At 32.1% G+C, this 72,089-nt stretch overlaps 2 protein-coding genes, 2 long non-coding RNA genes and 2 pseudogenes across 6 annotated transcripts; 2 read left to right on the top strand and 4 right to left on the bottom strand.

Moving 5' to 3' along the window:
• Window positions 1-2,316: 2,316 nt before the first annotated feature.
• On the top strand, window positions 2,317-3,449 carry LOC146949933 (uncharacterized). The gene is made up of 4 exons (XR_015025454.1): window positions 2,317-2,537; window positions 2,766-2,861; window positions 2,950-3,064; window positions 3,224-3,449. It is a non-coding gene; the product is annotated as an uncharacterized LOC146949933 (long non-coding RNA).
• An 8,581-nt stretch (window positions 3,450-12,030) lies between these two features.
• Window positions 12,031-15,468, bottom strand: LOC146949932 (NAD(P)H dehydrogenase (quinone) FQR1). The gene is made up of 4 exons (XM_085745928.1): window positions 15,381-15,468; window positions 13,937-14,030; window positions 12,955-13,217; window positions 12,031-12,596 (listed from the first exon to the last, which is right to left on the bottom strand). Exons 1-4 carry the CDS (start codon window positions 15,401-15,403, stop codon window positions 12,365-12,367), a joined length of 612 nt encoding a protein of 203 aa, XP_085602054.1. The 5' UTR covers window positions 15,404-15,468; the 3' UTR covers window positions 12,031-12,364.
• Window positions 15,469-28,649: 13,181 nt separating this feature from the next.
• Window positions 28,650-59,574, bottom strand: LOC146949928 (uncharacterized; annotated as a pseudogene).
• On the bottom strand, window positions 33,983-37,977 carry LOC146949931 (uncharacterized). Its single transcript, XM_085747695.1, has 7 exons — window positions 37,400-37,977; window positions 36,859-36,951; window positions 36,652-36,771; window positions 35,764-35,953; window positions 35,498-35,625; window positions 34,496-35,308; window positions 33,983-34,408 (listed from the first exon to the last, which is right to left on the bottom strand). Exons 1-7 carry the CDS (start codon window positions 37,559-37,561, stop codon window positions 33,983-33,985), a joined length of 1,932 nt encoding a protein of 643 aa, XP_085603821.1. The 5' UTR covers window positions 37,562-37,977.
• Window positions 48,288-52,886, top strand: LOC146949930 (uncharacterized). 2 transcript variants are annotated; one of them, XR_015027403.1, is made up of 8 exons: window positions 48,288-48,606; window positions 48,839-48,881; window positions 49,461-49,553; window positions 49,641-49,735; window positions 50,421-50,449; window positions 50,562-50,623; window positions 52,308-52,362; window positions 52,533-52,886. It is a non-coding gene; the product is annotated as an uncharacterized LOC146949930 (long non-coding RNA). The 2 variants fall into 2 exon arrangements; XR_015027404.1 differs by lacking the exons at window positions 48,288-48,606; window positions 48,839-48,881 and having other exon boundaries at window positions 48,947-49,553.
• On the bottom strand, window positions 54,588-55,778 carry LOC146949929 (uncharacterized; annotated as a pseudogene). Its single transcript, XR_015027402.1, has 2 exons — window positions 55,555-55,778; window positions 54,588-55,345 (listed from the first exon to the last, which is right to left on the bottom strand). The product of XR_015027402.1 is annotated as an uncharacterized LOC146949929 (transcript).
• Window positions 59,575-72,089: the final 12,515 nt, after the last annotated feature.

The following is a 72,089-nucleotide window of genomic DNA, read 5'->3' as shown; positions in this document are numbered from 1 at the left end:
ATCTTTAGCTAATAGCATAAAATTAAGAAAATTCGTTTCATTTTTTATAATATGGTTTTCTGTTATCATGACTGCTAATCAAGAAATGTCATTGATACCAAAATATATATGGATAAAAAAATATAATCATCAAATTATGTATATGTCATCAATTGCCTGAAAGATTCTATAAATTATTCTCTATCCCTTTTTTCGATTCTTTATGCTGTAGCCACCCAATTATTTTCTAGATACACATTAATGTTTGCTTGCCTTTCACTTATAGTTTGAATAATTTTGAGCATTTTCATATGCATACAACACTAAGTTTATTTTTCTTTTTTTTCTTTTTGTAAAGGATAACACTAACTTATTATCTTGGTTTTAATTAAATTGTAGTTAATAGATTATGATATCATAAAAATGACCAAAAATTATGAATAAATGTCACTGCAATAGTTTTTTTATTTATTTTTAAAACCAAATACCCTCCGCACGCGCAACTTCGGAGACTAATCTTTCAAGCCTTGTGACACCCAAATTATGGACAACAAACTCTTCTAAGAGTTTTAACGCTGTTGCATACCTAATGGTATTCAAACCCAAGACTTTGGTTAAACTAAAAGACCGATGTCATCTCATCTAAAAGCTTTTGGGTCCCTGCAATAGTATTGTGACCGTGGTATCATTGTGGATGGCAATTTATTATTTATAGTCATGGTTTTAAATTGCAAGTCTACAACTAGCCTAAATATAAAGAATTTGCATGTCATCACAACGACAATTCCGGCTGAATCGGCCATATCGTCCAACAATGTAAAGCTTCATGGTTGTTGGGTATAACTCATATATACACAGAAGAGGGGCAAGCGGCGGAGAAGGAGCTAAGCTAGCGGAGCTTGAAATAAAAAGAACTATAATTGCTCTAAAGTTGCTGAGGGACATTACATATTACTAGTTATAACACTGTTAACCCTAATTTATCATATAAATAAACGAAACTATAGCTGCTCTATAGTCATAGAGGTAGGCCCCATTGGCTGAACCGAGTGAACAAATTTTTTCATTATCTTTCGATTTTTTGTTTTCTCTTATACTTCTATACCGATTGTTGTTCTAGCAATGGTGTAACCATATCTATATATTTAGCTGCTCTATAGTTCGCAAGTACAACTTAAAACCATGTTTGTAACTTGGTTAGAAAAAAACCATGTATATACACTACTACAAAATTGGGAAAATATAGCGCCTCATAAATAGCGCTTTTAACACTAAAGCGCTATAAATTAAAACACGGAGGTCTTAGCTAGCGCTTTTTTGAAAAAGCGCTATCTATCATTTTAAGTATATATAGCGCTTTGTATTGAAAGCGTCAGTATAGGCTAAATAAAAATAATAGTTATTTAAATAAAAAACATGATTAATCGTATATGGCACTTTTTATGAAAAGCGCTATATATAAATCAACCTTAAATAGCGCTTATAGGTTAAAAAAAGCGCTATTGTATGTTTGAGAAAGATAGCGCTTATAGGTTAAAAAACGTCATTTTATTAACTGATTTAATGTACATTAACTAACAGGTCCCCTGTTCGATCCCCTGCATAGCATATTTCAAATATTTTTTGAATTTTTATGAAAAATGGATTGCAGTAACAAAGCACACCTTTTTTTTAAAAAAAAAAAATTGGTACAAACCTTTTTTAATTCTTTCATCATATATATAACAAACCTTTGTTATGTATATTATATATAACAAACTAAATCTAAACTTTTAACAAAAAACAAATCTAAACTTTTTCCCAAAAAACAAATCAAATGTCCTGGTCCCACTAAATCCTACTTTTCCATAAATCCTACTTTGCACGTTGCGTTTTTTGTTTTTTTATTTATATTTGAAAAAAAAAACGCTTTATACACTAACAACAAAGCGTAACTTCTTTTTGTTATATACTCAAAAGTAACAAAGAATCCCAATTTTAATGGAAATCCCTATTTTAATGCATCCTAAAGATAAAATAAAAACTATAACATAATTTTCATGAAGTTTGCGTTTTTTCTTTTTTTATTTATATTTGAAAAAAAAATGCTTTTTTTTGTTACACAAAAAAAAAAAACGCTTTATACACTAACAACAAAGCGTAACTTCTTTTTGTTATATACTCAAAAGTAACAAAGAATCCCAATTTTAATGGAAATCCCTATTTTAATGCATCCTAAAGATAAAATAAAAACTATAACATAATTTTCATTAAACGTATTTTTTAAAGCAATTAATAACATAACCCAAAACTACTTTACTCAAAATTTTCATTAGATCGTGTGCAGAAAATTCAGTCCAGAACCACCACCTCTATTGATTCATTCATCACCAACCACCTATATCTATCAATTCATTCATCACCATCACTCGCTTCCTTCGATCTATTCCAAAACCATAACCGTCTCTTTCGATTCATTCCAGAACAACCACCTCTATCTCACTCTTAATTGCGGTGCATCATATCGTCGCTGCCGTCGACCGGTTACAGCTTTTTCAATACTCAATTCTTCATCTCAGGTACCATCTTCATTCTTTCCTTACCTCAATTTAACTCAAATATTCTTTAATTTTTTTCATATTTTCATCTGGATATTTTAGGTTTTCAAGGTTCAAACTAAATTTAAGACTTCACTGTTAGTGATTAGGATGAATTTGACAATCGAAAATTCAAAATTTTTGTTAACTTATACATGGCATACCAAATAAACTAACTTATACAATTACTTATTATTTTATTTTTTGTAGTGTCCTTGCCAAGAAAATGGTATAGATTGCGGGTACTTTGTGATGAGGTTTATGAAAGATATTCTCATTTCAAAACTAAATGAGATTCCAAAGTTGGTATGTTTTTTTATATTAAAGTATAATATCTATGTATAATTAAGTTTATTAAGTAACATGGTTATTTTTAATGTTATAATATATACAGTACATTGATGGTTTCAAGTGTGTGACATACTCAAAAGATAAACTAATAGAAATCTAAGAAGAATGGTGTCGGTTCATGATCAGCCTAAAAGTTATATGATTTTTTTTATAATAAGGTGAGTTTAATGTTTCTAAATATATTTGCTAGAAGTGGTACGTAGTTGTTTTAATTTATAATCTTACTTTAATTTCTACTCATGATCAATAGTACTTTGAATTTATCTCTAATATAATATAGCGTTATTGCTTAATGGCGTTTTCTGGTATATATTCAGGTGGAGGAGAGTGAACGAAATTTGGAAATGAATGATGATTTGCGTGCTTGTTTTTGGATAAAAATGTTGAGAAGACCAAGAAGATAGATGAAGACTGCATGATACCATAGAAGATATTGATCTTTATGTCAACTAATTAGTTGTAACTCTTAGAGATATTCATGTTACCATATTAGAGGCTATACATTTCTGACTTTTATGCTATATATACATACATTTTTTATGATATGGTTATGTTTTATTCGATAAATAATAGTCTCAATTATAATGTGCCTAAATTATATACATTTCCCTTTAAATTTCAGACTTTATATATATATATATATATATTACTTTAAATTAATAAAAAAAAATGCTATCTGGAAAGGAATTTTTTTTGACAAAAATAAAATAAAATAAATGCTTTTCCTAGCGCTTTTTTTCCTTTATAAAGCGTTATCTAAACCTATTGTTACATAGCGCTTTTAAAACAAAAACGCTGTTTTTAAACTTGTCTTAGATGACGTTTATTTTTGAAAGCGCTATCTAAGGATAACCTTTGCTAGCACTTTTTGACATAAAGCGCTATATAAACCCTGTTATAGCTAGCGCTTTATACAGAAAAAAAAAGTGCTATATTACCTTTACCAGCGCCATTTACAATAGCGCTTCAAAAGCGCTACCTAAAGCCAAAAAAAAACGCTATATAAGCCCATTTTTGTAGTAGTGATAACTCGATTGTCACTAATCAGTAATCAAACTATAGGCCAAGACTATATATGATTTTGAGTTTTTTACATGAAGATTCCATTCAAAGTATTTCTGAGTGTCATGTGTAATGTCAGGCTTCTTGATCATCAAGTTTGACAAGAACCTTTGTCATTGGAATCAAGAAAATTTGAACTGCTGAAATTCATGAGCGTGGCTAACTTTAGCAGGTAGCAGTTCATAAAAGAGAACAGGTTACAGGAATGCACTTTTTGTCATGAAATGATGGAGCAAGATTCTGCAAAGCCAGAAGTAGAAACTCAGTGACACAAACTAATGAGAAGAAAATGGGACTAAAGTGGAAAATTTACGAAAAAAGAACTCTGTGAATCACATGACACTGGATTTCTTTCACAACAAAGAATGGAAACCATTGTGTATCAGAAGATTTCTTTCAATGACTACCTATTTTTGTTGCATGGACTGTCCTATCAGCTGCTGCTACTACTTTATATAATTCAATCAAACATAACAAATTTATTTTATTTTGTACAACAAAATGAAAAGATAAATTAAAGTTCAAAATCATAGCATAAAGATGATCTAGCATAAACTACCCAATAGAACTAACGAAAAAGGTATAATAACTTAACAATAGGTTTTATATAGAAAGGAGAAAACTTAAGTGATGTTTTTTTTTTTAGTCTCGATTCAACCGTGACTAAATAATTTTAGAAATCTTTCTCATATATTTCCATTTGCAATTTTGACCAAACTTCCGGTGAAATTGTGGCTAAATCCTGGAAATCTTCCTCAAGTATTTTGGTTAGCAATTTTGGATATGGAAAACTTTATGTAGTACAAATATTTTGTGGAGGTGAAGTCAAACAAGAAATGAGGTAAAATTGTTTTTTTTTTTTTTATTCATAGCGGTGATGACATAAGTGTAGGTGTAAATAGTAAATTTTCTAACTTTCTAACACCAAATCTCCAGGTCTGATAATATCTTGTCATTTCTTCCCTTTCGAATAACCCAAATGACGTATGAAAATCATGGAAATTATACCCCATACCCCAACAATTATACCCCTAACCCTGCAAATCATTGAAAGTTCCAATTTTACCCTTTTCAAAATCACCTTCACTCAACTTTTCCAGACTCAATCCAAACCCAGTTTGCATTCAAACAATAACAAACGTCTACCTTTACTCAAAATTACATAACAAGAATTCTTTTTGCATAATTCTTTTTCAAGAACTGTCTTTCTCAACTTCTTGTTATCTTAAGAAATAGGGAATTCTTCCTTAACTCTTGTTTTAATTTTATTTTTTTATTACAATCAATTGATTTTGCCGACAAGAAAAATTAGGGGATAACTATCAATTGATTTTGTCGATAAGAAAAACTAGGGGATAACAATCAACAAGATTGGAAATTCTTGAATTAGGGGAATTCTTGTTGGTGCAAAGTTCCAATCTCCTAATTTTACTCTTATTTTTTTAACGATAAAGTTTTTGTTGTTGTTTCATCTTAAGAAAATTATGATTTTGTCGCCATCAATCTCTCGATAATTGATAAAAATAAAAAAACCGAGTTAGTTGCCAATTTTTTGAAAACTTTATTCAAGCATAATGGTGCATTGGTGTGTGAGTAAATTCTGGAAATTTTGAGGGGATGAGTGGGTGAGAGTTTAGAAAAGGGTAAAATTGGCATTTTTGATGATTTGTAGGGGTAGAGGTAAAATTGTTGGGGTATGGGGTAAAATGTTCGAAAATCATACATGATTTTATTTAAATAAAAATATGGGAATTTCTTTTTCCATTCCATGGTCTTCTGACGTGCTTTGTTTGTTTTCTCAAAATACCATTTGATCATTTTTAGGATTATATAATCTAAAAACTTGTTTTGCACATATTGTCAATCAAAATCTCGGTGACATATATCATTTAAGATGACATAATTGAAAATAACAAAATAAAATAAATGTAAAGAGACAAAATATAAATTCTTAATAATTTAACAAATTTTATTAATTGATTAATACTTTTAAAGTACATTTACATCAAACTTATTTCTAATACTAATAACAATGTTAAGAAAAATTGACAACCCTAATCCTACATCTCTTGGCGCCAAGGATTCTTTGTTCCATATTAATTGCATGCACAATTCACAACAATTGATTCATATTCAAAACTCCCTTCATTACTAACATTAAAAACACATATATTGGAGGAATGTGAATGATTCAGCTTCAAAACGTCTCTATTAGAGGAATGCAAACAATCATATACATTGGTGTCCCAATTTTCAATTCAATGAATGGCCGTTGCAAAAGTTCAAGGGTTGTCAACATGCTATAACTTCTAGCCTTCTAAAATGAACGTTAGGGCCATTTTATTTTGGTTCATGAAATCCAAAATAATGAAAAGTCATTCATAACATTATTTGAACATTAAAATGATTATGTTATCCAAATAAATTCTATTGATTAGATTGGAAACTCTAAAAATAAACGTTTTAATTTTTCCAATAAAACCTTTCCTCATCTTATCTTATATATATGCATGATTGCCCAGCTCTACTACCATGATCATTTATGCTTTTCTGCTTTGTTAAGGTGATGTGATTCTCCTTTTACTTTCCTTTCCTTTATTTTGTGTTTGGATTTACATTTTTGGTCCATAAATTGGATGATATGTTTTCTCAAAAAGAAGTTCATATATGCCACAAATATAGCATAGAAAGTTATATATAAAAAACACGTTATTTTTTTAGTCTAATGCAATTTTATTTTCAGATTTTATCCATAATAATAGAGAGAGGTGTGATTGCTAATGGTGTCAATTTTTTTTTATGTGAGTGAGGTTTCTCTTGCTATGTCTAATGAATTTTTAAGATGTACTTTTATATCTATTAGTTTATTTTAATAGTTTTCTTCCTTTTCAAAACTATTTGTTGATGGCCTTTTTGATAGTTGAATCAAAGCTTTTTTCCCTCATGATTTATTATTGTAAATCCTTTTAAAAATAGTTGATTTTTTTTGGAAGTGTGATATATTTTTTAAATTAGTTTGCTCATGGTCTTTACATGAAAGTTGTTCTCTCAAATTTAGTTTTGTATTTAGTTTCCTTTGAAATACTTTTATACATTGATTTGGATATTTGGTCATCTCACATTTTCATAGAACGTATTTTAGTTTGGTTTGTTATCTAGGACCCTTTATTACTACATAATGTCTATATATGATTAAATAAACATGGTAACATAAACATCAATTGGAAAAAAAAATAGACAAAAAAAAATGAATTAAGCAAAGTGACAAAAAGGTGAATCAAACAGTTGGCTAAAATAATTTTGACCAAAAAAGTCAATAAAATTTCATAAATGGAGGCCTTAAAATAAGCTAATTTAACTCCATAAGGATTATCTTTTTAATAAATTAGGATATCTTAAATAAAAAATAGGAACGTAAAAATTAGTAGTTAGGTCACATTGCTTAATTTAGAAAAACATGGTTAAATATGAAAAAGACAAAACCACCAAAAATTTATCATATCTTAACTCGAACTTATTGCATCCTTTCTTATGAGTAACATTAACATCAAACATAAATGACTCTAACTCTAACAGAAAAGAATATGAGCTTCCAAGATAAAAAAAAACCAAACAACATATTATTACACCACTATGATACAATAAAAAAAATTTCTTATATGATTGCATTATTAAGATAAACTATGATATATATCTTTCAACTTATTAAATATTATAGGATCCACCGAAAACTATATTATTTGTATTTAAAATATTTACACAAATCTACGATATAAATCAATATAAATTCTCATATGTTTTAAAAAGTACTTCTATTTTAGTATAAATTAGTATTAAAATAATCATATCACTACATTAAAAAAATTATAAAACAATAAAATAATTGTGATTATACTTATCATAATTTTTATTTTTTCATATGCAAGTTATAATCCAACCCGTTGGCCAGAGAGTTCCTGATGCTCCTTCATCCCTTGCTGTTGCGGGTTCATGGCACACCAAAATAACATCCAAGCTATGCTTTCATATCAAATGTTGATAGGTGGTTCTCCAAAGTCTGAAACTTTTTTATTCATGGTTTCTACTTTTTTTTTTTATTATTGCGGTGATCCAAATAATGATCTGATTTTTTAATGATCTTATTGGGTCTTTTCAAGAGATATTCATAAGTTATATTTCGTTTTTATTCATTAAATGAGATGCTTTTGAAATATACTGATTTCTTTGCTTCTACTCCTTTTTTTGTTGATTGGATGATATCAGAGTTGGAATTGATCACTAACTTCATGATTAATATAGTAGAGGTGACGAACTAACTTTAAAAAATATTACTAACGTACTATGTGATTTTTTATATTGAAGGGGATTCTAACTAAACATTTTGGTTTTTTTTTTACATTTTAATTAACTTTGAAGAGTCTATTGCAAGTAGAAATCAACATCTAAATATTCTCAATGATATTAGTGGAATAATAAAGCCTTCAAAGTATCAATACATTTACTGTTCCATTCATTGATTTCTCTATGTATCTTTGGAACAAATATAACTTATTTCAATTTTCTTTTTTTCTCCTTCAGAATAACGTTGCTTTTGGGACCTCCGAGTTCTGGAAAAATGACACTTCTATTGGCTTTGGCCGGGAAACTTGATCAGAAATTGGAGGTTAGAACATTGATAAGAAGATAAACCCACCTCTTATCTATATTTTCTATTTTATCAAAATCATGGCACTTAATTGGTATACATGGTTGGATTGTTCGCCTTTCAACTGACTTCAAATGAACCTGTTGAGTTGGAGCATTAAAAACTGCAGTTATTCATATTTAGTTGGTGCGATCCACTATCCCAATTGGTGGAACAATCAATGCATACATTCTATTGTGCTGTGCTTTTGCAATTCACTGATATATTGGTTATCCTAATCACTTAATTTCTTGCATTATTAATCAAAAATAAGAGGGTGAAACACAGTTGCTCATGTCATAATAAGCTCGGGCTGTGTTTTTGATCATTGTTGATCAGAAATGGAATCTACTAAAGGCACAAAACCAACGGTATATAATTTTGATTCATAATTTTAAATAACATGAAGGTAGCATAGTGATTTTCGTTGCTATAAAAGTGACAAATTATGTCGCAGTCTTTGATCAATGTTCTTTAATGTAGTTGACACTCCATCAACGCATAGAGAAAATAGAACTTTGCCATCGGATAAAGCAGGCCTCAAACCGATTGCTCCTGGAAAATACAATCTAAGGCATGTGGGAAATGAAGGTAGTATACAAAGAGGTGGAGATTGCATTGATAACACAACCAATGTCGTATACAAGGAGGTGGAGATTGCATTGATAACTCCACCAACCTTGAACCGTCATTTTAAATTTTTTGGATTTGTCATGATGTACTGTATTTTGATTTCTTACTATATGATGCTGGGCTTGGGACTATACTTTTTAAATTAAAGGCTATAAATACCCGTGCGTTAGCACGGGTAGGAGAACTAGTTAATATAATGTTTATTACAATAAATTATTAAACACCTAATGCTAAACATGTGGTGCAAGATGATGGAGGGGAAAGGATGGCAAGGTAAGGTATGTTTCCTCTCTCATCCTAAGAACAGAGACGAGGGGTAAAACTAAATCTGACAGGAGAATGAGACTCTAATGAGCAACTTTACAGAAGGTACAAATTTATAAAGTAGGACATTGCCCTTTGACCGTTCTTACTATCCCTAGATAAAAATAAAAATAAATCTTTATAAGAAAGGTTAACGGTGGAACATTGACATCATAAACGATAAGGAGATGATGTGAGATGGAATAAGAATTTGTGAAGGATGAGTGAGTATTTATAGGATAGATTTGTGAAGAATGAGTGCACATCAATGCATGTAAACAGCGTGGTTAGGTCTTGCTGACCAACCTAAAAAACGTGCTTCATTAGTCCGTTTTTATGACCAAGCCACCGTCCACACTCCGAACTGGTTCAGATTTAATAATCCGAACAAATCCCATAATTGTTGGATTATATAATTTGAATTGACACAAAACTGTTTTAAAACTCATACATTGTAGGGTGAGGGACATTTTGGATTTTATAATCTGAACCTGTCAAGTACATGGTTTTTTTTGTGGTCCATATTGCACCGACAATTTTTTTGGTCCACGAAGCACAAAAACTTGTATAAATTAGTGTGTTTGGTTCATTTGTTGTAAAACACAGCAAAGAACTATGAACATTTATTTGGTGGATTTGAACACTAAGGTTGTTTTAAACTTGATCATCCTGCCATGCCAAAAGAAATATGTCAGTTGAAAAGGCAACATGATCAAGTTAAAAACAACCTCTTGGAACACATTCTCTTTCATCATCAGTCATCTTATAATTTCAACAGTGGTATGCGTTTTGAACCATGTCAAACCCTCCAAAACATATAGTTTTAACATAGTCTGAGATGGTTCAGATTATATAATCCTAAATACATTGGGAATGTATTCATATTATATAATCTGAACCATCCCAAAATGTGGATTATGACGCTACATCCAAGTTTTGACAGTTTATGGTGTGTTAATTGAGTTTTAAAGGTTAAACATGTTTTCTTTGAACACAATTACAATCTAGGAATGTTTTATGATTATAAATAGTTCTGGAATCTTCAACATTCATTCATTCTTCATTTTTTATTACTGCTAAAGTTTTTTTTTCTTTAATTTAGTTTTGGGTGTGGACTATGATACCACGAACCATTCATACTGTCACAAAAATTGCTTTGCAGTTTATATGGAGACAGTAAGGTGGTCAACATAAACCTTTGTATCAATTACAATATCATATCTAGGTTTCATTCTATAATCCTAACATCCTTATATAGGAGTTCATATTATATAATCCAAGAAAAAGTGTTTTGAAAAAAGAAAATAGGACACACGAGAAATAGATCGGGTGAAAAAAGTAATAGTATAAAAATATTAGTATGTGAAAATCCATCCCACATGTCTCGCAACGTGCATAAAATCAATTCGAGTAACCCACTCTTCCTACTGCAACTACATCACGACTACTTCAACCAAATTTGACAACTTTTTCACAATGCGACCCCAACACAACCCCAACTAAAGCTCAGAGAATAAAACTCTTATAGAGATACATTTGTTCGTGGTAATCTAACAAATTCCCCTTGTATAAAATCATGTCTTTATTTTAGAGAAGTTCAAGTTTTATGTATGCAACAATCAAATCAAATCATATCACGTAGATATTCATAAAAATATTTTAGGAAGAATAATGTTAGCAACACTCTCTTTTGAACATATTTTCTAATACTCACTTTTTTATTGGTTTAAATCATTGTGGATTTACACTTTGAAAATTGAACTCCCACAAAGTGTTGGGACGTACATTGATTCCATCCAATAAAACGAGTGAATGCTTGAAAGAATGTTGAAAAGTTAGTGTTCTTAGTATTCCTCATTTTAGGAATCAATGTTTAAAAATAACATTATGGCATAGTTTGATTGAACACATTTATAAAAGTTTTACATATAAATTAATCTCTCTCTAATATATATAATGAATGATTTGAAGGTTGATTTGTTTAGTGTTTAGTAACAGTCATAGTGAACAATTGTCCTTTTCAAAAATATAAAATAATTACTGTTTGTCCCTAGTGATCAAGTGAACACATTTACTTTCGGCATTATTTCAATAATATATGATTGACCACAATAAGACTGATAAAGATTTAGACAAAATTTAGGTATAGAGTATTATTTTAAATTTAAATAAAAAACTCCAGACTACCTTTTATAATTGATGGAAAACAAAAACAATACATATATGATGATCTCATCTCCTAATTTTTATCTTAAAGGTTTAAATCACCTGCACCTTTCATTTTCAATTTTATCCATTTGGACCCCTCTAATTATTTTAGTGCCTCAGCATATGTTTATAAAAATTGAAGCATTTGTTGAATATACAGGCAAACTAATTTTTCTTCAACCATGCAATCTTTATTGTACATTAGGGAATAATAAAGACAATGCTCTACCAAACTTGGTTGATACAATGCAGTACATAAATGTTTGCTTATTAGAATTAAAAGTTCATTATAGATGTAATACAAAATATAGGAATAAAGTATTTTCCCAGCCTAACAAGAACAAACAATACAAGCAAACTTTCATCATTCAACAAATTTGCAACAACCACTGCATCCTATATAACACACATACAAAGCATTTTCTTTTTGTAAATTGGAAGGAATTTTTTTGCAGAAACAGGAAAATATGACATATATGCGAAGTCTAAAAAATGGTAAATGGTAAGGGTTTTAAAGCAATATTTCGGTGTAGTTTAATATATAGTATATGTATATATGAAATCAACATTATGCAGCTTCCTTGAGCTTCTTTGTGATGGTGGCAAGATATTTCCCTTGATGGAATGCTTGCTGCAATTCAAGCTCACTTGGCTGTCTTGAACCATCGCCGGCGTATGTTCCTGCACCATATGGACTTCCACCTTTCACTTGCTCCATCTCAAACATGCCGGCTCCGAATGTATAACCGATTGGAACAAATATCATTCCATGATGAACCAGCTGAGTAATAGCAGTAAGCCTGTAATGGATTCCAAATGTTTTAAAATATTAATATTTGTTATCTTGGTAATGGAGTAAGAAACAAGGACCAGTTTGAATCGACTTATTTGAGCTTATTTTTAGACACAGCATTTGTGTGACTGTTTGGAAAAGCTTATGACATGTCTATAAACTATTTTCAGCTTATTTTCTTAAGCTCTCCAAGAATACTTATGAAAATAGTTTACACCTTATACGAACATAATTTGACTTTATTTTATCTTTTGTTATAAAAACAACTTATACATAAGCACATATATGATAAGTACTTATACTATAAGTGTTTACTTAAGCTGTTTATCCAAATAAGACCAGAATAATGAGACAGATGTGCTTACGCTGTAGTCTCTTGTCCGCCGCCTTGAGAACCGGTGCTGTAGAAGATTCCGGCAGGCTTGCCTGCAAGTGATTGTGCTTTCCACAAACCACCAGTAGCATCTAGAAAAGCTTTGAATTGAGCAGCCATCATTCCAAATCTTGTTGGGAAGCCAAAGACAAAACCATCACCCTCAGAGAGTTCATTTGGTGTGATGAGTGGTACATCACTCTTGGGTGGTGCACTCATTTTACCAAGCACCTCCTCTTGCAGTGTCTCAGGTACCTGCTCGCAGGTTAAGTACAGTTAGCAAGTAAGAACTGATTTTTAAATTATGAAAATGTTCATAACCTTCACTTACAAAATCAAATAAGTCGGCATTCTTTTTCAAATTTAGCAAGACTATTATGGTTTTTTAGAGAGTATACTAGAAATAAAAACACAAGAACTATTCAGAGATCAAAGGCAAGAGATCATCCTTCATTTCGCAATTATATAGAACTATCTTAAAGCTAAAAACTAAAAGGATATGGGGCCTGTTTGGATTGGTTGAGTCGAGTTTATCTACAGCATAAGTACTTGTGAAATTGTTTGGTAGAGCTTATAGAAACTACTAACACACTCATAAGCTCTTCATAATAGTTTTTCGGAAACAACTTATATGAAAACAGTCTGACTTTATTTTATCTTTAGTTATAGAAAAAGTTACATAAGCACTTATACGATAAGCGTTTATGCTATAAGAACTTAATAGAGTTGTTTATCCAAACAGGGTCATGGTAACAACAAAGGAACTTAGCCAACAAAACATTTAACCAACCATGTAACAGTTGAATGGCATAATAGTGTAATTAGCGTTACACAAGGAATTCTTTACTTTCCTAACACATTTATGTGATCTATAGATGAATCAGCCTTAGCTCATGAACTGATATTGCTCGACTATATGACGTCATGCTATGGAATGCAGAAGGAAATGTAAATTTGGTAATACAAATACTTACCTGCCATAGTTTGGCCTCAACGCCTTCCACAGAAGCAGCACCCTTCTTTATTTCTTCTGCTAGTTTCTCCACATGTCCATACATGGAGTAGTACCTGTGAAAACAACATAAAATAACATTTTTAATTAAAACTTGCAGGAGTATGTTCATGAGTTCACTTTAGTTAGGAAATTAAAGATGAATTGAGCGAAATTGTTATGCAACTATTAAAATGCGATCAGAACCAGCAGAGAAATGACTATGAACTTCATTCAACTTTAAAACCATAATAATGTGTAATGCAATATTGATAACCTAGTATTACTCACTAACTAGTAAAAATTTCCACACTTCTTTTGAGAAACGATAAGTTTACTTGAAACTTAAGGTCCAGGGTTCGATCCCTGATCGGTCAACTGCTTAAATGGATCTCAGTTACGCCGTGCACGAAGGATAGCTTTGGTTTACGAAAAAATATACAGTTGAAACTTGAAAGCAATGGAATTAGTTTATTAACAAACCAAATAGAAGGATTTCATAGTTTCCTTTTCTACTACCTCTCCCTCGAGTTCTTTCTAAATTGAATAACAACTTACCTAGTTGACAACAAACATATTTGACAGTTAAAAATTTTGGGCATTGCAAAAGAAACGATGATTTATCATTGAAACAAGTTAATCTATTAAACCTTTTATGAACCAAGCAATCGGGACGAGGGCATTACATTAACATCGGTGCCCCAACTCATTGCTATTCTTCATCGAGTGTACAACGAAAACTATAGCAACCAATATTCACACTTTCTTGATGATTTAGTGTAAAATTGCGAATCATCAATACTTTAACAATTAAAAATCAGCACATTCCCAAATATGTGATCTTTGTGAGAAATCTAAATGTAAACACAGTAAGTACACAAAGAGTCCTTAAATGGCATAATTTCAATTGACTTATTTTTCTCACCAATATTAATCCAAATCAAATATAAAAATCAAATAAAGGGAAACAAATTTGGAAGTGTGTTTTTTGTGGCAGAGGATGGTTCCAATTAGAACCAAACAAAATGCAAAACAAGCCAAACACACCAAAAGGGATTCTATGCCATCACTCATCAACAATTCAGAACCATTCTTGAAAAAAAAGAAACATTTTCTACCAAAAGATCAAAGAAAACCAATACTCTTCCTATAGAAAAAAAAAATCACAGTCTAAAACAACAATACATTAGACCAAAGGAAAAATCCAAAAAGGTTTGAGATTTAATAACCCATTTGAGAATTAAACAAAACCCAGTAAACAAAATCTAATCTTGATCAGCATGAATAAAATTCCACAGTACAAAAAAAGAAAAAAAAACAGCAATAACAACAGGAACAACACAAATTAGAGATTAACAAAGATAAACAAAGTTTAAAAATTAAATAAATAATTAATATGAGTAAAAAGAGAGTTTAAAGAAACATACACGATGTAAAGTTTGACAGCCATTGATGAAGTCTTCAAAGGTCTTTCTCTCTCTTTGTGATTCGATTATTTGAAGGAAAGTTTATGATAGAAAAATGGTGAGGGATAATGCTATATATATACGTGTTTATGATTATGGTATTGGTGTGTAAATTTGACATTGGGTTGATTAGCTTAGCTTGCATAATACTCCCTCCGTTCCTCGATAGATAACTTTGTTGACTCCGACACACATACCAATGGATATGTTTTATCTTTGATATCTTTGATTTTCTACTAAAAAAAATTATGATAATTAAATATTTTAAGAATATTCATCGAGACGAATCCAACAACATCTTACATGATATTATTTATCTTTGTAAATTACTCCCTCCGTTTCAAAATACATGTCCAATTTTTGCAATGTGCGCTATTCACTTGACTTACTTTGACCATACTTTTTTACTAATGTATAAATACAAATATTAGCATATAAGATGTTGTTTGATTTGTCTCCACAAATATTTTCAAAATATTAAATTTTTATAATTTTTTTACTTTAGATAATTAAAGATATTAACGGTCAAAATTGTGCATTGACATATGTGAAGTTGTTGACTTGGACATGTATTTTGAAACGGAGGGAGTAGTAGAAAAATATGGTCAAAGTATGTCAAGTCAATAATGTATATTGTCAACTAGGTCATCTATTGAGGGACGGAGGGAGCAATGATTCTTAATTAGTGCTTAATTACTTTTTCTGAATTTAATTATATTGTTATGTTTGATCAATGAATATTAAAATATTAATTGTCGGTCCTATACGACAGAACAATTCAGGACAAATTTTTATGGTTTTGAATAATTTTCCGTCTAATTTTTATGGACAAAAAACTATTTGTGCATTTTAGATAACTTGTATTGAGACAAAAAATTTGTTTTGTGGTTTAGGCAGGGAGAAAAATATTCTATTTTCGCCGTGTCCTTTGCCTCCAATTTAATTTTACAAATCAAACACTATATAACCGATATGTCCTAGAGACAATGCATAATACACGTTATTTATCTATTTTTCTCAAGTTTCTCTAACATTTAACATTATTTTTTGTGTATCTTGAGTGAAACGACGGACAGCACTTGGATGACATAATGTCACCGTGACATTAAATCTGGGCCACACAACACACATTGTCATTTGCATCTGGGTCACACAACACATCCATAAATACATTTGTGTGACCCAGATTTAATGTCACGGTGACATTATGTCATCCAAGTATTTTCCGTGAAACGACACCGTAGCAAAGAACATGATTAATGATGATAGGATGGTGTCACGCTCTTCATCATCAATCATCACGGTCTTCATGTGCCAATGAGACTACAAGAAAGCAGTCAAATTTTGCGGAACTTTTATTACATCATCGTTTGTCATTAATTAAATATTAAATATATCCTAAGCTCAAGGCTTTTGATTTTGTAGGTCATAGGTTAACATGAAGATTGTTAATTTTCCTTTCTGAAAAACTATCATATTTTTCTACTAATATACAAAGACAAATTATAGCATATAAGATGTTGAATTTGTCTCGATTATTATTGTTAAAATATCAAATTTTCATAATTTTTTCTAATAGTTTATTAAAGATATTTAAGATCAAGATTGTGCTTTGTCATGCGTGACAAAGTCAACTGTATCACATAATATGAAACAGAGGAAGTATTAAACTTTCCCTAAAAATTATTAAACTACGAGAAATGTTAACGAGTGCCCATACGACAGTCTTTAAGAACCATAAATGGTAAGTTTTTATAAAAATACGTGTATTCAATGTTTGAAAATTGAATATTTGATTTTTTTTAAAGAATAATTGTTTTTTTTTTACCAAAGCAAAGTTAACTATTATCATTAATCAACCAATGTTCAATACAAGAAGAATAAAAAATACGATGACTAGCCCAAGAACAGACCGCCCTAACTAAAAGTATGAGCAACCATGTTCGCATGTCTCCTAACAAACTTCACCTTGAAATTGGAATGTAAAGATAACTGACAAATAATACTAGAAACAATAGCATAGAATTCCGAATCACCATGGTCCGGAGACGATAGAGCTTGCACTAGAGTAGTTGAGTCGGACTTGAAAACAACTCAGTCCCATCTGTTCACATCAGCAGAGTGAATGACATCGAGTAAAGCTATTGTCTCCCCTCCAAAACTGTCATATTTGCCCGTTGTCATTTCGTTTGAGCCCAAATAAATTGCCCACGAGAGTCTCTAACACAACACGCAAAAGATGTAAGACGATTATGGTCATGGAACACGGCATCCACATTGCACTTCAACCACGTCTCGCTCGGTTTCTCCTAAACTAAGTTGTTACCTTGCACTCTATTCTACCCGTGTTGCTAAACCGATGGTGAGGGCTGTTTATGAACCTCTTGTCATTGTTGTCATGCATCTAGTGTTGTCCTTCCAATGCTTTTTGAAGTATGATGAACGTCATTCCAAATGATATCATTACGTGCAGCCCAAATTTGTCAAAGAAGTAAAGCCACCCGACCAATAATGTCTCGACTTTCTAAACAACATATATCAAAAACAAAATCTGTCAAACTACTCTCACTTTCAACACGCGTTTGCAGCACAGTCGAAATATTTGATTTTTTTTTTGAAACAATTGTTTATTTTTGAATCCTTAAAAAATGTCACATGCACACTCCTTAGTGTTGTCTGTGTAAAGAAAAGCTAGTTTGTCAAAAAAAAAAAAATTAAAGAATGAATGAACGAACCATTAGTATTAAAGCTAGGTGAGACCTAGGCTGCCTTTGAAAATTGGAGGGCAATTTACCCAAACCAATAAAAAACAGCCATGTGTACTCCATTAGAAAAATAACATTTATTACTTTATTTTGCAATTTTAGCATGTATTTTATTATTTGCATATTCACCCCATTTTAAATTAATGACATTTCACAATTTAAACCATCAAATTAATTAGATTTTCCCTTCATCCCTTCAATCTAATCACTCTCCAAACATTTTTTTTTCTTTCTTTCCAAATCTGGGTTCATCCTTCATCATTCAACCATTATTCATGGTTTTGCAAAAATCATTAAAAATAAAAAACACCACAATGAGAATCACAATGAGAATCGAACCAGGAATAACTTAATATAACTTAATTAACCACTTCATCAATGCGCCATTTATGCACTAAATTGAAATGAAACATATATGTTATTCGTCAGATATTTTTTTTTTTGTTCTATCTTATAATCCAAGCTTTAGTAAAAATAATAATTAATTTATATGTGTATATATAAATATTTATAAAATAAAACAATATGGATTCATATTCATTTAATTTTTTTTATAACTTTAATATTATTCTTTTATATAAATTCATACTATTTAGAGTTCCCTCAAAAAAAAAAAACTATTTAGAGTAAATTACACTCCCCTCCCATCAAAGAGCTTGAATTACACTCCCCTCCCCTCTTATGTTGAAATATACACTTCCCTCCCCTCTTATTCAAAACATATTAGAAAACATATTAGAAAATATACAGGTTCATTTTAAATAGATTAACATATTTAATTATTAAGGGAGGAGGTTGTAATTCAAGCATCTTATAGGGGAGGGGAGTATAAATTTTACTTTTCAAGAGAGGGGAGTGTATATTTTAACATAAGAGGGGAGGGGAGTGTAATTCAAGCATCTTTGAGGGGAGGGAAGTGTAATTTACTCTACTATTTATCTAGATTCGATGAACTACAGCAATGTTTCATTTGTGATCAATCAAATTGTGATTTATTTTAGGTCCGACATTTCTTTTGGATCAGATGAACTATTTAAAGGTATTAAATAAAAATTATCAAGATAAATGTAATGTTTCTATTAAGTATTTTTGTCTTTTATATGTAAAAAATCTGTTAAATATTTGAACTACGCTCGATGAGGATTTTATTTGCTTATATATGCCGATGTAAATTGTTATGTATTCATATTAGAAAGTTAATATGACAAAATTTTGAAAACTAATAACTATTTTTAAAATATCAATGTTAATGTAGTGTTTTCATTAAATATTTTTTTATTTTATTTGCAAAACATTGTTAAATAATTGCACTACACTCGTCGCGAAAATTAAGTGCTTACATTGCGGAATCAAATTTTTATGTATCAATATGAGAAAGTCAATGCGATAAAAATTTCAAAATTCATGATTATTTTTTCGTTGAGATACAGGCGTATTTAAAAAACAAACAAACTTGAATTCAACGAAATCATATCTTCTACCAAGACATTAACTGGGGAAGCGGTAGCCTTTCTGAAGGAAGTTATTCAGGAGTAGATGAAACTTTTTTTAATTCTGCAACAAGTAGCAAAAAATTCATTAATAGTGTCATGTCTTTATTATTTTCACCAGCGGAAAGACAAGCACTATCGGGTTCGTCTTTCCGCTCTTTTCTATTGCACCAACGTTTGAAATTTTGAACAGTTTTTTTTATGAATTTTTTATTTTGATTAAAAATATAAATACAAATGTTTCTGCTGTTAACTTTTATCGTTAACGCAATAGAAAGAGCAGAATGACGAACCCGTCTTTCTGCTGTTTTTATTGCGCTAACACGTGTAAATTATGAAGAGTATTTTATATGAAATTTTGATTTTAATTAAAATTATAAGTACAAATATTTGTTACTTTCAAATTTTAACAAACCGACAAAAATCATGTTTATATTTTTCAATGACAACAATAATTTTACAAATATAATATAAACCCTTGTATTTTTAATACAACAAACAATATAACATTAATATAAGAAAATTTGTTTAAGAAATTCATCCCAAAATCTCTATTCCCTTCATATATAATATAGACAATGCTGTTACCTCTTGTAGTGGGATATTTCTTATGTTTTCACGTGCTGCTCTTTTCTACTTTGTTTTCCCTTTTAGCTAGGTTTTTAGGTTCTCTTTATTATTTCTATTATTTCACCCCACCACTCTTCACAATTCATTCTCTTCTCCTCCACTTATTTTATTACTTCTATTTTCTCACCTCTCACTTTTAATATCTATTTAATCATCATTTTCCCATCATTCTATTTCTCATTAAATCATGATAACTAGCGAAAAGGCGAGCACTCACGTGCCCGTCTTTCCACTCTTTCTATTGCGCTAACGTTTAAAAATTATGTGCGGTGTATTTTTTTTTATGAAATTTTGATTTTGATTAAAAGGATAAATATAAATGATTGACACTGTAATCTAAATTCTTATATTTTTAATGACACCAACAACAATCATTGTAATAGAAAAAGTTGTTTAAGTGTATAATTGGGATAATGAAAAAATCAGTCCAAAATCTTACATTTTCTTTATATATAGTATAGAAGATATAAATATACTCGATCTAGTTTGTAAAGGATAAAAGAAAAAAATTTGACATATACTCCTTCCGTTCCTTTTTAAGTGTCTTTTTAGGGTGAATTTTTCGTTCCTATTTAATTGTCTCTTTGATATTTTAAGAGTACGATTTGTCAATTATACCCTTTGTCAATTACTTTTATCTTTTTCAATAAAACTAATTAATGCTATCTATTTGAAAAACTAAGTTTGTTTTTTTTAAACAAATTTTATTTCTTGTTATCTTCAAATTTAAACAAAATTTTGTTACAAACAATGATTCCAAGAAAAGTTAAAATTCTATAAATAGAATGAGTATCAATTGTTAAAAATTTCAAGTGCAAAGTAAAAGAACAAATTTGAGAGAAGAAAAATAAAAGACTCCATGAATGTTCAAAAGAAAGAAAATTGACAATTGTTTGTTATGAAAGAGAGAGATTGCGCAAAAGAAATAGGAATTTGTTGGAGAAAAAAATAATAACTGACAATTGTTTGTTACGAGAGAAAGATAACATATTAAATTTATTGGAAAGATAAAGTATGTGTAAAAAAATAAGAATTTATTGGTGGATTAAATGAGGGTGTAGAATAGGAAGAATATATTGCAAAAATACACATCGCTATTTTAGTGTTAATTTTCTAAAAAAACACTTAAAAAGAAACGGAGGGAGTACTCATATCATGTTAGTTAAACTTTTTTTAAAATTTTTTTTGACAAAAAACTTTTTTAAAATTTTGAATTCACTCCTACCCATTATCTTTTTTAAAGGATAAATAATAAGGAAAAAAAATTGATATATCATGGGAAATAAATATTGAGTTTGTTACACTTTTTTAATATTTAAATTAACTCTTATATATTTGTATTGAAAGTTGAAAGTAATTTGGGAAGGAGAAAAGACTAACCCAAAATGAGCTATTTTCTTTATATATAGTATAGAATATATAGTATAGATATAAATATAAATATTTTAAGTTTAAATATGTAAACAAAAATATTAAGAGACTAAGTATCTATACTTCTATTCTATACTATATATAAAGAAAATAGTATCTTTTGACTCTTTTGAGCTGACTTTTTCTCCTTCCAAAATTAGTCTCAACTTTCAATACAAATAACACATATAACAAATAAATAAGAGTAAATTCAATATTAAAACAAAATGTAACAAATTGTATATGTTCAACTTTTTTCCTTATCGTTTAAAAAAGATAATGAATGAGAGTAAATTCAAATATTAAAAAAAGTGTAACAAACACATTATTTATTTTTTTGGTTACCACATAAAATATATCATGCAACAAACACAATATGCCCAATTTTTTCTTTTATCCTTAAAAAAAGTGCAACAAACTAGATCAAATATATGTCACTATAAATATAATCAATAATAAAAGAGTTTTTTTTTTTAAGAAGCTAAATTATATCCCACCTAAATTGACATCAAGGAGAATCGAACCTGAAACCTTAAGGAATAATAAAAGGAAAATTATCATCAATACACTGAGATAAAATATTTTCAAAGGAGCAATTATAATGTAAAACAATGACTCTTATGATACGTGTGTCCTCTTAACATATGTGAGATAAAATATTTATTCATGAATCATTGATTATTGGTATCTTTTTAACAAGTCTTGGATCATTAATTATGGAATCAAGTTGCCAAAACAAATATTTGTTTCTCTTTTCACCGATTCACGTTCTCTCGATCACTATAATCATAAAATCTATAAAAAAAATTGGAATTATTATGGAATCATTCATATTTGTTTTATTTAGTTTATTTCACAAAATATATATATATATATATATATATATATATATATATATATATATATATATATATAAAATCTCTTGTCCATACTATTTGGGTCATTTAGATTTGTCCATTTTTTCTGGTCTAAATAGTATGAAACAGAAAATAGTCTCTTTTGGTTCCTTTGAGCTGGTTTTTTCTCCTTCCAAAATTACCTTCAACTTTCAATGACCCAAAAAGAATGGAAAAATGGGCTCGGTTGTGCCCATCTTCCAGTTAGTCAAAATAATAAAGATATGAAACTATTAATCAATTTTTTGCTACTTGTTGTAGAAGTAAAAAGAGTTTCATCTGCTCATGAATAACTTCCTTCAGAAGGGCTCCCGCTTCCCCAACGAATGTCTTGGTAGAAGATATGATTTCATTGAATTCAAGTTTATTTGTTTTTAAATTCGCCTGTATCTCAACGATAAAATAATCTTGAGTTTTGAAATTTTTATCACATTGCATTTCTCATATTATAAAAATTTGCTTCCGCAATATAAACATATAAATTTCACGACGAGTATAGTGCAATTATTTAACAATGTTTTGCAAATAAAATAAAAAAATATTTAATAAAAACACCACATTACCGTTGATATTTTACAAATATTTATTGGTTTTTAAACTTTTGTCATATTAACTTTCTCATATGAATACATAAAAATTTACATCGGCAGATATAAGCAAATGAAATCCTCAGTGAACGCAGTGCAAATATTTAACAGATTTTTTACATATAAAAGGAAAAATATATATAACAAAAACATTACATTTATATTGACAATTTTCGTTTAATACATTTAAATAGTTCATATTTTTTGGTTACACCTTTAAATAGTTCATCTGATCCAAAAAAAAAAAAAATGTCGGACCTAGCATAAATCACAATTTGGTTGATCACAAATGAAACATTGTTGTAGTTCATCGAATCTAGATGAACAATATGAATTTAAATAAAAGAATAATATTAAAAATCAAATGAATATGAATTCATGTTGTTTTATTTTAGAAATATTTACTATTTCATATATATATATATATATATATATATATATATACACATTTTTTTTTTGAGGAAATTTCATATATACACATATAAATTGATTTTTATTTACTAAAGCATGAATTATAAGACATTACAAAAAAAGAGTATATTGCTCACGAATAACATAAATTTTGCATTCCAATTTATTTCATAAATGATCTATTGGAGAGATGGTTAAGTTATATGATTTGTGAGTGTGTGTGTTCCAATGTTCGATTCTTGGAGTGTAAATTTTTTATTTTTAATGAATTTTTTGAAAGCCCTTCTTAATTGGAATCAATGCATGTCGTTAATGACACTGGTTGAAGGATGAACTCAGATTTGAAAGAAGAAAAAAAAAAGGTTTGGAAAAGTGATTGGGGATTGAGGGAAAGTCTAACTAATTTGATGGTTTAAATTGTAAAATGTCATTAATTTAAAATGGGGTGAATATGCAAATAATAAAATACATGCTTAAATTGTAAAATAAAATAATAAATGTTATTTTTCTAATGGAGTACACATGGCTGTTTTCTATTGGTTTGGGTAAATTGCCCACCAATTTTCAAAGGCAATTTAGAAAAAACCTTAAAGCTAATGATAGGATTTTTAAAAATTGTATTTGAATTAGGAAAACCAATGAGTGATGCAGGGCAATAAGGGTGTTTGTTGGTGAGATCGGAGCCGTTGATTTGTTTGTTAGTGGGTCTAGTGCAAGGCATGATCATGTGGTAAGTGTTATGACTTATGATTAGGGTCCACAAGATATGAGTTTGTTACAAAAATGATGGAAATTAGAAGTGTTGAAGAATTACAGCAATTGCTGAATAAGGTTTGATCATTTGATGTCATTTGACTTTTCTATGATTTGTTTGGCATCGACGAAAGGAATTAATTAGATGACGTATCCCACGGTGCATGCTGACCAAAATCATGTCCTACCTATTCTATGGTAATCACATAACATTCCAGATGTGCCATTCAAAAAAAACAAATACTTAAGACTATTTTCCATATAAATTTATTAAGACAATAATACTGATTAAGCTAGGGTATTGGATCATTGGTTGGTCCATTGTCCGCTATTAGTATAAATGTTGGACTTGGTCTCTACTAATAACATAAAAACATTTAAAGACATATTGATAAAATAAAATTCTACACATATTTAAATAGGTTATTGGTTTGATTGGATTTGCAAGAATCAATAAGGTGACGTTTGTGGTGTTCGAATTGAGCTCGTGAAGGTTTTGTTACACACTATTTATGGGTTTAAAACACACAAAACATATTTTTGTTGGATCATGAAGGGGTTTAAAAAATCATCACATTGGGTGTTACCGTTGAACTAGTAAGTTAGACGTTTGTGGTGTTAGAATTGAGTTCGTGAAGGTTTTGTTACACAATATTTATGGTGTACAACCCAGGAAACATATTTGTGCTAGGTCATGAAGGGGTCCGGAAAATCATCACATTGGTCATTGGACGTTGTCGTTGAACCAGTAAAGTGACATTGTGGTGTTCAAATACTTAAAACTCCTAAATCATTTTTTGTTGGGTCATGTAGGAGTTTGGAGAATCATCACATTGGACGTTGACGTTGAATAATCATAGTTAAACACCACACTTTGATCCAAAGTCTATTTATGGACTTAAAACTCATAAATCATTTTTTGTTGGGTCATGTAGGAGTTTGGAGAATCATCACATTGGACATTGACGTTGAACAATCATAGTTAAACACCACACTTTGATCCAAAATCTTAAGACATTGAATTTATGAGTCAAGTCACTTATAAAGTGTTTAACATAATTTTCTATCCAATATATGATATTTTAGTCACACATGGTATACCAAACATTTTTTTTTGTGATGTAATTAGTAATTTTAGAAGTTAAGATCCTCTCCACTTTTCCTATGTACTCTATATATGAATAGAACATTATGCTAATTAAAAGTGGTAAAACCAACCAATTGTCCAAAGAGTGTAAAAGGTATCTTGTCAAAATCTACCATTTGGTCATTTCTCAAAAAAAAAAACTACCATTTGGTCTTTCACTTGTTGTCTACGATTTTGACCCAGTTTGGGTGTTTCCCAAAATGGCTTGTTTGTCTATCAATTGATTTGTTATCTTTGCTCCAACTTTAATTTTGGATGTCCTCTATAGTGTAGTCCTCTCTGACCTATGTCATATTTAAATTATTATTATTGATGTTCTTGTGTCAATGTCATGGCCAATGTCCATGTCTATTTTAATGTTTTACGGTGTATTGTCTAGTGACAAAGGATGATTAAATTTTAGACAAGATTTTGATTTTCTATCTAATTAATTACTGGGCAGACAGTGCACAGCGTGCAACACTGCTCAGATCCAAATTCTGAGCACATGCATAAGTTTCTTCTAAAATGCAAGGACAAAGTCGGTGCCTTATTATATGGATGGTCAAAATCATGAAATATGAATATATGGCACTTTATAACTACCTGAGTTGGGAGCTTGGTCTCCAAAATTGGTCCAACACCAATCATGTTACCCAGTTAAATCTCCCTGAACTCGCCTAATAACATGACTCATTTGTTTTACATTAATATTAATATATGAACCTAAAATATGTACTTTAACCTCTGTATAACACTATAATATATGATGAGCCTATGCTTTTTCATATTTTATGGACCTGGTCGCATCTTCCAAGTGTTTTGCAAGTAAAAAAAAATGATAGTCCTTTTTCCTTTCCCTTAGATAATCAGAAACCGACCATGAGGACATTATTATTTGGATTATTATTATGGTGTTGTTCTTGCTTCATGATTCCTAAGAAGAGTGGCTAGGGAAAAAGGTTACAAGCCATATGTACAAAGATGAAAATTGGCGTTTGCTTCACGGATTTAATGTCTTCACCAATTATGTTCAAACATCAAAGACATTTTGTTGCTTCCTTACAAAGGTTGTAATCAAATTGCAATTACTTGTCTCTTGTATGTCTTCTTTTACTTGTCTAAAATTGAAATATAACATTCCCAACTTATTATTATTATTATTATTATTATTATTATTATTATTATTATTTATTTATTTATTTTTTTATCATAATCACTTAACTGATATTTTTTTCGCGAAGCTAATAAATCGGTAATTTATTTTTATTTTTTAAAATATTGTTTACATACTATTAGTTTTGGATAAAACCTGTGTCCTCATGAGCTTAGCTCAGTAGGTAGGGACAATGCGTAATATATGCAAGGTCCGAGGTTTAAATTCCGGCCACAAAAAAAAAGTTTCGGATAAAACCTTTAATTATCCTTTTGATTTTGTTACATTCGTCATATTGTATAATGCTCCCTTCGTCCCATAATAACTGAGCCATTTGCAAAAAAAAAAAAGTGTCCCAAAATAACAGAGCCATTTCACTTTTCAATACAATATTAATTACTTTTTCCCTTTATAAGTCTAATTAATACTACTTTCATCATTCTCAATTCAATATATTTCACTTTACATTTATAATAGTGGAGAATGCACCAATACATAACAAGTGCACTTAAAACTATTTTTTTCTCTCCTTCATTTATTCATTTTTCTTAATACATGTGAAATGAACTTTTGGCTTAGTTAATCCGGGACGGAGGGAGTAGGAGTTTTGTTTCTTTTCTAGAGACTTCTAGTAATTATATGTTATTTGCTTATCTCTTTCTTTGCTTTGGTTTTGTTTGGGGGCTTAGTTCTCTTTTATACATAAAAAAAATCTATATATTTTACTCATACAAAATTAACAATTACTTGTTTTTTGGTACAAGAGAATGTTAGTTTTAAAGAGATATAACATAACGTATTTTTTTGTACATTTTTTTTTCTTTTCTCACATGTTATACATTTTTTTTTCTTTTCTCACATGTTATTTTGTGATTGGAAAAAAGGGAAAATGACAAAATAACTAAATAATATAAGATGAATATTTGTAAAAAAGAAAATGAAGAATTACCATTTCATGTGTCTTCTTCAACTTGTCATACCCCCATTTTATTACTAGGTTTCTATTGTTAGAATATTATTAATTTAATGTCATGTACAAGGAGTTCCTTTTTGTTCCTTCAAAAAAAAAAAGGAGTTCCTTTTTGTTTGAGTGATATACAGTTCAACAAGAAAGATAAGCAAATTATAATAATGTATGAAACCACTAGTGAAATTAAGATTATTGGTTGCGAAGCTCATTAACGACTTGAATTAAATCACTTGATTTTAAGTGTCCTCTTTTATCTACACATATTTTCTTCCATCGTTTGTAAAAAAAAAAAAAAAATAAAGCTCATAGCTTGTGGCTTAATGCATGTAAATGTGTTTAATTTATACTTTCTGGAAGTAATTAGGTGTGAATAAATTACCAAAGACTTTGGTGACATAATGAGTTGAATGAACCCCTAAATAATTGATATCACATAATTCTACGATAAGGATAGAGTTCTAGTGGGGACTTTGTAGTCCTTCAAACGAAGTGTGGTCCAAAACAATATGTCCAATTTCTCTTTCCTTATATGCTCTTGCCGGCTAACTTGATTTATTCTATGATGATTTTGGTCAATTTTAGGCTAATATTTTAAAGTGTGGACATGGACCATGGCGTTTTATTTTGGATTTCAACTAACAAGAAATTCAAAACGATTAACTGTAAAGTGCAGCATGACGGTTGAATGCTGACTAGTGTTCACCTTTGAAATTAAATTTTCATATATAATGAAAGTTTGTGTTTGATTTCAAACAAGGCGCAAAAAAAGTCCACACGGACTGATGTCAACATGATGACCAGATCGACTCAAACTAAACCAACGGGGAGCCTATTTGGCATAAGATGGTTTTTCTCCTCTCGATCGAATTATTTTTATACGCATGGCACAGATCAAACATCTAACAACTTGTTTAGAGTGTCAAGTCTTTTCCCACACAGATCGACCACATTTTGGTATTAAAGGCGGCTGTTTTAGATCATTGGTTTGAAGTTTAGACGGAAGGGTTGAGTAGGACCAATAAAAAATACTACATTGTCAATCTTCTGGATTTTGTTGAACACACAATAGACTAACATGAACGCAATGTAATATTTGTTATATAAAACAATAGTCTCCTATGCTTTTATTAATAAATTTTATTGGTCTTCCTTCCTTCCAATGTTTCCAAGCTCGAAATAAAGAAAAAAATAGTGGTTTGTCCGAATTTAGCTATGCTATAGCGCTGATATAGCTACTATTAAGCAATACTTTGTACGAAGTTGCGTATTGTGGAACAAATTAACAACAGCGATTGGTTTAAACTCCGCTACACTATAGCTAGCGCCACAATCTATCAACACTGAGAAATACCACAAACAAAATTATCACACCATTCAATATCGCAACACGAAACAAAATGGTACAAAAACAAAAGATAAAAATCAAAGCATGCCCCGGACACACACTAGAGCTCACTAGTTAGAAATAGTACAGCAACAAAAATCCAATGGAAGAAATAATACAGATTACAAATATCATACTTAGGCCACATAAAATATACATGATCAAAACCCTGTCACTTCTGCCGTGTCTGATTATCTTGTATTCCAATCGAGGTGTGTTATTTAGACACATAAAAGTCGGACACTGTATTTGATACTGTAAAAAACACAACTTAGATGTGTGTGGGGTCTAAACTGAAGTCAGAAAAGAAAATATAAAAATCGGAAACAGTATATACATATGGTGTTGATGTCGGATTTTGTGTTCAAGAAACATTTCCTATATAAAAAATACTATCCTCATGCTATGAATTTACATATATCTATCACCAGAAAACCCAATATGATTAGATTGATCAAAATCAGTTGAACTTTAATGTTAATAGACTAACGCTATATCAAAAAGGAAGTATGTTTCTAGCAACAAGAGAATGAACATAACCTAAGTGATCGATGCAGGGTTGCCTCATCAGAAGCTCAGTGTTCCTTTGTACATTCTGATCTCTCTCAGCACCACCACCAGCCCCGAGAACGAAAGCTTTCCCAGCCAGAACCTAAGGAGGCCACACGAAGCTGAAGCCTGAAGGCACGCGGGAGATGGAGACCGTAAGGCACAAGGGTTGTCTCCTATGTTTTTATCAATCAATTTTATTGGTCTTCCTTCTTTCCATAATTTTCAAGCCTGAAAAAAAAATTTGAATTTCTTGTAATACAAGAAACAGATTTTATGATACATGTGAATTAGCACAAAATAATAATAATAATCATATACCTATGAGATTATGGGTTTGGTTTTGACTATAGTATCCTATGCTTCTCTTCCCTGATATAATCTCCATCAACAAAACACCTAAGCTAAAGACATCGGATTTTACTGAAAATAAACTATCGGTAGCATATTCCGGTGCCATGTAACCACTGCACACACATCACATTTTAAAATGAAACCCTATTGCCTTAATAAGGAGAACATGTGTACTATGAATTCAACTAGATTGTAAAAGAAACTTGTTTACTTACTATGTCCCAACTATTCTCCTTGTGTTTCCTTTGTTTTGATCTCCTTCGAAAATTCTAGCCATGCCGAAATCCGAAATTTTAGGATTTAAATCTCGGTGAATAATCCTTTGTCTGGAATCCTGATGAAGATACACAAGTCCCCTAGCAATTCCACATATAATGTCGAAACGCTTTGACCAATCTAGTAATTCATTTTTCAAGTTATCTGCCTCAAAAAGAAAACATCTTTGATTATATATGCTGTAAAAATAAAAATAAAAAGTTAGTATGAAAAACTGTTAAGAGATGCTTAAATCATTTTTAACTACACTTAACAATCTAATTAGACTTATTGGATCCATACCAAAAATAAAGGAGTCCAAGCTACTATTAAGCATGTATTCATAAACAACCAAGAAGCTTTACAAGGTTTTGGTGTTGAAGTTTCGCAATCAATTCTACTTCGTTTTTAAATTCATTCAATCCTTACCCTGAGCTTGTTGAAAGCCATTTCACAGCAATTTCCACTACATTTTCTAGAATTCCCTGAAATTCCAAATTTTTAATTGATGTTCATATATTCTATTTATTCTCCTCACTTCTTAATGTCTTAATAATCTATATGCAATTTACCTTGTATACAGGTCCAAAACCACCTTCTCCAATTTTCTTAATGATAGTGTGGTTGTTAGTTGCTTTCGCTATTGTTGACAAGTTAAAAACTGGTAGATATCCGTCGTCCACTTGCATCCCACTGTTTTGATGATCTTCTTTGACACTGAAATCTGACTTATCTGACAGTAAAGTAAATGGTTTTAGATTTGTAATAAGCAATGCAGCGACACTTTTTGATTGAAGGTAACTGCGATGTCGGACATGGACATATGTGATTACATTTAATTAATTAATTTTCTCAAATTATTGTCAATACTGTGTCCGGTGTCAGTGTCGGTGCTTCATAGTATATATATTTCTGAAACAATTTCTTTTAAATTTTGAAGGACTTAAACTTCATATTTTCATTAAGTGAAAAACTCCCTCCTCAAAGAAATTGAACCACATTGTCACATATATAGTAGTCAAACAATAGCATACATGTAATGTGATTAATTCTATGAACATTAACACAAATATTTAGACTTTCTATTTTACTTTTGAGAAGGGAAACTACACCTTTTATATTGGTTTGTGATTTCTGTCTATGACACCAAGCAAGTATAAGTATACCGGAAACCACTGCCGTGGCAAGAGAAACTGTTACTCCAACAAAGACTACTTTCTTTTTGTGGCCCTCATTGGCATTTTCTAAGTGCATTTCACCAAACAGAAAACCATAGTTAGATCAAAATCTCATATAGGGGACACAAATATTCAAAGATTAATATAACATATCATAAGCTAAGCTCACACCTAATTCTGAGGCATCCATTCTAACATATAAGTCTTGCCCTCCAGCTGCAAACTGTCTAATATCAATTATCCAAACACTTCACTCTACATTCCTCCGAACCAATTGTTTCATCCAGCCAACTATCTGTGGTTTCAGGCCCTTTCATACCACTCAATTTCACAAATCCATCCTTGCTTTTTTCCTCGCAACGCAATGCCTTATTTCGAACGCATCCATTAGACCAATCCATGGAATACCACGCTTGAGGTGACTTAGGTTTAAAACCTTTCATACATTGACACACAGGTGAATCTGAAATAACACAACTTGAATATGCTCCACAAAGTGCATAACTGTCACATAAATCAAGCAGTGGTGTGTTTTGGGGATGGTTGTGACAATAACAGAAGTCAAGGTGCACTTTCACTCCTGAACATTTCTAATGGAGAAGAAAGAAGAAACAGTTGGATAAGAAATACTTCTAATGATGATTTTTTAATGACAATATTTTTTCGGTTTTTAATTAGGTTCTGCCTAGTGAAGGAAATCTTATTCGAGAGGTGTGTCAGAAACTAAATATTGGTACCTCTATCAGTCGGAATTAAACTTTAGATCGCTATGTTGCGATAGTCTAGCCCATTCCATTCGAAAAATAAATTCCATCTGGTGACTCTGAAGAACTCGAATGGTTGTCTTGGGAGAAATTTTAGATTGATAAAAGTCAAGGTGGTTTGGGCCTTGGAGCTTAGGCACTTTTATGCATTCAACTTAGCCTTGCTAGTAAAACAAAGTGGAAAATTTTGACTCAACCTGATGGCACGGTATTGTGTATTCTCAAAGCCAAATGTTTATCAAGATCGGACTTTATGGAAGCCAACATAGGCCACTGTCCGAGTTTTTCATGGCGTAGTATTTGTATGGCTAGAACTGTTTTGGTTAAGGGTTACAGATGGGAAATATGTCATGGTCGAGCGATTAATCTATGGCACCAGCCTTGGCTTAAAGATAGTACATCCATGTCCCATTCGAGTGCGGTTCCTGCTGCTGCTTTAACACGCACAGTGACGCGTTAGATTCAACATGTTAGAAGATGAACACTTAGTTCATTCAATCGGATAATTCTCTCTAGAGTATTCAGTTCTGATTTTTCATTTCTGAATTATTAAATTATTACATTACAATAGGAGATATTCTTTAATAGGTAGCTAGATACTTGACCAACTCTAACAAGACTCAACTAACTCTAACAACCTATAACTAACAGGGTACATTATAAGCAATGATTGGCCCACGCCATAGGGTTAATATTTCAGTTGAAGTATTCTTATTGAGACAGAAATCACAGCTTTGATTAATCCTCCAGCAAATTTGGAGGACCAATAGCAATGAAGAATTCTCAGTTAAAAGGGAATATTGGATTCTTATTAGACGAGTTTCCAGTGAAGGTTAGGAAAACTCAGCATTCATTTCTTCGATATTGAGCATGGCAGATTTGTTCAAGCAAAGACTGTGTTCTTCGACATTGCCACTCGTTGAATGAATCCAATAACTTCCAAAACAAGTCTTCTTATTTTCATGTATAGTTTAAATTTAAATGTACATTTGACATTAATTTCAACGTGAAAATTGATTCCTTATATCCGCGCAACTGTGTCCATGATGGACTGCTGCTTACTAGTATGTACTCATTGAACATTATGGTTACATTACATGGATAGGAGAGGAACCATCACAGAAGCAGCTGTGACTTGCAATATCATATCTAAGAATATTCCTTGATCTCTAATTGTAAGAGTTGAATAGGGAGCTTATACAAAAATATACATCAATACATTGGAATCTAAGTTTTAATATGGCATAAAAGAACACTTTGATTTGTTGATATTTATTGCAGCCTTGTAACACTAGAGTAAACATTTAACAAAGTGCCACCAAAATCTATTAATTCTGTAATAGCTGTCACTTTACATGGCCAAAACTACCCTAAAATGTGTATGAGAAACTTACATAGGAAGAGAACAAATTTGCTAAACCAGAAAGAAATATATGAACCAACTCACTTAAGAGCTTACGAGACGGGAGCAATTCAGACGAACCTGACCTTGATTTCCAGTCAAAACATCAAGGTTAGACAATTCCATCCGAAAGGTCGATCCGTCATCTGAAGCATAAGCAGCAACCAGTCTGGCAGTCTTCTCTTGAGCCATCAGCTGTTGATCAGCAAACAATAACCCTCTTCCTCTCAACAAACTCTGATAGTAGTGAGTGTCAAATGATGCTCCAGATGGAACTGCAGATGACAATGCTTGCATCATCCCTTTGTTACTAGAGTGATGAACATTCATTGGCTTTGAACTAACTAACTGTAAGATTTGCTGAAGCAGAACTAACTGACTGATTATGTAGCCAAATGACTGTAAGATTGTTTGGTACTACAACCTCTGCACTGCAATTTCTGAAATGGATCTCCCCATCCGTGGCTCCATTGCCAATGCATCCTACAACTCGTCCCTTGGGAGTTTCCGATCCCCAAGGGACGGGTAGATTAATGTTCCTCTACAGAGATTATTAGATCTTCTAGGACAGTTCATCCTCTTTTCATTCCAATCAAAGCAACATCTCACTTCAGTTAGCTCATTTCTTTTGTTACAGATTAATTCTGTCTTACCGAGGTTATGTTTTTTCAATGCCTCCTTGAAGCGTTTGATTTTGATCTCTGCTCCACTTGGCAAGATGCGCTCCTTGACTAGAGCCTCTTGAACAGGGCATAGATTATGAAAGTATAGAGCTGTCTGCAAATACTTTCGAGGACTGAAACCTCTATAAGCCCCGTGTTTCCTCCATTCATGTGCCCACAGCTCATGATATCTTCCGGTAAGAGAAGGCCATTTATCTTTTAGAGCCTCTTCTAACTCAGCTGGAGTCTAATAAAATTTTTAAAACAAAATTAAAATTGAAACATTTTAAAATTTTGAAATTGAATTTCAAAAGTCAGATGTTTAGAAATTTACCTCATATTTTATTTTTTTTTGAGATGGGGGTTCATTTAGGTGTTTGTAAGTATCAAACCAAAGTCCATGTATGGAAAAACGATCATGTACCAAAGTCTTGTCACATGGGTTTGATTTACAATAGGTACCCAACCAAGTCAGTGACAACCGGTAGTAATCAAATGATGCAGATGCAGCAGTAACACCTCCCACGCATTGCATAAGCAACAGAACTACAAAAAAGATAGAGTAGAATCTTAATCTTAAGCATTGTCCAGGCCTTGCCTTAATCCTCGCCTTATCACCAGTGGGCCATTTCAGCTCAAAGTTCATCAGCTTCTTTGGTACCACAACCTCTGCAATCTCTAAAATCAATCTCTCCATCCGTGGCTCCTTTACCAATGCTCTTTGGATTATAGCCTCAACCTTGGCTTTATCATCATCAACATCCACTGCCTTGCCCTTGCCCTTGGCCAGACTTGTTTCTTCTACATCTTTTTTATCAGATGTATCGGCTACCATTACCTCGTTCCCACTTGCCACCATTATTTCATCATCAAGCAACTCCTCCGCCTGCACCAACACCTGCACTGGACAAGTCTTCTTCTTTTCCATGTCCTGTACTTGCTTGATCAACCCAGTCCACTCTTCGTCTTCATCTTCTTCGGATGTTCCAGCTTCTTTGATTTCCTCTTCAGGCACTGCCGCAACTTTACTTGAGGTGGAGCGAGTTCCTGATTCAGTGCTCTCAATCTGGATGTTCAATCTGTTGCAAAGATCAACCATTTTCTTCACACATTCCTTCACCTGCCCCGGGAAGAACATATAAACAAACTTTAGCATAATTTGTACGTGTCATAACTATAATTTTTATGGTATAATGGCCTAATTATGTCACTGATTCTGGAAATATCTGTTTCATACACCTAAACTCGGAACAGTTTTGCTCTTAATATCTTTTGAGAAATATAGAGATACTATTAGACATAACAAGCCATGCACTTAAGTTTTCAATCAACATACTTGAAGGCCAATTTTGCTCTTAATGTCTTCTGAAATTTCGCTATACTTTGAGGGATATTCAGTTTTGGCAGCTGCCAGAAAAGCGGAGATTGCAATATGAGAAGGCATGTAGTGAGCAAAGGTGTGCTCTGCAGAATAAGAAGAGAAAAGTTCCAATGAATATTAGTATATATTCTCCAAGCATGACTGTTGGACAAAACATAGAAATAGCAAATTATAATGAGCTTGAAGTATGAAATCATCAATGCATAGAAAATTCTGTTTACCTCCTTGAGCTTGAACTATGATCTCATTAATGCTACGGCGTTTAAAACCACAGAATTTTTTGAAATAAGGGTAATAGTAGTTCAGAAAGCAGAAGGCAGTCACTGATCTCATTGCCCATTGAAGTTCTTGGAGAATGAGAAGCTCCATTCTCATTACCATCGGAGGAGTTATCCTCACATTCATGTCCCTCTGTGCAACCAGTAAGTTCGTTTAGTGAATTTAAAAACAATGCTCTATAACATAGTCATTGGAATACAAATTTATTTAGTTTTAGGAACCCAAACGTTTCTTTTCCATCGTCTCTTAGGGAAAAACCAATCACAGCTTCAATAATTAGTATAACTATAATCACATATATGCATAGACAGCAAGGATTGATCCTATAACTAACATTAACTCAGTAATATTACTACTTTACTATGTAAATTTAACAATTCAATAAAAAAATTGTACCTAATACTTCAATGCAGTAGTACGTGGAATGAAAGCATTTCCACATTCTAAAGAAAAAGAGCTTAACAGAGCAGCCATTACTTCAGAATTTAACAATTCAAGCAAAATTTTATATCAGACCTAACAAAACCGAATCTCCTAATTTGGAAAACAACTAAAGATTTAAGAATTGGCTCAGTCTGTAAGAACTACGTATTGTACGAGTACCAATTCGCCGTACTTTCATGAATTGCTATACAACCATAAATTCGAGTTTAGAAAATCGGTGTTGATGTTGAGTAGTTATATACATTTTATCGATTTTTAGTCTTCCATGAGAGTCTAAAAACAGATAAATGTTTGAGATCACTAAATTTGAAAATTCTGCAACGATTTAATAGCGATAACAAACATATCTAACCATAACTTAAAATTCTTAGTAAATTGACACGTACATATAGGTTTTCCAAAAACCGATCAACTGAGAAGGAATTTGTCCTCATCTTGGCAGATATGGTGAGACAAGAGACAGCGATCAAACGAACTCTTTCAGTCTCAGTACGACCTTCCACGTCCTTATGAAAACGAAAGAGAGTTTTCAGCTTTTCAGTTTGAACACAGAAATAATTCAAAGAAAAAGATACATATATGCACAATATTACCTCCAGATTCAATTTGTGATGTGATAAGAAGCGATCGAAATAGTTCATCGCAAGGTACGGAATGAATGAATCAGGATCATCACTCCTTGAGAGCTGAATGTAACAAAAAATCAGCACAACAACGATATGATTCAGAAATGAAATCAACTACAAATTCATAAGGAAAATTAACTACAAATCAAAACGAAACTGATCCAAAAAGGAAAATTAATCAAGTTAACTACAAATTGAAATTGAACACAAACAATTATAACAGAATAAAACAAATTTCTCATGAAACACAAAGCAAATCTGCAATTGACAACAAGAAATCATCGAAAACTGAAATCATAACAAAAAAAAAAAAAACGAAGGAATGAGAATTTTCTCATGAACGAAGAAAAAGAATAAACAAATTTCTCATGAAACACAAAGCGGGAGAAGAATCTAACACGACGGAACAAAATCAACGAAAACAAAGCTTTAAATCATGAATCGAGCATGCAATGGCATGAATTTTTTCACAAAATTGAAGAAAACGAAGCTGGAAATGATGACTGACCTTGGCGATTATAGAAACAGCAAGATTGCGAAAAAGAATGGCACGAGGGACTGTGAAGAAGTCTGTTACGGCGATGAATTCGGATTCGACATTGAAGTAGTTCTTTGTGATTTCAAGTTCTTTTCTAGTAGGAATTGGAAATTCAGGTTCGGAATCATCCATTGTTGAAAGAGAGGGAAAATCTGCACAGTGTTTTTGGGTTTCTCTTTCTCTCTCTAGTTGGTTACTGAGTTTCTCTCTCTATTCTGTTATTTCATGTTAACGGAATTGGAGGGAAAGCTTTTTTTTTTATTTATTTTTTGATAGATGGAGGGAAAGCTTTTGAACTTTGTGAATTGCGAATTTGTATATTGTAATGGATTTTTTTTTTTATTTCTGCCCCTATCACCAAAAAAAATTGATATATCTGCCCATAGCTAAAATCTATTGATACAAATGCCCCTATTCTTCCCATTTTCGCATAGAGGGTTGAAAATAACGATTTTAATGGTAAAAGGACAACCTTAAAACTTGAGATTTTGAGTTTGAGTCATACTGATGTCTTTAGATGTAGGTAAATATAAATGCTTTTATATATGTTGTTTGAATTCTAATATATATCATATATATCTTCAATTGAGATTGAGACAATATTCCTCATCTAGTAACAAATCTATTAAGGAGCCCATGGATGCCATGACCCATGACTCTATCCACTTAAAAAATAATTTTTTATATATCAAATTTACCAAAAAAAAAACCTCAAGATTTAGGTAATCTATTTCACTCTCATACTCTTTCTCTAGCCAATGTAAAATTTTGTCAAATTTCTATGAAATGGACCAAATATGTAATAATGTGAATGCAAGGTCGTTGTCTGAAAGAAACACACTTTATAGCTCGAGCACAATGTCTAATGGTTGGACACCCTCATCTTTTGAGTTCACTTTAGGGATGAGATCCAAATCCATTTAACATGGTATTAAAGTCAACTTTGGGATTGCAACGTGAGAATTGAACCCCATGATCCATGCTTGGCGTGAGAATTGAACTCTCATAATTTGAATTAGCTTTTCATACGAGATCCAATGCACTTTAGAAATAATAATTAGTGTAATATAGTGTTAACTTAACCACCAAAAGATGAAAACTTTGAGAAACTTAAAAGGTTAAGAGTTGACACCTTTTGATAGTTTAGTTAGGGTTAAAGAACAAGATGCAACAAGAGAAAACACAAATAGAAGATCACGACTCTTGTACAAGGTGTTTATTTTTTAGGTTCTTGATTGAGAGACAATGTCAGTAGATGAGAAAACCATTAGGGAATATTAAGGGTTAAAGATTGAGAGATTTTGGGTGAAAAAATAGGGTTGAAACTGTTTTATCTTGGTTTTCGGGTGTCAAACATTGATTACGTTTGAACCTTTTTAACCGGTGATATCTCATTTTTTTCTTGGGAAGGGAAAAAATAAGCAAAACCCTTGAGAATCGAGGTCCGGGAGTTGTTTTCGCTACGGGAAGGTGTTAGGCACCCATAACGACTATAGTATCCTATAGGAACCGTCTTTAATTTCTACGCTAAGAGTTTTCTAAGTGAAGAATTGGAGGGAGAAGAATGTTTTTGAATTTTTATTTTATTTGAATTGAAGGAATTTTGTTCCTTGCCTACGTACCCGTTTAAGGGATCAAATCCACCGTAGTTCTCTTCCAAAAAATGTTTTTGTTTTTGTTGGTTGATTTTAAGTTTGAAAATGGGAATTTGAAGAATGAGAGAAAGAGGCCTCAAGGGCATGAGATTTAAGAAAAAGTGGGGTTTGATTAGTTATTTGCAAAGTGTGGTCTAAGTATGGTTATTTTTCATTGAAATTTGATTAAGAAAATGGAAAAGGAAAATACAATGGGATTTTGATCCCAAGGTTTATTTTGAAAAAGGGTTTGAGTGAAGTTGGTTCATATTTTTTGGGAAATTGATTTTTCTAAGTATAAGGCCTAAACATTCATCTAAACATACAATCCTAAACATACATCTAAACATGCATATTCTAACTATATAGCTAAAGTGGTGTGTGTGCATGTGTCGGTGCTTGTGTCGGTGTACATTATTAGAGTCCATTGTCCTTTACATCATTGGCCTAGATACATTCTATGGTCTTGCAAGAAATTTAAATTGCATGAAAGTAAAATATTACAAGAACTCCTAAATCTTTACATTCTAAGTCTTGGTACAAATTAAATTGCAAGAAATAAAGTGAATATGAGATGAGATGGGGATGCTTTATGAAATGATGAACAAAATGGTTAGTAGCATAGTATGTAATATGGTAAGAAGATGTAATCAAGTAAACATCACAAAACTTCAAGATACACCAAAACAAAGGCAAAACATACCCAAAACTTGACCACAAAAGCAAAGCCAATTCACCACTCCTAACCCTCATATTTCAATCAATTTTTAAAGGTTCCACTTCAATTTTAACCATGAGGATTAGAGAGAAGTATTAAACTAAGCAATTATGAAGCACTTTTAGGCCTATTTTACACTTTAATTCCACATAGAGTTATTCCCATGACTTATAACACAAGGAACTAACAAATCACACTTCAAAACAGTAAGGAACAACTCTAAATCAGGGGTATACACGTTGCAAACTCTCACAATAAGGATCAATATACCATAGCAAGACTTTGGGATCAAGAACATGCGAAATTTCCACAAGAAATTATCAAAAAGTAACATAAAATCACAAGAAAACTCCACATATATTTTTATCAATTTTAACATGCAACAATTATCACAAAAATACCACAAAACTATCAAGGAATGTGTATGAAAATTTTTGGAGTTTTTTTTTAGAGAATTTTTGGACACAAACACATGTAGATTTCACGATTTTCAACAAAAAATGGTAAACCCTTAACAAGAAAATACTACATATTTTTTAATCAAGATTTAACACAGAAAAACACAAAAAAAATGATCAAGAATACATGAATTTTTTTTAGGAATTTTATCAAAGATTTTGAAACATGCGGGGGGTGTAAACAGCGAGATATTACCAAGAACACACAGGGGAGGGGGGTGCGCGTAGTAACAGCACGCAGTAACAAGGGAAATCAGCTATGGGCCTAAAAAAAACAACCAGGCCTGAGGGATATGGGGTAATGGAGCGGGTTATGGGTCATGGCTTGGGTCTGGATTGGATCCACGGGTTTATGGACACATATATAAAGAATTTTTATTGGTTTTTCATCATTTTCCTACACATCCTCACCGAAATCTTCTTTCCCTCTGCACTTTCTGGAAACACAACAAAGATGAAGACCTTCATCTTCTTCAAATATCCGACGCGGTGGCCAGCCACCCTAGAGTGGCGGCGCCGCCGTCGGAAGTCCACACAATCAAAACAAAAACGGATTCCTAACCTCTTTCGCTCAACTACACGTTTTCGAAACCGAACTTCGCAAAGCAACAAACAAATGGAGCAGATCTAACAATGAAATTCGGAAGAAAAGAGTTGCCAAAGTGGACGAATCGCGAACGAACCTGGTTCAAATTGTGAGCTGCGGTTCCTTTTCCTTTCTTCTTCGCTTCTTCTTCTTGTTCGATCCCGTTACCGTCACGTTTCAAGCGCCGATTCTGGATTCGGCAGCAGTTGTTGGTTCTGTCTTGTTTCCGATCTGCTACCGTCACCGTCGTCGTGAATTGCGTTGTTAAGACCGGCTTTGATTTCAGCTATGGTGTTGAATTCGTTTGGAAACGGAAGCGTCGAGATGATGATGAACGGTTGATTGTGATGATAGTTGAATGCAGATTTTGAAGATGTTGTTGATGCTAAAAGGTGAATCCAGAAAAGAAATGATGAAGGTTGTTGAAGATTGTAGTGATTAGAGGTTGAAAATGGTGGTTATGGAGGTTAGAGGTGGTGGTTTGTGGTGGAGGAAAGTTTGTTAGGGTGGTTTTGGTGGTGGTTAAGGGTAGTTAGAGTGGTGGTGAGAAGTTGTTAGGGTGGTTAGAGTGGTGGTTGAAGGTGGAGGTTGTAGTTTGTTGTGGTGGTGGAAGATGAGAAAAAGAGTTAGTTATGGTGGTGGTGTTTTTTGTCACGTGAGAGAAGAGAAGAAAGAGGGAAGAAAAGAAAATTTATTTTGTGACTTTTTGGTGAATTTTGTGAAAAGTGTGATAATGATTGGTGTGTTGAAAATTGACCAACTTTGACTTATATAGGTGATGTGGTAAGCTTGGACCAATGAGACAATGTCATGTGTACTTGGACTTGTAACAAACTCTTAAGGACCAATAGCATTTGGACACATGGCACTTGGACTCTAACAAACTTAAAAAGGGATTAAAATGCAAATAACAAAAGTACAAGGACCAAAATGAAAAATTAAAACTAAAATTGAATTGAAAAAGTAAATTGAAAATTAACGTAAAGCGAGACGATTAAAACAACAAAGCAGATTAAAATGAATCAGCAATTTTATGTGAAATGACCAAAATACCCCTGGAGGCTTAAAACGACTAAAAATGACTCAGATGAAATTTTAAAATGGATTTTTAACAGGAAATTAAAGCAAGAACTTATACAAGACTCAGAGACAATTTTTAGAATTTAAACAGGGCTTTAACACATGAAAAGACTAAAATGCCCCTAGGGGCGAAATTGACTCGAAATGACTTTAAATGCAATTTTTGAACTGGATTTTGACATAGAATTAAAATGGGGACTTATCCAAACTACTTGGAAGGACTCAAACAAATTTTTAAAGATTGAAAGAGATTTTATCATGGGAAATGACTAAAATGCCCCTAGGGGCTAAAATGACTAAAAAAAATGACTCAACTGATATTTTTTGAAATGGATTTTTACATGAGATTGAAACAAGGACTTATACAAACCAATTTAAAAGACTCAAACAATTTTCAAGGATTAAAATGAGTTGAATGCAGGAAATGACTAAAATACCCTTTTTCATGAATTTTGCAAACAATATTGAAATAAAATGCAGAGAAAGATGTGATTACTCAGAGGCATATCAAATGACTTGAAATGCAAGAAAAGAAGAATTGAACTAGTATTTTTAGGTCCAAAATTAGGGTATAACAGAAACACATTATATATATCGGTCGATCGATAGGTAGGTAGGGCGGGGGGGGGGGGGGGGGGGGGGATGATTCATGCTTCTCTCTTGTCTTCTTGAGAGATCTTAATGTGGATTGAGAGAATGAACACAAAGAAGTTGAAATTAGGGTTGTTGAAATTCAGTGTTTGTAATTTTTTTATATCATTTGTAATGACTCCGCCATGCGCCAAATATGTTTAACATCAAAGTCTAAATGGAGTGGAATTGAATTTTACACTCTCAATGAAAGCACCAATTATTATGAACAATTTTTTTGGTTGTTCATAAATGAGAGAGAAAATATTCTAAAAGGGAGAATAAAACTATAACTAAGACTAATCTAACAAACTAATTCTTCATTCTTTCATTTGAATATGATTACAATGACCACTCACTTATTTATAGCTTTGATATTCTAACAATTTCACATATGATTCATCATATCTAAATCCTTCCAAAAACATGTGACTCGTATCCTTTTATGGGCTTGGATCTAATAATATTCTATTTGACTTGTATTGACCATTCATTCATTATATGATTTCTGCTCTTCCCCCAACACAAAACACTCGTGCCCTGCAGCCATGCTCAAAATGCCCCTTCGCTAGTTAACTAGCGCAGATGTAAGATAATGCGCAAGTTAAGTTGAGTGGCGTGAGTTAAGTGACACATAGTGGCTTTTTTTTTTTAATTTATTTACTATTTTCAAATTATTTTATTTACTTTATTCTAAAATATTTTATTTACTTTATTCTAAATTATTTGTTCACTTTATTCTAAATTATTTGTTCATTTTATTCTAAATTATTTATTTGCTATATTTTAATTTATTTATGCACTTAAAATAAATTCGAAATTAGAAAATTTATTCGATTTTATTCTAATTCAATATTTATTCTAATTTATTTATTCATTAAATACAAAATTAGAAAATAAATTCGATTTTATTTATTCAATAATTATTTATTCAATACATAATCATAAACATAAAATAAATGCAAATATAAATACAAATAAAAAATAAAATTAATAAATATAACTCACGTTTTATTAATATCATTCAAACATTACAATAATTAATACATATATTTTATTTGAATTCACTGATCTACTTATTATCTTTTTACCCTCTTGGGGTAAAAAGTTATTTTTACCCTCTTCGGTATATAACAATAGCTCTTGGGGAAAATAGTGATCAGTCATGTTGGGGAAAAAGACATCAAGATCCCTTGAGGTAAATTTAAATTTGGTTCCTTTTATACCCCCATGATGATTCTTTTTACCCACGGTAAAAAAAATTTGGGAGTAAAAGGAAGCAAACCTAATTTTACCTCAAGGGATGATGTCTTTTTCCCCAACCCGACCGACCATTATTTCCCCCAAGAGCTACTACTATATACCTAAAGGGGTATAAAGAGCCTAGAGACTATAGAAGCAAAAAAGAAGAGAAAGAGGGTGAGAGAGTGGGAGGAGATAATGTGAGGAAAAGAGGATGTTTGTGAGGGTATTTATAGGTAGGAATGATAACCTAATTTGTATCTACCATAAATGTGGTCAAAAAAACGTGTAAAAGTAGTTAAAAATGTGTAAATTGAATGTTGAAAACCTGACTAAAGTGAAAAAAATGTTTGTTCTTCAGTTTTGACCACCGGCCAACTTGCGTGAGTTAACTCGCGCAAAGGTTCAGTGGTGCGTGACTTAACTCACGCATGGATATATTTGGAAATCATGTTGGGCGCGAGCAAAATGTGCTGGGGGAAGAGAAAAATCTCATTACATTCCATTGGTCTTGCACAAACACCTTATCCTCAAGGTGGTAATTAAAAGTTCACATAATACTCATTCTTCACAAATTCAATTCAACTCCATTTAAACTTTGATGTTAAATATATTAGGCGCATGAAAGACTCCTTGATAGAGAATAGAAAAGTCATTCCTTTATCCGTACCTAGGTCAATTTTGATCTACTAGGTAAACAAATTTTGTATATGTGCTCCTCTCTTTATCTTGTGGTTTGATTGATTGTTTGAATTTGCTACACACTTATGTTGTCACATTGGTTCTTGATTGAATGTTGTTGCTAGAACCGTTTGATTATATTAGTTTTTTTGCTTCACATATATATTGTCGTTTTGCACAAAAAATTCGAAAAACTCTGAGTTACACACTGATAACGGCTATAACATAGCTGGCTTATCAAAAAACAATTGGCCGGGCAGTCATGTATTATATGCCTACAACCAACTAGACCACATTAGAATCTCTCACACGTTTTGTGTATTGATCTGTGCATTTAGCAATTGTGAGTTAATTCCACCTCAAAAAATAAAATAAAAGGAAATGTTCTTCATGAGTTATTTACAATGTTTATTTGATAAATTATATAATTCTATCATTAGAATTAACCCAACTAATTATACAAAATTCAAATGAGAATTTTTTTTAAGGAGAGTATTGCATGATCCTAAAGAGAAAATGCACGCAGAAAAGGGAATCTCTTTGACACCTCACGGTCATTTCGAGACACATGCCATGTCTTCATTCCAATCAATTGGTGCAACGGTCATTTCGAGACACATGCCATGTCTTCATTCCAATCAATTGGTGCAAAAATTTCGACCGCACCTAGTTTTGCTTTTCTCACCCTCTTTCACCTGGAAAACAAAACACGTGGTTTCTTAATCCAACTTTAAAATCACCCAATGTCTCATGTAAGAATTTTGCTCTACACCCAGCACTTTTCGCTTGCGCCCTGCAACCTTGCCAAAAATACCCCTACGTGAGTTAACTCACGCTGCATGAGTTAACTCACGCAAGTGTTAAACCCAACATCATGCTGCGTGAGTTAACTCACGCAGACATTATACTCAGCGTGAGTTAACTCACGCTGGTACACAAACCATTTATTTTTGAGATGATGTTCAACAAGCATAATCATTGAAGCTAAAGTAGTATCTTCATAACATTACACTTCTGGAAATACGAATTATTATATACATCCACGTAGCTATTTACGAATCTAGGTTATCTCAAGTGCATGAAATATAGTGGAGTTATCCATTTCATATATACTAATACCATGGCATGGCATGATGAAGAGAGATAAAAATGAAAGAGAGAGAATGAACTTTTAGTTGGCAAGCAGTGTACTAAGCTTTTTGTAAGGCTTTGCCGACAATGATATATGTCTGTCCACTAAATGAGTAATTAGAAAACCCAATGAGGGGGTGTGGTGATGATCATACAGTACTGAAATTGAATCATACTTGCTACTTTTCTACTCATTTCATTCGCCTAAAGTAGAGGTTGCACCAAAATATCAAGTGCATGAAAGGCACAAGCACAAAACTCTCCACTTTTGGAATTTGAAACTCTGCGTGAGTTAAGTCACACTGCGTGAATTAACTCACGCAGGGGTATTTTTGGCAAGGCTGCAGGGCGCGAGCGAAAAGTGTTGGGTGTAGAGCAAAATTCTATCAATAAAATCCATACCCTACTCATAAATCGATCCGGGTCCTATATTTTGCTCTCCACCCAGCACTTTTCGCTCGCGCCCTGCAGCCATTCCCAAAATACCCCTGCGCTAGTTAACTAGCGCAAGTGTAAAAAAACGGGACTTAGTTTTTACACATGCGTGACTTAAGTCACGCAACATGAGTTAACTCACGCAGGGTATAACACCTGCGTGAGTTAACTTACGCAAGTTTTAAAATCCCAAAAGCATGGCTCTATATATACTAGTTGTGAAAGTATGCTAATTGAATTTAGTTTTTACTATATAAATGATATAATCATTTATTATCTAGTTGACGAATTTCCTTTTATTGAACTCTCTTAAATCTGAACTGATTAGTTGAGTTTGATTCCTAGCAAATTGTTAAAAAATTCTAATAAATCTATTGATAACATAAGTCTATTTTGCTCAATAAAGTGTCGTGATAATTTTTGGTTCTTAAAATTTAAATTTACTTTAACTGATGATAATATAATTTTTCTATAACTGAGTGCTTTTATAATTTAGAGCCAATGTATCCAATCAAACACATGAATCATGTTTCGTTTGCTGCACTGTTTTGGAAGAATCATGATAGACATTTCATCTTGTCTAGATAACCTTTTTTATGACAGAGGGCGTAAGCCTAATAAATGATGACTAAGTTGATGTGGACAGGCAGGCAGTCAGGAAAACATGAAGATACAGAGCCATGCTTTTGGGATTTTAAAACTAGCGTGAGTTAACTCACGCAGGTATTATACCTTGCGTGAGTTAACTTGTGTAGCGTGACTTAAGTCACGCATGTATAAAAAATTAAGTCACTTTTTTTACACTTGTGTTAGTTAACTAACACATGGATATTTTGGAAATGGTTTCAGGACGCGAGCGAAAAGTGCTGGATGGAGAACAAAATTCTTTACAAGTTCCACGTGAGTGCAACAACTAAAGCTTGTTGGATAGTAGCATCAAGCAATGGAGCTATGGATGCCTTAAAATATCAACCCTTGATACTCCACTTTACTAACTATTTACTAGATAAAGATTCAATTTTTAAAAATAAATAAATAAATGTAACTATTCGAAGTATTCAATTTATTATACCTCACTTCAAATTGATTGCGACTTTATAAACTCATCAAATTCTTGTGTATTTATAGCAATGATGATACTTGATGTTTAGTGAACAATTTATTACTCCATCCCTTTCAAAATGAGTGTCGTTTTAGCAAAAAAAAATTGTTTTAAAATGAATGTCACTTTCAGTTTCTAATGCAATAATAATTTTTTCTTTTCAATTGTACCCTTCAATTAATACTATGTTACACTACTTCCAAAGTATTATTTTTTCTTTAATGAAAAACAAATCAATAGTTGATTAGGATAATTTGGTAAAATTGCTATGATATTTGACTACTTTATTTCATTCCTTAATCTGTGTGCAATTGACTAAAGCGACACTCATTTTAAAGCGGAGAGAGTAAATTACTTCACTCGTGAAGTTGACTATTGTCTTCATGAAGAAATTTTAAATGACACGCAATTTTAAATGGAGAACGAGAGATAACAAATTTTTAATTATTTATTATCACGCCTAACTGTTTATAAATTATTTATTAATTTTTTTCGAAGTAAACACTGATCTATTCTAGATAATCATATATTTATTTTTAGTTAAAAAAATCATAGTTTTTTTTTTTTTTTTGCAAATAATTGATAATTTCTTTAGTCTATATCTTAACACATTAAGACAATGTTTGGTTCCGCATTAGAATATTAAATATCGTGTCCCGATGGAATGTTTATTGTGATTTTGTGAAGCTGGATTTCCTAACTTTTGTTTCACCGCACGGCTGCGTTAAACCAAAAGCCAGACCAAACACATACCAAGTCAATGTATATATATTTTTTTGTACTCGACCGATTCCTTTTTTACGATAATTCTGTACTCTCCATTATTATTTAAAAAATAGGTTTAATAATCTAGCTACATATTTAACTGGCAAAGTATTTGGCGTGGGGTATCTTAATAATATACAAGCATGGAACAACAAATAGCAAAAAAATTTGCAACAATCCAATGTGTCACATCCTCAAGCCACTACATGTCACATCATCATTAAAAAATAATTTTACTTTTGCCATTTTAAGCATTTACAAACAATAAAATATCATTATCACACATTTTCTCTCTTCAATTCAAAATTCAAATTTCAAAATTTTTCAAATTATTTTTTCCCTCCTACATTTTCTCTTATCCCAACAAACATCACTTTCTATATCCTTTATGTCTCATCCACTCTAAACTTCTTTCCTTTTTTTCCTCATATTCTATCTAACACACAAACTCAACATAACTTTCTCTTTCTTCCTCACACTCACTCACGTTTCTCTCACCCTCCCTCCATGAAACCCTTTTCTCTCTACCTTCTTTCTTCATTTCCGATCAACTCCGGCCAAAAATATACAAGCATGGAACAACACTCATCACATAAAAATAAAACCACCATCATCTTTCTCTCCTCATCCTCTACAAAACCCACTCATTTTTTCCTTGATCAGAGCAACAAATCCACCGTACCGGAATGACTAAGTAATATGACAGGCGGCGAAAGTAAGAATTCCAAATCCATTTTTTCGTTTTTTTGATTCCTGATCTAATGTTATGTTAAGATTATAGAACTACTCTGTCTCTCTGGTTTATCTTTGTTACAGTTCGAAAATATCAATTTTTTATTTTTGATCTGGAATTTTCATCATTGGTAGTGAGTTTTGAGTTGATTTTAAATTTCAATATCAATGTTTGCGTACCAAATTTTAATATCATTGTTTGCGTTTTGTTACAGGAAGGCAATAACATTAATTTCTCAGCATTTGCAGTAGTTTGAGGTACATTTTTTTTTTCTCAGACAAATGCTCTCTGTTCTAACATTTTTAATTTTGTGAATACAAACTGTTTGTATAATTTTGTGAATAACCTTAATCATTATAAATTTGAAATGCAACTTTATTTGTTGTAGGCTATAAATTGTGAATTGATGAAATTGTTATAATTAGTATTTTGTTGATTTTATCAAATTTTAATGAAATACAAATTTTGTTGTTTTGGTCATTTGGTCTTAAATTGGTGTTGAATCTGTCTTATTTTAGTGTTTAGATTAACAAAAAAATTTGCATATCATTTTATTTTATTTTCATTGTGAAATTGAGCACTCACAACAAAGCGTTTGAGGAAATATCTCAAATAAAAAAACTTCAAATTTTGGGGATGAAGATGTAATCACATATTTCAGATTTATCCTAATGAGCTCTTTGTCTTCAAACTTATAGACTAATAGTGATTTTGTTATTTAAAAGTTACAATTTTGTTGGTTATAAAGTTTTCACATGTGTTTGAATCATTTCCTTCTCACTTAATTATGAGATGTTTATCACTCTACTTCCTTTAATTTCTTGGTTTGTGTGCAGCACCTTTCATTGCTTTTTCAGAAATTCAAAAGGGATGAAGGTGAAAAATACATCCCTTCCTTTTTTTGCATAAATTCAGGGTATCTATAAGAGGTAATGGGAAACATTGATTGATTTTAATGGGACATTGATTGATTTTAATGGGACATTTATAATTCCTTTTGTTGTTACCAAATGCAGGTGAAGAACGATGATTTGAAAATGAAAGTTAAATTAAAAAATTGGAGAGAAGTTTGATAATGGTTCAAAGTATGTTGATGATGAGTGCTGAAGAGGTAAATTCTAAACACAAACAAATAGGCACAAGATCAGGATTAAATATGAATACTGTTTGAAAACTTAAGTCTCTTTTTGAGGGTTACTTCTGTCTTTATTTATTTTGAATGTGTCTGAATTTGCATTTTGATTTTTCTTATCCTGTCCTACACAAGAGTAACTCAACAATTAAGTCAATTAGCTTTCATGCTTAATACATACAAGACTTTGAGAAGTAATTTGCTAATTTTTGGTCAATTATTTATTAGACTAGATTTGTCAATTTCTTTTTTGATCAATGAAGTCAATTATATTTGAGACTAGATAATTCTTTCTTTGGTAAAGGATCAGTTTTCTCACCCTATTAGCTTCTTTTGTGAAGTGTGCTAAGAGCATAATCAACTTCTTATAAGCACTATGAGTTTTTGCTGCATGATTTGTTTTTTGAAAATTTGTGAGTTGTTAGTTTCATTTTGTTTTCTTTTATTTATGAGAATTTTTTATGAAGTTTTTCCTTTCATTCATTTTGTTTCAATTTTTATGTTTTACCATTATATTTTGTATCAATTTTTCAATTGAAGTATCAATTATCCAAAAGTTTTTTTTCACTGAAATTGTTTAATGTAGGTTTCGCTTTAAGTTATTTGGAATTCTAATTTTCTTATGAATGAACTAACACTTCATTTATATGTATTTTTGTTACAGGTTCAATTCTTTTCAGTTGTGATGGAAAGGTAATATATTTTGTATTCTTTTCAGTCTTGATGCAGCTTATTTGAAGTTTAATTAAATGGTTTTATGATGTGGAGGTTTTTTCACTCATAACAAGTGCTGCCTTTGTTGCAGGATCAATTTATTAGAAAACTACTAGCTTATGCATGTGAGGTTCAGTAATATACAAATTTCAGGTTAGGTTCCTTTGTCTTTTGGTTCATTTCTTTGCATTTTTTTTCATTGTAGTTGATCAAAGGTGTGCATTTTTTTGGCATTAGCTTTTTGTGATTTGCCTTGCTGGTTTTATGCTTAATCCATGATGCTATATCAAAGATTTTGTAGAAGGCCATTTTCTAAATTTTCTTCGCACTGGTAACCGTTTTGTCTATTTTTTTAGTTGAAATAAGAATTTATTTTCATCTCTATTAATAATGGCAACTATCGTTTATGTAGTTGATGCTGAAATTTAGTGCATCAATTTATCAATAAAATTTAAGGTTGTTTAAGGCACACAGAATTTTCAAGTTGAATCATTGATGATTGCTAACATGACGATGACATAATTGTATCTGCTTTTTGTTTCTTTAATTAAATGAAGTATATAAGAAATGTTCAGTTAACCATAAATTAGAAATGAAAAGAATTTTATCTTGAGAGGAATATAATTAAAATCTACATTAGATAGAAGTACTGCTTGATGTTTGGTGATGTGAATTAGCTACTGGATGGTCACACTGGCTTTAACTTTTTAGTAATTTTCTTATTTTAATTTTGGATTTTCTTTGATGTGCTTTAAAACGAGTATGTCTGCGATGCCCTTGGTTATTAATTAATAGTGATGAACAAGACATGTCAATTGATAATCATGAGTGATTGAGTATATCCACATGTTGAATAATTTTATTTGTCTCTCTTTACTATAGGGTCTAATATGATACTGTGCGGCAAGCTTAAGATAAAATGAGACTTTACTATTTTTCATTTGGGCTTTTCTTTTTTGCAAGAGAGGACTTCATTTGATAAGCCTCTTTTTCAGTTTAACAATAATCCTATTTTCTAACCATATTTGTGGATCTGATCTATTTTCATTTAGTATAGTCAGCTAAATGATATAATTTTTGCCGGACTATGATTATATTCATTTGCAACTATCAATAATTAGATTATCTGCACTAACACTAATCACAGCTTAATAGTGTTCATACTATTAGTCAGTAGTGTGTCAACATATGGAGATACATGTTTTTTTTTACTTTTGATTGGAAGTATTGACACATTACAATACTATTTATTAGATAGTTTAAAAAGTATTGACATTTTACACATTACGATACTATTTATTAGATAGTTTAAAAAGTATTGACATTCTGGAAGTATCACTGAATTTGTTTCTTACTTTTGACACATTACGATACTATTTATTAGATAGTTTAAAAAGTATTGACATTTTACGTTTCTAAGAACGGCCCTTATTATCATTAATAGTTAGTTAGTTTTTTGACCCACTCATTACATATTCTGGAAGTATGGTGTAATATCAAAGTAGTTTTCTTTGTTGATAGTCACTATTTATTTTCTTAATCTGACATGATCTGCTGTTTTTAGTTTAAGTTGTTGGGGTCAGTCCCTATTTGTTAGAGTTATGGTATCCAATTCAGTAAATGAGGTCCTCTTCTCTCTTAATATGATTCTTCGAAGGACATTCGTTTTGTATTGTTGATTGTTGAAGATCATCTTTTGTATCTCTTTTATTAGAAACTAGCAGATATACCACTAAATAAATTGTCCATGAAGGATTTTAGTGTTGCCTTCAAGTTACCTTATGGCCGAAATTGACATTGCCTTTTATTGTCTGATTCTTCTTTTACATTTTTGCAGATGTTGAAGCTTTGTCGAAGAGATAAATATTTTTATTCAAGATATAAACCATAAGGTAACTTTGTTTTATACTCGAGAAAAATACCATGACATAATAACATTGGAGATAATTAGTGGGAATAATATTAAGGGGTTTTACAACCCATAACACTCTCTCAACCTTTTTGGACATTTAAGTATAATTGTTATATAGTTTTACCTATTTGAATTGTGTCACGGCTTTAGGATTGGAGACTCTGGATTGCAAACATGCCATTGCAACTACTAGATACACATTTATTCGAGACGTGCCTTTCTTCTCAAGTCATACGATGCATACATGTGGGGTTATTTGTGTGGAGGCTCCGCGATTTATACTGGAAAAGGGTTCAACTGAAGCTACCTCTTTATCCTCAAATCAAATGTCACTTGCAAATTTTGAGGCAGAATAACTGTGAAGAATCAAACCAATAAAATGTGTACACTGATATAGCTTTCAAATTTAATACTTATAAGTAATTTAAAAGAAAGTAAACCTGTGAATATCGTTTTAGCTTCCATATCAACATCTATATATAAAGACCAAATGTTCGTTTCTCATGAACCTATGTATACGCTTGGATATTAATAGTTCATATCTCTTGCAAGTATCAATATTATAATCGAATTTTGCAGGACTCATTTTTGAATGCATCTCATATTTCCTTTCTTACTTTGTCGGTTTATATTTTGAGGCAATGTCAACTACCTTTCCTCTGTAATTTTTGTATTTTTCTTCTATTTCTGCTTTGTAATGATTATTTGAATATGAACTTTCCTAATGCTCGGTTTCTTTTCTATTTCATGAGTGAAAGATGCAAATCAACACGGTATCTAAATAGCCGGATTTTGTGTTATAAAACTCGCCATCGTTTTAATAAGTTGTAAAATTTGTGCAATATCACTTGCAATGTTATCATCTATCATTCATTAGGAACCACACCCATTTAAGTCCACTTGCAATATCTCAGAGTTTAATTTATAAGGATTATGTTTTTTGGATTAATTGTTCTTCAAAGTATTGACTACTTTTTTGTGTCTTTATAACATAAGTAGTCATTAATTATTATTGGTCAGTGATATTTAATTACTTTAAATTAAATTGAACTATATGTCAAACGATTACGTCTTTAATTTTATGATGACAACATAATCCAATTTGTCTAATAACTAAAATATATGTTTGTATTTTAGCGGTACGTTCATAGTAATAAGTTGTTAACTCCACAGAAAATCAGTTTGCCCGTGCGTTGCACGGGTAGAAATACTAGTAAACCTTCAAATTCGAACTACAAAAAAAGCAAAAGACGGATATGATTCGTTGTAGAAAGCAGAGGCAAACTGAAATTGTAGTTAAAATAATAGAAGTCATACTTTATGAATTTAACTACTTTCGAAAGCTATTGTTAAAAAAAAAAAAAAAACTATCCCCAGTTACCACGATGTTAACTCACTTAGTAGGGATCTTGCATTATATATGCAGAAATCAGAATTCAAACTCGATTGCCCATTTATTCATCTTAGAGGTGAATTTTTAGTCACTAGGACAGAAAAAAAGACTACTTCCCACGGAAAAAATAACTACTTACACAAACAATGTGAATAAATTTTATATACATCTAATTGTATTCTTTTTTTTTTTTTTTGGTCAAGACATCTAATTGTATTCTATCATATAGATGTTTGAACAAATATTATAAAAAATAAATTTTTTCTAAGGGATAAAAAATAGCTTAATAACACACATATTAGTGAGATATGATTAACTGTATATCTTTTACACTATTAGTACATATATTTTTTTGACAGTAATACACTATTAGTACATGATTAATCTAATTTTGCACCGAAATACATTTCTTGAAAAGTAATTTGTTTTCCTTAAAATAATTTGTTAACATATAGAATATTAAACCATGTTTAATTAGAGTTGAGTTTTAGAGAGGGAGAAGACTTATTTTTTATTTCTAAATTAGAAAAATTATATAATGTTTCAAAAATCAATTAAAATAGTGATTGAAAATTTGAAATATCATGCAATTATCATGTCATCCCTTCAAATTTTTAAAATCTCAGATAAAAGTCTAGCTAAAAACCAACTCCTAATCATACCCTTAGTTTATAATATATGACGTTTCTTGTGCTCATACAAGACAATGAATCAATTGATGAAGTTTCTGGTATCAGTAATCATGAGTTTAGCTTGTGAAATTTATGGATAACTAACCAGTACACAATGAGATAACTAACTAAAAAGAGCTTAGAACGTTGAAAGATGTGTGAGAATTCAATTAGAAAAGTATAAAAAGTCAATTTCAATGGTAATAATAGCGATAGTTTGAACTGCTAAAGAAACTACCAGAGCATTTTATACCAGGCACGATCCAAAGCCAAAGCCAAATGAAAATTACTTGAGCCAGAAAAAGTTGTAGTCTGTAAGATTTGCTGAACCAGAACTAACAGATTATGCAGCCAAATGACTGTCGTGGCTGAGCGTCTTGTATTTCTTCTTCTTCGAGTGATGGAACATCAGTGGGCCATTTCAGCTCAAAGTTCATCAGCTTCTTTGGCACTACAACCTCTGCAATCTCTGAAATCGATCTCTCTATCCGTGGCTCCTTTGCCAATGATCTTTGGATTATAGACTCAACCCTGGCTTTATCATCATCAACATCCACTGCCTTGCCCTTGCCCTTGGCCAGACTTGTTTCTTCTACATCTTTTTTATCAGATGTATCGGCTACCATTACCTCGTTGCCACTTGCAACCCTTACTTCATCATCAGGCAACTCCTCCGCGTGCACCAACACCTGCACCCGAGCCTTCCTCTTTCCCATGTCCTGTACTTGCTTGATCAACCCAGTCCACACTTCGGATGTTCCAGCTTCTTTGATTTCCTCTTCAGGCACTGCCGCAAATTTACTTGAGGTGGAGCGAGTTCCTGATTAAGTGCTCTCAATCTGGATGTTCAATCTGTTGCAAAGATCAACCATTTTCTTCACACATTCCTTCACCTGCCCCTGGAAGAACATATAAAAAAACTTTAACATAATTTGTACGTTTCATTACTATAATTTTTATGGTATAATGGCCTAATTATGTCACTGATTCTGTAAATATCTGTTTCATACACCTAAACTCGGAACAGTTTTGCTCTTAATGTCATTTGAGAAATATAGAGATACTATTAGACATAACAAGCCATGCACTTAAGTTCCAATCAACATACTTGAAGGCCAATTTTGCTCTTAATGTCTTCTGCAATTTCGCTATACTTTGAGGGATATTCGGTTTTGGCAGCTGCCAGAAAAGCAGAGATTGCAATATGAGAAGGCATGTAGTGAGCAGAGGTGTGCTCTGCAGAATAATAAGAGAAAAATTCCAATGAATATTAGTATATATTCTCCAAGCATGACTGTTGGACTAAACATAGAAATAGCAAATTATAACGAGCTTGAAGTATGAAATCATTAATGCATAGAAAATTCTGTTAACCTCCTTGAGCTTGAACTATGATCTCATTAATGCTACGGCGTTTAAAACCACAGAATTTTTTGAAATAAGGGTAACACATGGCTCAGTCTGTAAGAACTACATATTGTACGAGTACCAATTCTCCGTACTTTCATGAATTGCTATACAACCAAAAATTTGAGTTTAGAAAATTGGTGTTGTTGTTGAGTAGTTATATACACTTTATCGATTTTTAGTCTTCCATTAGAGACTAAAAACAAATAAATGTTTTATTAAGATTGCTAAATTTGAAAATTCTGCAATGCTTTGATAGCGACTACAAACATATTTAAGTACTATAACTTAAAATTCGGAGTAAATTGACACGTACATATAGGTTTTCCAAAAACTGATCACATGAGAAGGAATTTGTCCTCATCTTGGCAGATATGGTGAGACAAGAGACAGCAATCAAACGAACTCTTTCAGTCTCAGAACGACCTTCCACATCCTTATGAAAACGAAAGAGAGTTTTCAGTTTAACACAAATAATTCAAAGAAAAAGAAACATGAATGAACAATATTACCTCCAGATTCAATTTGTGCTTCGATAAGAATACAGAGTAAATGAATCAGGATCATCACTCCTCGAGAGCTGAATGTAACAAAAAAGAGCTTAACAGTGCAGCCATTACTTCAGAATTTAACAATTCAAGCAAAATTTAACAATGTTACATGTCATGGACAAAATCAACATATCCAAAATCAAATATTTTTTTTTTGAAATAGCGAAATTTTATTCACGTCGAGATTGCGCGAGACGCACAAAAACTCGCGGCCAAAACTGAGATACAAGAAAGTGCGCAAAAACAGCACAGCCTAAAATATAAAAGCACCTAGGCACACCACGCAGGGAGGGAAAAAACAGAACCAAAAAACCCCCAGCAGCTGAAAAACCAGTCCGGCATACCAGACCAGCAACAGGACAGCAGCCAGGTGCAAAGAAGCAGGATAGTAGTGAGGCTGTCATATACTCCTAGCCAAAAAAGCAGAACAGCAGCATACCAAAGCCGCAGCACCCGTGTAACAGACCCCAAAAACCACCATTACCGCACCAGACACTCTTGCGGATTCCAAGTCCATTCGTAGTACAAACAAACCGGCAAATTCAAGCGGCTCAAAATCCACCTCCATGCTAACACCTTAATGTCCTCCACCATCTCATCAATGGAAAAGGAGAATTGTTGAAAATGAAGTCATTTCTAACTCTCCAAATAGTACAAACCGCGGTGTGCCAAATAATCGGATAACCCTTCCGAATCTTCCTATTCCTTGACAACTCATCCCACCACTTCCAAAGATGAAACAAATCCGGTGGTGGATGAAAATTGAAACCGAGCCATGACAGAAGCTTGGTCCAAACTGCTGTTGCCATAACACAGTTGAGGAAAAGATGATCTGTCACTTCCGGAACCCCAACATACAACACACAGGAAAGAGTGGAGTCCGGTGGAAGGACATGCCTCCTCTATAGGTTGGCTCTAGTCGGTATCCTATCGCGAAGAAGCTTCCAAGAAAAGGCAATCACCTTTGCCGGTGCCGGACTCTTCCAAATATGTGAAAACGCCGACAGCTGCACCTCCGTTCACGGGACGGTCACCACCAATTCATCCAATTTCCTATACATGGAACTCACCGAAAAGGAACCCTTCTCCTTCAACTTCCATCACCACCTATCTGGCACATCAAGCCTCAGAAAACCCCCCAAATCCTCCAATAACTCACCCAAAATATTGTCCTCCCAGACAAACAGCGGACGCCTCCAAGAGAGGGCCCAGTTCGGTTCCGCATCAACTGGCCCGCATAACTCCCCCATTTTGGCCTCTCTTTGGTTAGACAAGGAAAATTGTTTGATATATATATATAATCCCATAACATCAAGACATCATCAACTACTAATGCCAAAAATCCAACTACTGGAATCCAAGTTGAGGTAAATAAACAATGCAGCTATTAAATCAAATGACAAACAATATAGCATATTCAAAACAAGTATATGTAAACAATTTTATATTGAAGACTTTACTTAGACTCCTTCTTTGTAACATGTTTCCTACAGTTGGATCATTCATTTGCCTTCTGCAAAGCAATCAGTTAATCATCTTTCTTTAAGGCATCTCAAATAACTTGATATTTTCATCAAGTCAAACGTATACTGTCAAATAGAAAGATAACAGACTTTCAATATAAAATTTATAAAGAAACAATATTCATAATTATAAAATGCTTTATTAATTTTTCATATACTGCATAATCATAATTATGATAATGAGTGATTGACAAACCACTTTTTATTATCCAAGGTAAAATGATCCTAATAAACAGAATCATAAATCTCTTAGTTGAGAACAAGAAAACCAACTAATGATTTACAACATTTGACAAACCACTTTTTCTTGTAAATTATTCTATTTGATGGTGCTTCTTCATGACCGAGTTCCTCAACCATGCGTGTACTTAAATCATAGCAGACTATTTTTTCATCTTTTTTTTTGAAGAATATATCACCATTCCTCCCTGCTCCAATAGGTCTCTCAATATAGAAGGGAAAAGGTCCAATAGTGAAGAGCTTAGTCCATGATTCACTCACACCAAGTTCACCTAAAATCGATATGTCAAAGGTAGTCGTTTTTGGATACCAAGAGATCAAAGCGATGGACCCATTTAACACCACCGATTGTGCCGCCATACCATATGTTATGGGCGTGCTTGTTGTAAAATACACATAGCTGCTGAGGTCAAATGATACCAACCAAGGTTGATTATCATTACTGAACCAATGACAAATTCCATCATTCGTGTATAATATATGTTTGTTTGTATCCGAAGGCATATTGACATCAAGTTTTTCCCAAGCGTTACATCTTAAACTATAAATCTCCCATACAAAATCATAAAATATTTTTTCCGATTGCGCTTCTTCTGGTAGATTGAGATAAAAAAGATCTCTTTCATCTAATGGAAAATAATCTATACACCTAATAATCTTATAGTCATCTCGAACACGGTCATAACCAAATCCATGAAAACAAATCAAAGTGCTCCAATAAGGTGACACAGACTCCAAAGGACTGGGAGGAATGACAACGATTTCATCTGCTGTTGGATTCCACAATACAAGTGTACTGTCATCTGCATTGGAAAGGCAAAGGGTTCCGTTATTAGTGCTAGAACCCCTAATATAAAAGATAGGGTCCTCCTGTTGAAGTGGAGTTGGCAAGTCCAATTTAAGTCTATTCTCAAAGCTCTGACTAGACAGTAAATGCAAAAAGGAGACAGTCCAGCCACCTTTATAGACAACCTGGTGTAGGATGAGTGATGTATCATCGTAGTAGGAGTGAGAAATAGATATGAAATTAGTCCTGAACCTGGTGATGAAATTAGGGTTTTCAAATAAGAGAGACCATGTTTTGTGTGCACATCCAAAACGTTTCAAAGATTTTAAAGGAAGTTTCGACAAAACTAATAATGCAAGATCTTGAGGTATGTGGTTTCTAACCTTTTTAACGGGTATGCGCGCGGTAGTTTTTCGCGTGTATATGTTGGCCTCATGACTAATTTTGGTACCTTTGGGGGGTCTATTTTGGGAGTTATGATGTACCGTATATTTGCGGCGCTTTTGTTGTATTTTTTCCCTTCCTTCCCGCGAGAGTTTATTGCTCCTTGCATTGCCTCGACGTGAATAAAATTTGCTATTCAAAAAAAAAGAAAAAAAGGCCATCGAGAGAGTGGAAGGGGTTATTACGGAAGAGGGAGGATTTGCAAGGTTACTCGCGTGTTTCTGGGCTTATAAACAAACAATGTTCTTGAATACTTAATTCACAAGTAAGGGGTTTGACAAAGATTACTTAATTCATAAGTTTTCCTTTTTTAATCTTAGTTTGTTTCTCAATAATATACCATTTTGAACCCCTTAATTGAGAGAGAAATTGCTGTTCCACGAGGAATACTAATCTGTTTCCTAATTTTAATGAAGTTAATTAAGTCTCACATATTTTCTCAAAGAATAAAACAATATTCACTATAAAAATAATTAGATCACAAATTCTTTCGAAAAAATATAATAATTATATGAAAAATAATCAAAAGGTCTTTAGAAAAATTAAATAAATAAATAAAACTCGGTCAACGATTCCGTAAAAAAAAAACTCGGTCAACGATAGTTTGTTAATCTATTCTATCTATTCTATTCTATTATCTAATTATGAAACTTAATGTTTACCAAAAATACAATCTTACCCCTTCTTAATTTTTTGACACGTCATCAAAATTATATCCTTTTGTGTCTTTTATTTCAAACTCTCTCTGTTTTTTCTCTTTTAAAAACAAATTAAAACAAACTCATTCCATGAAACACACTAACTTAATCTTTTTTTAAATAACAAACAAACTTAATCTTTTATTTTCAAATTATCTATTCTCTAATTATGAAACTTTGAAGGTGAGAAAAACACAAGAAGGGGGGGTTGAATTGTGTTGGACGTTTCTTCGTTTTCTCTAAAAACTCAGAACACTAAGTTCAGAAGCTTGAAGAACTGCTTCTGAGGGAAGTGGTCAGGAGTGTATGCAGCGGAATAAAACAGAGAGAAAGGAAAGAAGAAAGACACAAAGCAATTATATTGGTTCCTTCCACAATCCGGAAGTAGTCCAGTCCCCCTTGCACTTCCAAGGAGATTTCACTAGATTGTAATATCTGATTACAATTGCTCAAGCACACAGCAAGAGACTTCCTTTGCTCAAGCACACTTCGCAAGAGTCTTCCTATGCTCAAGAACACAATCAAGAGACTTCTATGCTCAAGCACAACTGCAAGAGACTTCTAAACAAACAAGGTTACAAAACTAATGTTTGAGGTTGAACATTTGATATACAATCAGAGGTGCTCACAATACAATCAGATACAGACTCTAAGACTTAAGAATTTCTAAGATAAGAACTTTGAGAAACATAAATTCTAAGTGAATGCTGAACAATTTCAGCAGAGGTTTGGCACTTGTAAAAAATGTTGAGAGTCTTTCGTTCAGCATTACCAAATCTCTAAGTCTTCACTCCTTTATATAGAGTGTGAAAGATACGTTGTGAAATTGCCTGCACATCAAAAAGAGTCATTGTTGAAGCTTGATCTTTCACCAATGATCTTTTACCTGATTTGGTTGTTGTCCTATGAAGAACCAATTTGAAATCCATTCCCATTGTGAAGGAACATCTTTGCAGGCGTAGCTGTATTCTGGAGCTATTTTCTTGTCTTGTAGCGTGGACAACTGCAGAGTAGTGGAGAAGGTGGTTGTACAGTTCGTACAAAGTAATGTCAACGCTTTCGTTCCTTTTGCAAGTAAAATGCCTTCAAAACCTTTTGAAATGATCGTTGCAAAGTTCCACTAGTCTTCTGCTGTCTTTAGATGAATTTCGATCCATGAAACAACTCTTGAATCATTGAATTTTTCTGATGAAAATGGCTTCAGATGAGGCAGCTTCTGATCGTTGCAAAGTTCCACTAGTCTTCAGCTTTTGGTGAAAATGGCTTATGATGAGGCAGCTTCTGATGATGTAGCTTCTGACGACGTGGCGCTTTAGGACCTCTAGTCTTCAGGAGCACTTTGACTTCAGGAGCGCTTTAGTCTTCAGGAGCACTTTTCCTTCAGGAGCGCTTTAGTCTTCAGGAGCGCTTTGGTCTTTCACTTGTTGGATACGATTTTGACCCAGTTTAGGTGTTTTCCAAAATGGTTTGTTTGTCTATGAATTGATTTGTTATCTTTGCTCCAACTTTAATATTTTGGATGTCCTCTATAGTGTAATCCTCTCTAAACTATGTAGCACTGACACTTTTGATAAGACATCAAAATATGTGAATAAAGTTGTTTGATCATTTGATGCCATTTGACTTTTTTATGATTTGTTTGGCATCGACAAAAGGAATTAGATGACGTATCCCACGGTGCATGCTGACCAAAATCATGTCCTCCTATTCTATAAGACCATCCATAATGATGGTGTTTAACCTATGGAAAATGCTAACATGTGCCATAAGGGCATATGTTAAGGAATTTAAAATAAAAATAATTGTCTTAAAAGTTGTGCATTCAACTTTTCAAAGCCAAACTTTTGTTCTTTTTTATAAAAAAAATCTAATTTTGGATTCCTTAACTTGTGTTTTAAGGGCACAAGATAACAAGACCCTTAACCTATTTAGCACCACATTAAATAGGCACCCCATTGTGGAGTAAAATATATGGGTGCTTATGGAGAAGGGTGACTATGGAAGCACCCTCTCTCTCTTCATTTTTTGGTGGTCCTATTTAATAAATCTTAATAAATTAAATAAATTTTGTTGAAATGTAATGATATAAAATTATTGGTATGATCTATTTAATAATGTCTTTTGAGGTGAAGGGTTGGAGAATATTGGTGCTTATTAAGTATTACCGTAAAATGAGTGATGTGGACATATGAAATCAATTTAAATACCCAGTTTAAGGTACTCTGTCGTGGATGGTCTAATAATCACAACATTCCAGATGTGCCATTCAAAAAAACAAATACTTAAGACTATTTTCTATAAATTTATTAAGACAAAAATACTGATTAAGTAAGGGAATTGGATCATTGGTTGGTCAATTGTCCGCCATTAGTATAAATGTTGGACTTGGTCTCTACTAATAACATAAAAACATTTAAAGACATATTGATAAAATAAAATTCTACACATATTTAAATAGGTTATTGATTGATTGGATTTGCAAGAATCAATAAGGTGACGTTTGTGGTGTTCGAATTGAGCCCGTGAAGGTTTTGTTACACACTATTTATGGGTTTAAAACACACAAAACATATTTTTGTTGGATAATGAAGGGGTATAAAGAATCATCACATTGGCTGTTGCCGAACCAATAAGTTAGACGTTTGTGGTGTTAGAATTGAGCTCATGAAGGTTTTGGTACACAATATTTATGGTGTACAACCCAGGAAACATATTTGTGTTAGGTCATGAAGGGGTCTGGAAAATCATCACATTGGTCATTGGACGTTGTCGTTGAACTAGTAAAGTGACATTGTGGTGTTAAAATTGAGTTCGCGAAAGTATTGTTACACAATATTTATGGACTTAAAACTCATAAATCATTTTTTATTGGGTCATGTAGGAGTTTGGAGAATCATCACATTGGACGTTGACGTTGAACAATCAAAGTTAAACACCACACTTTGATCCAAGATCTATTTATGGACTTAAAACTCATAAATCATTTTTTGTTGGGTCATGTAGGAGTTTGTGTAACGCCCTCCTTTTTATTTAATTATTTTAATTAGTTTTAGAATATAGTTATATATTTATATGATGTATATGAGGGATATATGATTTGTTGAGATTAGATATCTTTTTATAATTTAGTTAATATATTTTGTTGAGTGATATTTTGTTATGTTATATGTTGGTATTTACTATCATAGTATATTTGTTAATTGTTATAGATATATATTTGTTATTTGGTGTATTATTATATATTTAGTAGGGAAATATTATTTATTAGAATATGAGGATTATTAGTGTGAGTGGATTTGGGGGTTAGAATAGAAAGAAGAATAAGTTGTTGGGCCCAAAATAGATTTAGAAAGAGTAGAAAAGGATATAAATAGAGGAAGCTAGGTTGAGAGAATAGTTTACAACGTACGTTCAAGTTTTGGAGAAAAGAGGAGAAAAGTCAAGAGAAGAAGAGAAGAAGAGAGAGCTGCGATTTCTGCAAAAATTAAGGTGAGGGTGAGACTATCTTGCATTAATATTAAGTTGTTAAATCATTAGATTACATCTAACAAGTTTGGGGAGAGTTTGTGAGGTTAAGAGGATTAGGGTTTATGAGCGATTTTGATGATTAGATGTTGAAGAACCGTATAATTGATGAGAGAATCATGAACAAACCTTAGATATCCTATAGGAATGTTGTTAGAAGTAGTTTGATGGTTAGAAACATAAGAGTAGATGAAAAGTTGAGATTTTTAGGATTCTGGCCGTACTGACCTTCATCGCTCGCAACTGCGAGCAAACCAACTCGCAACGGCGAGTAAACCCAGAACGCTCGCAACTGCGAGCAAACCCACTCGCAATGGCGAGTAAAACCTGAAGCCGCTCGCAATGGCGAGTAAATCGACCGCAATGGCGAGCAACACTGTTAGTTGCCCTAAATTATATTACTTGCGATTCTTTCGCACATGTAGTTATGAGTTGATCCTAGAAGTGAGAATGAAAGTTGTTTAGGATGATTTAAGCTGCACAGAAGCCTGAGTTAGATAATTGTAATTATTAGCAAAGGAGTATTAATTTATAAGTATTATTTATGATGTTTTTATGATGTTAGATTGATATGATTCATTTCTTATTTGATGATATGATATTCAAGCCCTGTTATATGTTGTAATTATTGTTGTTTATTGCTGTTAAACCTTGATTTAATGTTATAAGTAAAGTGACGTTGTTATAAATACATTAAGTAAGTACTTGTGATGTTTTAAGTTAATGTGATGCATTCATTGATGATAAAATGTTGTGAGATGTCCATATATTGTCTATGTTGTTGCTGAATCTTAGTGAAGATATATAAGTCGGTCTAAGTCGTAAATATCTAAGTAGTTGTCCACATTAAAGGAATTATGAGAGATGTTCACGAAGTTGTATAAGTTGTAGGAAGTTGAGTCCATTGCATACTCATATAAGTTGGTTGGGAGCTTGATGCTCTGAAGAGCCTATTTACGCTCATATAAGTTGGTTGGGAGCTTGATGCTCTGTAGAGCCTATTTACGCTCATATAAGTTGGTTGGGAGCTTGATGCTCTGTATTGGTACCAAATGCATTTGCATGTCAAGAGGTTTTAAGATGATTTAGGATGTGAAGTTGTCGAGTTGTCAAGTTGTTAGGTTTTTAAGATGCTAAGATGATTTTAGATGTTATGTGATTTAAGATAAGATGTTTGTGAATTATGATAAGATGTTATGTGATTATGATAAGGTGTTGAGACTAATATTGTAGATATGTGATGATATTTATATGACAATATAATAAGAAGTATATGACTAATGTAGGAATGATAATGACACTAGTTAAGGAAGTTTAAGTTATTAGATATGATTAATGAATTATAGGATGTTTTAGTTGTTGAATGTACTTTATATGATTTATATGTTTAATATTATTGTTTAAGGTTTGAATGTTGCCCATACGTTGGTAACGTGCAGGTAATTCAAGGTTAGCTGCAGTCGTGGGTGGCTATCTCTCATAGTGTCTTTAGGTGCTCTGATACGTAACGGGATGGGATTTATGAACTGTTTTCTATTCCTTACGTGTCTTTTATGAACTTTTTATGAACAAGTATTGAACCAAACTTATGAGATTTTCTGATAAGGCCTGCGTGCCAAGACTTTTATTATGTTGAACTATTTTCCGCTGCGAAGTTTTCAAGATTTTATGATGCTGAATTTTGAGGATAATTATTATTATTATCTATTTTAAGACTTTCAAGAAGTATGTGACATTCCGTTTATGATTTAAATACTCTGATTTATTAAGAAATTTTCATGTTGGGAAAACGGGGTGTTACAGTTTGGACTTTGGAGAATCATCATATTGGACGTTGACATTGAACAATCATAGTTAAACACCACACTTTGATCCAAAATCTTAAGACATTGAATTTATGAGTCAAGTCACTTATAAAGTGTTTAACATACTTTTCTATCCAATATATGATATTTTAGTCACACATGATATACCAAACAATTTTTTGTAATGTAATTAGTAATTTTAGAAGTTAAGATCCTCTCCACTTTTCCTATATGTACTCTATATATGAATAGAACATTATGCTAATTAAAAGTGGTAAAACCAACAAATTGCAAAAAGAGTGTAAAAGGTATCTTGTTAAAATCTACCATTTGGTCTTTCACTTGTTGTCTACGATTTTGACCCAGTTTGGGTGTTTTCCAAAATGGTCTGTTTGTCTATCAATTGATTTGTTATCTTTGCTCCAACTCTAATTTTGGATGTCCTCTATAGTACGTAGTCCTCTCTGACCTATGTAGCACTGACACTTTTGATAAGACATCGAAATATGTGATTACATTCAATCATATTTAAATTATTATTATTGATGTTCTTGTGTCAATGTCATGGCCGATGTCCATGTCTATTTTAATGCTTTACGGTGTATTGTCTAGTGACAAAGGATGATTAAATTTTAGACAAAGATTTTGATTTTCTATCTAATTACTGAGCAAACAGTGCACAGCGTGCAACACTGCTCAGATCCAAATTCTGAGCACATGCATAAGTTTCTTCTAAAATGCAAGGACAAAGTCGGTGCCTTATTATATGGATGGTCAAAATCATGAAATATGAATATATGGTATGGTACTTTATAACTACCTGAGTTGGGAGCATGGTCTCCAAAATTGGTCCAACACCAATCATGTTACCCAGTTAAATCTCCCTGAACTCGCCTAATAACATGGTTATACTCATTTGTTTTACATTAATATTAATATATGAACCTAAAATATGTACTTTAACCTAGGTACTATACTATACTATACTATACTATACTATACTATTATTATTATTATTATTATTATTATTATTATTATTATTATTATTATTATTATTATTATTATTATTATTATTATTATTATTATTATTATTATTATTATTATCATAATCACTTAACTCATATTTTTTTCGTGAAGCTAATAAATTGGTAATTTATTTTTATTTTTTAAAATATTGTTTACATACTATTAGTTTTGGATAAAACATGTGTCCTCATGAGCTTAGCTCAGTAGGTAGGGACAATGTGTAATATATGCAAGGTCCGAGGTTTAAACCCCGGCCACAAAAAAAAAAGTTTCGGATAAAACCTTTAATTATACTTTTGATTTTGTCACATTCGTCATATTGCATAATAGGAGTTTTGCTTCTTTTCTAGAGACTTTTAGTAATTATATGTTATTTGCTTATCTCTTTCTTTGCATTGGTTTTTGTTTGGGGGCTTAGTTCTCTTTTATACATAAAAAAATCTATATATTTTACTCATACAAAATTAACAATTATTTGTTTTTTGGTACAAGAGAATGTTAGTTTTAAAGAGATATAACATAACGTATTTTTTGTACATTTTTTTTCTTTTCTCACATGTTATTTTGTGATTGGAAAAAAGGGAAAATGACAAAATAACTAAATAATATAAGATGAATATTTGTAAAAAAGAAAATGAAGAATTACCATTTCATGTGTCTTCTTCAACTTGTCATACCCTCATTTTATTACTAGGTTTCTATTGTTAGAATATTATTAATTTAATGTCATGTACAAGGAGTTCCTTTTTGTTTGAGTGATATATAGGGAGTTCAACAAGGAAGATAAGCAAATTATAATAATGTATGAAACCTTTTTGTCAAAAAATAATGTATGAAACCACTAGTGAAATTAAGATTATTGGTTGTGAAGCTCATTAACGACTTGATTCAAATCACTTAATTTTAAGTGTCCTCTTTTATCTACACATATTTTCTTCCATCGTTTGTAAAAAAAAAAAAATTAAAGCCCATAGCTTATGGCTTAATGCATGTAAATGTGTTTTATTTATACTTTCTAGATAATTAGGTGTGAATAAATTACCAAAGACTTTGGTGACATAATGAGTTGAATGAACCCCTAAATAATTGATATCACTTAATTCTACGATAAGGATAGAGTTCTAGTGGGGACTTTGTAGTCCTTCAAACAAAGTGTGGTCCAAAACAATATGTCCATTTCTCTTTCCTTATATGCTCTTGCCGGCTAACTTGATTTATTCTATGATGATTTAGGTCAATTTTAGGCTAATGTTTTAAAGTGTGGATATGGACCATGGCGTTTTGTTTTGGATTTCAACTAACAAGAAATTCAAAAGGATTAACTGTAACGTGCAGCAGAGATCTTCACAAGCATGACGGTTGAATGCTGACCATTGTTCGCCTTTGAAATTAAATTTTCATATATAATGAAATTTTGTGTTGGATTTCAAACAAGGCACAAAAAAAGTCAACATGGACTGATGTCAAAATGATGACCAGATCGACTCGAACTAAACCAACGGGGAGCCTATTTGGCATAAGATGGGTTCTCTCCTATCAATTGGATTATTTGTATATGTATGTCACAAATCAAACATTTGACGACTTGTTTAAAGTGTCGAGCTCTTCCCACACAGATCGACCACATTTTGGTATTAAAAGCGGCTGTTTTAGATCATTGGTTTGAAGTTTAGATGGAAAGGTTGAGTAGGACCAATATTAGTCACTTATCATCAATATTTACTCCCCCTACATTGTCAATCTTCTGGAATTTGTTATCAATAGTGTAGACCATTAATTTCGGGTGTCAAGCCATTGATTGGACTTGAACCTTCAATCTTGTGGACTTGCTCGGTTTTATTCTTGGGAAGGGAAAAAGAGATTGAAAAACCCTTTTTGGATCCGGGGGTCGGTTACGATTCGGGAAGGTGTTAGGCACCCGCGTCGTTCACGGTACTCCGTGAGAACCTCTTTCTAACTTTATTTTATTTGAAAATTTATTGATTAAAGTATGAGTGAAAGAATGGAGGGAGAAGAAGTAAGAGTTTTGTCATTTTTATTTGATCGATTTGAAAGGAATAAAGCCTCTGCCTACGTACCCTTAAAAGGGATCAAAACCGCCGTAGTTCGTTCTCAAAAATGTTTTTGTGGGTTAGGTTGATTTTAATTTGATTTTGAAAATGATTTTGAGAAGGATTGCGAGACCTAAAGGTATAGAAGAATAAAATTGGAGTGAGGTTGTTTCCTTTTATTTGAGAAATTTAGTCTAAGTTTAATTAAAGTTCATTTAGGAATTTGATTAAGAAAATAAAAAGGAAAAAACAACTTGGACTTGGGTCCAAGGTTTATTAGGAAAACTAATTTGACTTTTGCTTATTTGATTTTTGAGATAAAAGATTTTTCTAACTAACGGAAAGCTAACGTAGTAACGGAAAAATAAAGCGAGATAAAGCGGTAAATAAAGTGTCGGTGCAAGTGTCGGTGCTTGTGTTACCTACATTATTACAAAAAATTCCTAGATACATTCTATGGCCTCTTTGCCAAGCTACAAACCAATGGTAAGAATATACATCCATTTCCTAGTTATACACACTAATCATCATGGAATTTAAATAAATTGCAATAATAAAAATGCATGAGATGATACTAGAATTAAAGCAAACAAGATAATAAAAAAAGCAAATTAAAGCAATCAAGATGATAAAAAACGAATTAAAGCAAACGAGATAATAAAAAAGCTTAAAATCGAAATAGAGCACAAAGTGGAAATTGAAACACTAAAGCAAAATTTACAAAAGACATTATAGAGTAAAAAAAATGCATGAGATAGAGTTTTAAAGTACTAAAACACAAAATTAGAAAAAATGTAGGTCATGAAGATTAAAACACTTAAGATGCATGAAATAATTATTTGAAAGAGGGTTAAAAAGAAATGCATGAGATTAGGTATAAAAATAATGCATGAAATGCGAATTTTGAGAACAAACATTAAAGCAAAATTAACTACAAGATGCATGTTATAAGGATTAAAGTATAAAAAAAATGCATGACACATAGTGAAAAAACAATTTATGAGTTTAAAAGAAATAGGTTTAAATTTTAAAAGAAGGACTGGAACGCAAATAAGGCATAAAGAAAGGATTAAAATGCAAACAAAGCAAATTGGCTCAGCCTGAGTTAATTTAGACCGTCTGATGGATCAGAGGGTCCAAAATTAAACAACAGAAAATTCATCATAGCCACAGATCAAAGATCAAGAGATACACAAAGTAAACACTAAAAAAGATAGTAACACTCAGGGACCGTTAGATCGTAGATCTAATGGTTCAAACTGAAGATACACCGTAGTAAACCAAAACAGCACGCATATGATTAAAACAGGGATACATCATCGGCCGTTAGATCTACGATCTAACGGCCTAGGCCTGAGAGTGCATGGATCAAAGATGTGCTAAACAACACCGGATTAAAATGGAAACATAAGAAATATAAAAACAAAAACGGCATTACATGGAACATTTCAAACCTTACTTTCTCTCTCTATTCACTTAAGCTTCTTCTTCTCTCTCTCGTTCAAGAAAAACAATACGCCCCCTTCTCTTTTCCGACGTGGTGGCCGGCGGCGGCACCACCGCGTCAGAAACTCAAACTTCCTCCGTTTTAAAAATAAAACACATATTCACACATCCATTTTCACATAGAACACGAATCCGGCTTCCAAATTTCCAAAACAAATCATAAACGGTATAGATCTAAGATGCAAAACAACAAGAAGACTTCAAGGAAAGTCGTTACCTCTATGTTCTGGACTCGTCTTGCTACTTCTGTTCCTCTAGCTCGGTTTGCGTTGATTCCGCCTCAGCTCTTCTCTGTGTCGATCTGTAATTGTTCTTGTTGAGGTTCTGTTTGTTCCTTTCCTCCTTAATTCCGATCCGATGTGTTTAGCTTGCTTGTGTTACGAATCTGCAGACTCATGATCGGTGCTAAGGTTTCACTTCATTCTTGTTGATATTGCAGTCGAATTCACTTACTGGTGTGTAAGAAACTTGCGATGGTTTATGAGTTTTTGGAAACAAGGGACATAGCGTTGTTGTTGTAGTATGATTGTTTAAGAAAACGATTTGAAAAAAGGAAGAAAGTGTTGGTAAGAGATGGTGAGTTTGAATGGTTTGGTGATGAAGTTTGCTGGAAATTTTCAGTAGTGTTCTTGGTGGATCTGGAAAATGTTAATGATATTCATGTTTGTTCTTGAGGATTTTTGTGTTTAATTTGAAAAAGTTCAAAGAAAATGAGAATTAGGGTTTGTGACTTTGACTGTGCGGCTGCAGAGTCATTGTGTACAGTGATTGGTGACCCCCTTTGCCAATGATTGGCAACACTACTTATAGTAAAAAAAACTAGGTTATGAAAGATGAATGGACTAAAGACCAAGTTACCCTTGAAGAAACTTGGAGACAAAGGAAAGAATTAGATGCTTCTTGGACCAATAACAATGTAACAAGTGGATCTAAAGACCCTAACTATGACTTAAAATAACAATGGGAATAAATTGAAAAAGTAAGAAAATTAAAAAGAAAACATGGTCACTCACGTGACCTTTTTATAAAAAGAAAAGATTAAAATAAAATAAATAAAATAAAGAAAAAGAATAAGATGAAAAAACAACATTAAAATAAAATAATGATAACAATAACTTCCAAAATTAAAACTAAATAAAATTGTCCCCTTTAGTAACCAAATGAGCTCTTTTAAAATAATTATCTGCCGAAAATTCTGTCTGAGACAACGAAATCACCCGGCGTTAAAAGTACGAATAAAAAGGGTAAAAACAGAGAAAAGTGGTCAAAATTTGGGGTATGACAGATGCCCCTATTTAAGTTTCTTCGTCACGAAGATTTGAAAGAAATCTTTTAAATCGATGGGTCGAAGAGACTTAAATACTAAGTACACCGAATTTTGACCAGTTGAAAAGCTGAGAATGCAATGAATATAATGATATGAATGCAAACGATGCAAGTATGAATGCAAAGACGACAAAAATAAACTGACTGGGGAACAAACTGATAAGTAGCACTGGGGAGATAAAGCTTGACTATTACCGACTTCCGTGGTAAAGACGAACATACAGAAGATAAAGCTTGAACGGAACATAAAGCTCAAACGGAAGATAAAGCTTGGACTGAAGATAAAGCTCAGACGGAAGATAAAGCTTGAGACGGAAAATAAAGCTTGAGACGGCAAATAAAGCTTGAGACGGAAAATAAAGCTTAAGACGGAAAGTAAAGCTTGTCCATTACCGACAACCCATGGTAAGGACGAAAATACAGAAGATAAAGCTTGTCTATATTGATTAGTCTTGACAAAGTGATTATTGGATGGGATCTACCACTTGAACACAAACTGATTGGTGACATTTATGAATTAAACGCCTTGAGGATGACCTTTTCATGTATTGGATTAGGGACGCCTCTTGAACACAAGCTGGGGACGACATATTAAGGGAATGACAGGTAAACACAAGCTGTCCGTGGTTTGGGACTGACCATTTGAAGCAAAATAAACGTTTGCAAGAATCCACTCGGCTTTTGATGAAGGGTTTGCGAGAATCCACTCGGCTTTTGATGAACGGTTTGCGAGAATCCACTCGGCTTTTGATGA

This window comes from Medicago sativa, chromosome 2, assembly GCF_051527215.1.
Source record: "Medicago sativa cultivar Bolivia chromosome 2, Bolivia_mono, whole genome shotgun sequence".
Taxonomy (NCBI): domain Eukaryota; kingdom Viridiplantae; phylum Streptophyta; class Magnoliopsida; order Fabales; family Fabaceae; genus Medicago; species Medicago sativa.
Note: the sequence above shows the minus strand (reverse complement) of the source record. Positions and strands in the feature narration are given on the sequence as shown.

What these genes read in the sequence shown, in the direction of transcription:
- LOC146949932 (XM_085745928.1), bottom strand. Translation starts at nt 15,403, where the DNA reads ATGGCTGTCAAACTTTACATCGT. An exon ending in GCTGTCAAACTTTACATCGT is followed by an intron (nt 14,031 to 15,380) that starts GTATGTTTCTTT and finishes TTGTTTTCACAG; the next exon opens with GTACTACTCCATGTATGGAC. An exon ending in TTGAGGCCAAACTATGGCAG is followed by an intron (nt 13,218 to 13,936) that starts GTAAGTATTTGT and finishes ACCTGCGAGCAG; the next exon opens with GTACCTGAGACACTGCAAGA.
- LOC146949931 (XM_085747695.1), bottom strand. Translation starts at nt 37,561, where the DNA reads ATGGATGATTCCGAACCTGAATTTCCAATTCCTACTAGAAAAGAACTT. An exon ending in GGTTTTTGGAAAACCTATAT is followed by an intron (nt 35,954 to 36,651) that starts GTACGTGTCAAT and finishes CTGGTTGCACAG; the next exon opens with AGGGACATGAATGTGAGGAT. An exon ending in AAAAAAAAATAAAATATGAG is followed by an intron (nt 34,409 to 34,495) that starts GTAAATTTCTAA and finishes AAATTTTATTAG; the next exon opens with ACTCCAGCTGAGTTAGAAGA.